This window comes from Nicotiana tabacum, chromosome 5, assembly GCF_000715075.1.
Source record: "Nicotiana tabacum cultivar K326 chromosome 5, ASM71507v2, whole genome shotgun sequence".
Classification (NCBI taxonomy): Eukaryota; Viridiplantae; Streptophyta; class Magnoliopsida; order Solanales; family Solanaceae; genus Nicotiana; species Nicotiana tabacum.
Window position 1 is genome coordinate 150,465,048 of NC_134084.1, and position 72,089 is coordinate 150,537,136.

Sequence of the window (72,089 nt, forward strand, 5' to 3'; positions counted from 1 at the left end):
CTATTTAGCTTAAAACCTCAACACATACTATCCTCCTCAGATCTCACGGTATGAGATAATACTTGGTATATTGTTGTTGTTGTCGCCGTCGTCGTCTCGAAACAACGTCATCTTCACAGCCACCATATTAACCCTTCACTCCGTTGATCCACTTCTACCTTTATTATACCGAACCAAATCTATCTTTCATCGGTTCAACCTTTAAAACTTATTATACAATTGAAGTTATGAGTTCATGAAAAAAGTATACTTTCATGGGAATGTTTTGTAGCACCTTATCACGTCAACATTCTTAGAAATTGATTAAGCTGCATTGGATTGTGTCAACACATTAAAAATAGCAAAAAGTATCAGTTATAGGGTCAAGTGATAGCATAGAAAAATTGATGGATATATTACCTGTACCCATCTTAATATTTCCGCAAAATTAGGTGAAGGAGACAAGTTGTGTCTTTAAAAAAAATTGATGGGTATATCCGTACCCATCTTAATTTATCCACAAAAACTGGTGAAGGAGACATTGCTATGTCATTACAAGAAACTTCACTTCTCTAAGTAATTAATGAGCACGTATTTGTGTAAAAATAGCACGGTATAGCCAGGTTTCGGACTGACCATTCAAAAATAGCCATCGTTTATGAAGTCAATGAAAAATAGCCACTATTTTGCTGCAACAGAGACCGGTCCAGCATAATATACTGGAGTTCGGTGCACCTGTGTATGAACTCCAGCATATTATGCTGGACCGGTATACTTTGCTGACTCCAGTATAATATACTGGAGACTGGAGCACCGGTGCTCCAAACTCCAGTATATTATACTGGACAATTATACTTGCTGGAACTCCAGTATATTATGCTGGAGTTCTAGTGTACTTATGCTGGAACTCCATCATATTATGCTGGAGTATTTTTCGAGTTTTGAACAGCGTTTTCGCTCAAATTTATCTTTACATGAAAAGTGGCTAAATTTCGATTACTTCTGAAACTGTGCTATTTTTGAACGATCAGTTGTAAATCTGGCTATTTTGAATTTCTCCCGTATTTGTTCATTAGGATGACCATAAAGTTTCACGTTAGTAGTAACTCATACTTTGTCTGTTTTAATTTATGTGAACTTATTTGATTGAAAATTAAATTTTAGAAAAAATTAAAACGTTTAAACTTGTGGTCCTAAACAACCCCTATCATTTTTGTGGTTATAATTATGTAACTATAAAAGCTTCTCGCTGAGGGTAGAATTGAAAATTTAAGTTAAATTATATTCAAAATTAGAAAGAGGTCATTCTTTTTTTAATGGACTAAAAAGAAAATATATTCAGATAAACTACCACCGAAACGGAGGGAATACTTCATAATATAAAAATAAATATACGATGCAAGTATTGTTGAAGTTTTAGCAGGTGTTATGATAAACATCACATTATGGTGGATGTCTACTCTTCTTCCATGATTTTCATCTCAAATGCTTAATGACATATTTTGTATGTTCAATGACATATTTCATGACATATTTTCTTCACTTTTTATGCCTATATAAAAGCCTTGTAATAGATAGGAAAATACACACAATTGAAGAAGAAAATCTCTTCCTTTTCTCTATCTTTATTTTTGTTCATGTTTTACTAAATTGCTTTTATTTCTTATTCATGTTTTACTAAATTACTTTTATTTTATAACACGTTATCAGCACGAAGTCTCTAACCTCAAAGTTGAACTCCACTTCTTACGAGGTATATCTCTATGATTTACTGTCAAAATTGTCAAGCCTAATAATTCTTTAGTTTTTTTTCCAGATATACATATGAGTATATTCCGCCAAATGAATACTGGTTCCTTTATTTATTTATTTATTTATTTATTTTGTGATGTTTCATCATAATATAAACTTGATCATTTTTTTTTATTCATGAATATAGTACTGACAAAGATCGGTGAACAAAAGTGTAAATCTTTTGGAAAATAGAAATAATCCTTCTAACACAATGGAAAACATAAATAATCATGAATCTCATGACGTTATAGTAAATATTCCTAGTAATAATCTCATAGCTAATAGGAGCTAATAAAATTTCATTATCCAGTACATTGGGAACAATAGACGTATAGACGAATATACCATTATCATTCATTTTGGATTGGTATTTTTCACCTAAATATCATACAGAATCAGAAGAGTTTAGTGTAATCGTTTCTTTACGCTATTATCCTAATAATTTCTAATTATTTATCTTCTTTGATAGTCTTCACTATGTCGAACTTGTCAAAGCTTGAGTTTGTGGCACTTGATATTTCTGGAAAAGAACTATCTATCATGGGTTCTCGATGCTGAGATTCACTTAGCTGCTAAAGGCCTTGGTATCACCATTACTCATGGTAATGAGGCATCAAGCCAGGACAAAGCGAAGGCCATGATTTTCCTTCGTCATCATTTGGATGAAGGTTTGAAGGTTGAATATTAACAGTGAAAGATCCACTTGAATTGTGGACTGGCCTGAAGGAAAGGTATGATCACCTTAAGGCTACAGTATTGCCAAGGGATCGATATGAGTGGATGCACTTACGGTTGCAAGATTTTAAGACCGTAAGTGAGTATAACTCTGTTGTATTTCGAATAACTTCCCAATTGAAATTATGTGGGGAAGTTATGAATGATGAGGATTTACTGGAAAAGACTCTTACGACTTTTCATGCCTCAAATATGGTATTACAGCAGCAATACCGTGAAAGGGTTTTTAAAAAGTATTCAGAATTGATCTCATGCCTTCTGGTGGTTGAGCAACATAATACCTTTTTGCTAAAAAATCATGAAGTCCGTCCCACAGGGTTAGTTCCGCTTCCTGAAGCGAATATGACAGCTAGACGTGATAAGTCTAGAAAAAGACAGAATAATAATCATGTCCATATGAATGTACGTGGGCATGGCAATGGTAAGAGACGATATAATAGTCGTCATCGTGGTGGTCATGGCAAACGAGAAAATAATATGAGTTCTCAAAACAATCCTTCACGAGGCAAAAGTGGTAACTGCCACCGCTGTGGCATGAAAGGTCATTGGAAAATTGAATGTCGTGCACCTGAGCATTTTGTCAGGCTTTATCAAAACTCCTTTAAAAGAAAGGCAAATAATGTTGGAGCATCTTCTGTTAATGCTCCAGTGGAGTCACATTTGACCTTTAAAAATGATTTTGAGGCAGGGCCTTCAAACAAAAATAATGACAATGCCGAGGCAAATCTTGCATTGAATGATGATTATTTTCAAGACCTCGATGATATTACTCATTTGGAAGTTGAAGACTTCTTTGGAGGTCAAAACTAATGTTTGATCATTTTACTGGGGAATGCAATTATGTTGTTATTTTTATTTTCGATGTTTTTGTCTCGTCTGTAGTTGTTTTTATTTTCAAGTAGTACTTAAGTTGTCTTATGTTGTCGTTGGTGATGTTAGTTGTTTCCATATTTCTCATGATGTATTTTTTTATGAAGAAATTAAAATTCCCCAGTCTTCAATTGGATCCAAGATGAGTAATGAAGATTTATGTCTTTTGGATAGTGCTACAACTCACACAATATTAAGAGAAAAGAAATTTTTTTCTTATTTGGTTATGAAAAAGGACTATGTTAATACAATATCCGGTAGTACAAAGTTGATTAAGGGCTCTGGAAGAGCGGCCTTATTGTTACCCGGAGGAACGATATTAACTATTGATAATGCATTGTATTGTAGTAAGTCTCATAGAAACTTATTGAGTTTCAAAGCTATTCGCCAAAATGGCTACCATGTTGAGACATCAAACGAAGGACATGTTGAATACCTTTATGTTACTACAATAAAAGCGGGTAAAATATATGTGCACGAAAAATTGCCCGCATTTTCTTCTGGATTGTACTACACAAATATTGGTGTGGTTGAATCACATGTCATAGTAAACAAAAGGTTTACTACTTCTAATAATTTTATTATATGGCATGACCGGTTGGGTCATCCCGGTTCTAACATGATGCGCAAAATAATAGAGAATTCAAATGGGCACACATTGAAGAACAAGAAGATTCTTCAATTTAAGGAATTCTCATGTGCTGCTTGTTCTCAAGGAAAATTGGTTATTAAACCAACATCAGCTAAAGTTGGGATTGAATCCCCTGCATTTCTGGAACGTATACAAGGTGATATATGTGGGCCTATACACCCTCCATGTGGACCATTCAAGTATTTTATGGTCTTGATAGACGCATCTACAAGATGGTCACATGTGTGCTTATTGTCAACTCGTAATATGACATTTACGAGATTGTTGGCCCAAATAATAAGGTTAAGAGCACAATTTCCAGATTATGCAATTAAGACAATTCGTCTTGATAATGCTGGTGAATTTACATCTCAGGCCTTTATTGATATTGTATGGCCACTGTAATAAAAGTTGAGCATCCGGTTGCTCATGTTCATACTCAAAATGGTCTAGCGGAATTATTGATTAAGCGCCTCCAACTAATAGCTAGACCATTGCTAATGAGGACAAAACTTCCCCTTTCAGTGTGGGGACATGCTGTTTTGCATGCAGCAACACTTGTGCGCATAAGGACAACCAATTATCATAAAGTCTCCCCATTACAATTGGCTTTTGGTCAGGAGCCAAATATTTCTCATCTAAGAATTTTTGGATGTGCAGTATATGTTCCAATTGCTCCACCAAAACACACAAATATGGATCCCCAAAGAAGGTTGGGAGTATATGTTGGTTATGAATCTCCTTCTATTATTAAATATTTGGAGCCTATGAAAGGAGATTTATTTACAGCCAGATTTGTTGATTGTCATTTTGATGAATCAGTTTTTCCAACATTAGGGGGAGAAAATAAACAGCTAGAAAAAGAGATAGATTGGAACGTATTATCTCTATCTCATTTAGATCCTCGCACAAATCAATGTGAACAAGAAGTTCAAAAGATCATTTATATGCAAAACGTTGCAAATCAATTGCCAGATGCATTTACTAACCTTCCACGGGTTACTAAATCGCATATTCCAGTTGTAAATGCTCCAATTCGAGTTGATGTCCCAATTGGACAGTATGATAATGCAAATGAGTCTTGGCCACGCCTTAAACGTGGTAGACCAATTGGTTCCAAGGATAAGAATCCCCGAAAAAGGAAAGGAGCAAATGATCAAGTTGATCATAACATAACAATTGATAAGACCTCACAGGAGGTTCTAGTACCTGGAAATGATGAAAATGAAGAGATATCAATAAGTTATGTCTCTACGGAAAAAAGGTGGAACCGAAATAACGTTGTTGTTAACAACAATTTTGCATATAATGTTGCAGTTGAAATAATGCAACAAGATGAGGATCTTGAGCCAAAATCTGTCGATGAATGTAGACAGAGAAATGATTGGACAAAATGGAAAAACACAATTCAAACGGAATTGGTTTCACTCGAAAAATGTGAAGTTTTTGGACCAATAGTCCGAACGCCTGAAGGTGTCAAGCTAGTGGGTTACAAATGGGTTTTTGTGCGAAAACGAAATGAGAAAGGTGAAGTCGTAAGATATAAAGCATGACTTGTGGCACAATGATTTTCGCAAAGGGCTGGCATTGATTATATGGAGACATATTCTCCTGTGGTAGATGCAATTACCTTCAGGTATCTAATAAATCTGGCAGTCCATGAAAAACTTGATATGCGGTTGATGGATATTTTCACAACCTACTTATATGGCTCACTGAACAATGAAATTTTTATGAAAATCCCTGAAGGATTAAAGTTCCTGAAGAACATAAAAGTTCAAGAGAAACTTGTTCAATAAAGCTTCAGAAATCCTTATACGGATTGAAGCAATCAGGGAGGATGTGGTACAATCGCCTTAGCGAGTATTTGCTAAATGAAGGGTACAAAAATGACCCTATTTGCCCTTGTGTCTTTATTAAGAGGTCTGGATCTGAATTTGTCATCATAGTTGTGTATGTTGATGACTTGAATATCATTGGCACTTTGAAAGAGCTTTCAAAGGCGGTAGAGTGTTTGAAGAAACAATTTGAAATGAAAGATCTTGGTAAGACAAAATTTTGTCTTGGCCTCCAAATTGAGCATGTACCAAATGAATTTTTTGTCCATCAATCAACATATGTAAGCACGTGATTTTTGCCCTATGAAAGAATTACTCCCAAAAATTCAAAATAAAATGATTTTCCTTGGTGTGCAATTTTGAGAATTTTTGTGACATTTTTGGATAATTATTTGTATTTGTCTGTGCATGTTTATTTGTTAAATTAATAAAAAAAATACAAAAATATGTCGCATTTTGTATGAAGGATTTAATTCTACAATTGTTAGTAATTAAGTTTGTTTTACAAAAATTGAAAATTACAAAAATAAGCATCTTTTGTATTTTTAGCATTTAATGTCTAATGGTACAATTTTATGCTTAATTATTACTTAATTGTGCGTTAATTGTTATTGGGAGTTAATTTGCGCTTTTATAATTTAATTTAGTTCTTAATAATAATTTAAGGATTTTTAGAATTTAGTTTTAGAAAAATAAAAGAAGAAGAGAGAGCAAAAATATAAAGAAAATCGGAATTGGGCCTCTTCTTCAATTTCAAACCACAAGCCCAAATAATTGCCCAACTTTCCCCATGACCCGGTCCATCTCCACACGGGTCGACCCGGTCCGCCCCATAACCCCAATACCTAACCCCTCTTCATTTTTTCATTTTTCTCCCAAACACAAAACAAAACAAAGAAAACCCTAAACACTAAGACATCCGCCCCCCCTCTCTTCTTCTCCAAAACCCTCACCATGAACACACATCCATGGCTGTCATGGCTAAGCTTCAGCAGCTTCATCTTCTCGACACAAACACACACATGCACAGCCCCTCTATCGACCACCCTATCTCCATCGTCGTCCTCAAGTAGCCATCGTCGTCCTCAAGCTGCTTCACTACTGCACAACCAAGCTGCACCCGCTGCGTTGCTGCTGCCTTAGCTCCGACCAACTTCCATCACTGCTGCGTCTTCATCTTCTCCATGGCGAGCTCAGGCTCGTCCATGGCTGCCCTCAACCTCGCGTCTGTTTCTACTCCATCTCCAAACGACCACCATCTTGCTAACCAAAACAGTCCCCGACGTTCGTCATCGCCATCGTCCCCAGCTACTTCCTGCTGCCTCTGTGTCGACCTTCTCCAAACGACCAGCTGCTTCTGCCTTCTGCTTCATCGACCTCCATCCCCAGCTACTACTGCTTCTTCTTTGCTGCATCCAAACAGACCCCATCGCCATCACTGTTTCTGCTACGCGGCTGTTTCATCGTCTTCGTCGTGGTTTGATCGAGTTTTGGTTGGGGTCGTCAAAACAGTCCATACGAGTTCGTCGTTGGTCAGTCATTGTTCGTCGTTTCGATCCGGTTAGTGGGTTTTGAGTTTTATTTTTGTCCGTATTTCGTTTTGATATTCTCGAATCTAAAATCGGTAAATGTTTGATTTTTGTTTTGTTCGTGTTCATGGTTTTGTTAATTTTTCAGTTTGTTCATGTGAAATTGTTAGTTTAATGTTTTTTAGATTCAAATTGAAGTTTGAGTAATTATTTCTTCAATTTGTTCCAATGTGTTTTATGTATTTTTCAGAAATTGTTAATGCTGTTAGATTCAAGTTTAAATTCATAATTGTTTCTTCTTCGTTTTTTTTTGTTTTTTTATTTGTCTAAAAGAATTTAGTTGTAATAGGGAAATATGTTAGTTTAATCATTTGAATCCGTCATGTTTGTTATTTAATATGGATTTAATGCATGTTTATTCTTTGTTTGAAGTTCATCCAGTGATTTAATGTGAGTTTTGGTTTTGGTTTTTGATTTGTTGATTTAGTGTGAATCATGTATTTTGTTGTTGATGTTGTTGTTTCCTTGCTCATCCATTTTTTGTCTAAGTTAACCAGGATTGGTTCCCAATATGGTTAATTTATTCACATTAATTTGATGTTGTTTAATTTGTGTTCATGTGATTTGTTGTTGAATTTGTTTAGAAATTGGTCATATTGGCTATATTTTGGTTGAGATTGATTAGGTGAATTGGTTATAGCTGATGGGGTAGTTTGGTAAATTGCAGTACGTTCAGGGGTAAAATGGTAATTGCAATAAGGTCGGAGGGGTAGTTTGGTAATTGAACATTTTGAATAATTTTTTATGTTAAGCATGGGGGACAAAATGTAATGGGGTGGGGCTTGATATAATTATTTAATATAATGGGGGACAAGACATAATGTAGTGGAGGGGAATATTGTAATTGTTTATGTTAGGCATGGGGGACAAAATGTAATGGGGTTGGGATTGATATAATTGTTTAATATAATGGGGGACAAGACACAAAATAGTGGGGAATAATTCATTTGTTTAAGAAAGTGGGAAACAAAGCATGTTTTGAGGGGAATATTTCGGGTTGGGGATTCAAGACAAGAGTCTTGTTATATATAGGGTCATTTGACACATTATTGAGGGAGAAGATTATTATTTAGAGAGACTTTTACACTTGATAGCTGAGGGGACTGAAAAAAACGGGCAGTTTAAAAAAGAAAGAGAGTTTTAGACTAAAACTTGGGACGAAAAAAAAGGGAAATACTTGAGAGCTTTTAGTTTGAGGAGAGTTTTTTTAGAAGAGGACTTTGGCACTTGAAACATTTTGAGAGTAAAAGAGAAAGGCAATTTGAACTTTCAGTTGAATAATTTCCGTTTGCCTTTCCTCGAGTGTGATTCAAAATCAGTAAACTACTGCATCTTGTATCCGTCTCTCTTCTGCTTTGACTGTGATTGCACTTTGGTATTGCTGATTTTTCAATCTGTTGCTGGGTTATTCCACTGGTCGTTATTGGTTTTGCGGTGTTGCTGAACCTGCTGTTGCTGTGTTATTACTGTTGCTGACTCCTACTTCTTTTCTTCTTGTACTGCCATTTCCAGGTACACATTTGTACACTCTCGGCTTGAAGCGAAATGAAATATTAATCAGGCTTTGTTCCTGTTGAATTCCTCCTGTTTAGATTTGTGTTTGAATATAATTTTTCTTTCTTTGTATAAAAATGTAGTTGATTGATTAATGAGTAATGAGGTTGCATATGTATAACGTCTTCATCTAATAATGTTAGTTTAAATTAATCGAAGAATAGTTAATCTGTTTTGATATTATTGTGCGTCAATCTCATGTTCCGGTGTTATTAAATAATAGAATATAGAACGGAAGCAATCTCTCTTTGTACAAACTCGATTGCTATTTTCCATTTGCATTAGCCGTAAACTAATAACTAATAAGTTCGACTTTTTCAGCATGTAATTAATTGAGGGATTTTCTTTTATTTTAGAGACAAACTTATAGAAAATGTAGTCACTGTAGGTTTGTTCTTTTAAATAAAAATGAGACGAGACTCGCCAAATAAATCACACATCGCTGGGGCCCTCAATAAATGTACATTTAATCACTTAGACTTCGGGAGGAGCCGTTTAGCAAACTTCACGGTTTTCCCCAAATAATAAATATGCTAATCGCTTTAGGCGCGATTTAATTAATCTTATCTTCTTAAACTCGGGTGCGCATTTCATGCGACCCAAATCCAAATCCCAAAACATTGAATAAAACTGTGTTCCGGATTGCGGGTGCATTTCATGTGACGCAATCCAAAGACATGTTTTTAAACGATGTTCACATTCTTTTAAAAATATAATAATAAAAGCGGTAAAGAGTTAAAACTTGCACATAAGTTCATATTTGTATAAAGTTCAGATAATCAAGCCGAATATGACAGTTGAGCGACCGTGCTAGAACCACGGAACTCGGGAATGCCTAACACCTTCTCCCGGGTTAACAGAATTCCTTATTCGGATTTCTGGTTCGCGGACTGTAATACAGAGTCATTCTTTTCCTCGATTCGGGATTAAAATTGGTGACTTGGGACACCCTAAATCTCCCAAGTGGCGACTCTGAAATAAATAAACAAATTCCGTTTCGATTGTCCTTTAATTGGAAAAAACTCATGTACCCTCGCGGGGGCGGAAAAAGGAGGTGTGACAACATACACTGAAAAGGTTTTAAAGCGATTTTACATGGATAATGCACATCTATTGAGTACTGCAATGGTTGTAAGATCGCTTGACATAAATAAAGATCCATTTCGGCCTCAAGAAAATGATGAAGAGCTCGTTGGTGATGAAACCCCATATCTTAGTGCTATTGGGGCCCTGATGTATCTTGCCAACAATACTCGACCAGATATTGCTTTTGCAGTAAGCTTATTAGCAAGATTCAGCTCCTCTCCAACAAGAAGACATTGGAATGGTGTTAAGCATATATTTAGATATCTACGGGGAACCATAAATATGAGATTGTTTTATTCTAATGAATTCAAGTTAGAAATGATTGGTTATGCCGATGCAGGTTATTTGTCTGATCCACATAAAGCACGATCTCAAACAGGCTATTTATTTACATATGGAGGTACTGCTATATCATGGCGTTCAATGAAACAAACAATAGTTGCCACATCTTCAAATCATGCTGAGATAATAGCCATTCATGAGGCTAGTCGGGAATGTGTTTGGTTGAGATCAATGACTCAGCATATTCAGGAAATGTGTGATTTTCTTATGAAAACAGATAATCCAACTACACTATATGAAGACAATGATGCATGCATTGCTCAACTGAAAGGAGGATACATCAAAGGAGACAGAACAAAGCACATTTCACCAAAGTTCTTTTTTATGCATGATCTTCAACAAAATGGTGAAATTAATGTTCAACAGATTCGTTAATGTGAAAATTTGGCTGATCTGTTCACTAAGGCATTACCAACCTCAACATTTGAGAAGTTGAGACAGAAGATTGGAATGCGCCGTCTTTGGGAAATAAAGTGATGTTTTCATGAGGGGGAGTAAGATATGCGCTGTACTCTTTTTCCCTTAGCCTAAGTTTTGTCCCACTGGGTTTTACTGGTAAGGTTTTTAACGAGGCAGCAAATAAAGCGTATTACAGATATGTGTACTCTTTTTCCTTCACTAAGATTTTTTCCCTACAGGGTTTTTTCTTAGTAAGGTTTTAACGAGGCACATTATCTATGGACATCCAAGGGGGAGTGTTATGATAAATATCACATTATGGTGGATGTCTACTCTTCTTCCATGATTTTCATCTCAAATGCTTAATGACATATTCAATGACATATTTTGTATGTTCAATGACATATTCCATGACATATTTTCTTCACTTTTTATGCCTATATAAAGGCCTTGTAATAGATAGGAAAATACACACAATAGAAGAAGAGAATCTCTTCCTTTTCTCTATCTTTATTTTTGTTCATGTTTTACTAAATTACTTTTATTTCTTGTTCATGTTTTACTAAATTGCTTTTATTTTATAACAGCACGAAGTTATTTATCTAATGATAATTTTCATATCAGGGCACTGAAACCAGCTGACCAGTGGGAACGCAAGAAGGCAATAGACTACGTACTTATGCAAGAAAATAGCTCAGTTAAAAGCTTTCCTGCATGTTCTTAAAAGCTTTCCTGCATGTTCTTAAATCCTGTGGCAAAGGTATACACCATATTTATTATAAACCAAAATTATTTTAAGATATTATTTTCCATAGCTCATTTTATATTTTATAGCAAAATAAGTATTTATGGTATATACTATCATTGAGGAATGAAATATGCTATTTATGTTACTGTATTCGTGAATACATGGCGCGAATACATATGAATATATGCACTTACAGCTAGACTGTTGTATTCATGAATACTTGGCGCGGATGCATGTGAATACATGCACGTACAGTTGAACTACCTTAATTTTTAGGCGCTTTTTATTACTGTATTCATAAATACAGCAGCGCGAATACAACGCATACACTGCCGTAACAACTGAATAGTAGCTATATAAAGTTAATAGCCACTAAACAATAGTGATTTCTAAAAATTCACTCTCAGAGAATTACAGGTAGAAGTTACATTTAGTTTTTTCTTTTTTTGAAGTTACATTTAGTTTGCGACATATCTTCACATATAATACTATTCCTTTAGTCCATCCAATTCGTAACTTAAAAGATAGAGTCACTTATTTGATTAAAGAGAGGAAAATATTTCGTAAAATGGTAAATTGTAATAACCCGAAGTCGTTGGAAAAAAAAAAAGCAATAACAATTTTCTTCTTTTTTTGAAAATTAAGAAGAATGAACCAAATACAAATATAGAGAAAAAACATTTCTGATTTATCATTAGTTTCTGCCCCCCCCCCCCCCCCCACCACAAATAAATCTGAACCTTTGATATTTAAATGTAGCGTCAAAAAAAAAACCCAACTTTGGAAATGGAGAGAACAAAAAATGGACTAGCCTGATCCAATATCGGACATCAGTCGTTAAAAAGCTGTGCTTTATTGACGTAGTCAATGAATAGCTAAACCTATTCAAACTCATTATTGAAGTCGATTGCAGTCGTTAAACTGCTGTTTATATGAAAGTGAGCAAAAATAGGTGATCCAAAAGTAAAAGATTGTCCAACTATCATCCCTTTTGAGGACTGTTTTTAACATTAAAATTATTATTCAGGTGAAGGCATTACAAATGGAGGTTAGTTGATAAGTACAAATTGACTTAAATGGGTGAGAATGGAGAAAAGAAGGTAAGCTAAGCAGAGAGAAGATTGAACTAAAGCAGGAAACTAGAGAAAATGGAATTTACAAACTAGAACAACAAAGAATGAAGATATCTACATCTTTTTACCTCTGTATCAAATTATTCTCCAACGCTTCCCTCCAGTATGTTGATTCTTCTCAACTTTCCACCACTCTGAAGCTGACTCTCAAATTCTCAATAAATAAGTAGCATGCAACCTCAGTGAGCCAATCCGTATTTGAGAGAGGTTGACAGCAACTGACCAGAAGATAACTGCAATCTCAGTGAGTCAATCAGTATTTCAGAGAGGTCGAGAAGGGACCAGAAGATGTCAACAATGCATCCACCACTGACCACCTTAAAGGAATACCATAAGTCTGAAAATCTTGTCTCTCAATCTGAAGGTTTGTAGACGAAGCTATGAAGTTGTTATCATGGTGGCGGGACCTCATCAGCATAGATAGAAACACAGGCATCAGCTGCACCAGCAGCAAGCAGCATTTGATAGGGGTGGAAGGTAAGACATCTTACAGATCCTATCTTCTGAGCCATAAAGGTGGACAAATACCTAATGGTGCCTAACTGCTCACCCTCCAGGTTGAACACTTTGATAAGTTGCTTAGATGAACCGCTCGCTACAAGGGGTGCATGACGATGGACCGCCAGAGATGTAAGTGATCCCCTGTGAGCATAAATGGTCAAGTATGCCTCCTTGAGATTTCTCATATCAAGGAACTGAATATCACCAGCCTGAGATGCACTGACAACCTGAGAAGAAACAAGAGAAAGTTCATGACTTCTCATTTGCTTTGATAATATAGAACTTTTGTGTGAAAAAAACTTGTCACAAGAAGTAATTGTTGTAACAAGTGATATTAAACACAGAGAGTGTGTATGTGTGTGTACATTTTTTTCAAAGATGGTCTACTGACAAATCAGTAGCAGACAAGTTGACAGGCCAGATATGAAGAGGTTAATGATAATCACCTTCGCTGGTTGAAGTCCAGGTTGAAAGCCAACCCCAACAACTCTTTCCACTTCGGGGTGAGGTCGTGTTGCACAAACAAGCCTAAACAAACACAAATTAAACAGTCAAAAACCACTGAATATTGATGTATTTTATGCATCAAAAAATTACATGCATGTGTGGATAGTGCCTAATGTATGCATTCTGAGAGAAACCATGCAGAGCGGATACCCATCTTTGAGGTCCGAATTTGTCCTCACCTCATAATGCCAAAGACAACATTATTATCCTGATATCTATAAATCACGAACTCCAGGAGACGTAATTCCTACACCCTAACCCCACTCGAAAAACAGAAGACTTGTGGTCTAAGTTAATGCAAGTCCACACTACCAATTCGACTAATGTACTTGAGTTCCATATACAAGAAAAAGTGTGCGTTCGGACATATATATGCTCATGAATTACTAGTACTACATCTTACATTTCTGGCATCCGAATATCGAATAGTTTGACAGATCCATCCACGAAGCCAGTAACAAATTGACCCGCATGAACTTGAGAAGCAGACTGCACAAGGCATGAAAAAGAATATGTCATCACAAAAGTAAGTGGCATGGTTAGAGCATCCGGCAAAAACATGTAACATATAGACGTGGTAAAGTTGTTTAAAATGCCAATAAAACACTACATGTTTTAGCACAGAACCTGAGGATAGCGGAAAAAGGGGATAAAGCAAAGACGAACAAGAGATCCAAGAATTAGTACTACCAAAAGAGACAGGCCAGCCTATTTAATTGAAAACAAATATATATGTTACCTCCTCCTCCACCCAATGCAAGCCTTACAGATATATCATGACAATGTAAGCAGGTGTGGAAAATAGGTTCAGGTAGGTGAATGTACACTCCGTAGATGAGTGGTTTATACCACCTTCAATAATTGATTTATTCTTCATTGATTCTATATGAACACAGAGCATGACATTATTTGTTTTGAATTTAAATACACACAAGAGCTTATGATGGGTTCCAAGGAGTACATGATCATATATACTGTTACGCGGCGCCTTCCTGAGATTCCTTGGAAGGGCGACGTAAGGCTAAGCAACTGATGTCAGTGCAGTTACTGTCCGCCAACTGAGGTCCCCTCCGTACGCTAGACTAGATTGTCAGTGCCGTACGGGAAAACCAATGTCAAGAGAAATTGAGAGAACAGGAATGAGAATTGAGAATGAAAGAAAGCTTGATTGCATTAATGAAAGCTATTACAGAAAGGAAATGCGGTGTCGAGGGGGAGAGACACCAGTACAGAGAATTGTTTGCTTGCTAGAAAGTTTTGATTGTTTGGTCCCCCTTAATAATGCTTAAAAAAAATAATCCAAAGCTACAAGACTAGACTTGATTAAGCTAGAGAAACATAATGAAATTACATGGAATAAAACTACTCTATATTTACAATGAAAAAGACTTAGTTTGCTATAAGGCAGAAAACATGGCCGTTGTCGGCAGCATAGTCTTTGGCATCAGGATCTGCGCGCGCGGCATTGTCTGCGTGCGCGGCGCTGTTGGCATCTGCCTGCGGTTGGGCGCTGGCGAGGGATATCGGTGGGGCGACAGAGGCACATGCGCGCTTGTCACTTGGCGCGACCAAGACCACGGGGCCGTCCGTGGCGCTAGGCATTGGAAGGCTTGCTAGGACGCCACGGGGCGCGCCCAAGGGGTCATGGGGCACGGCTGGAAAGCCGCCCATGACATTCTCCCCCACCTGAGTTGGCGACGTCCTCGGCGCCTTACTTGCAAGATAATCTTCAATTAGGCTCTTGTAGGCTTTGAGGTTTGTTCCCCTCTCCCAAGTGTTCTCCTCTGTATCACAGCCCTGCCATTTCACCAAGAACTCCTGGTGATCTTTCCTTGAGGCATGAATCACTCTATCATCAAGGATAGCTTCAACACGCCTCTTCCCGGTTGAATTGGGCCCTCGAATACTGGGTATTGTGAGCTGGCTCCTTGAAGGATCCTCTGTATCTTCCCGAAAAGGTTTCAGGAGGCTGACATGAAAAACAGGATGAATTTTCCACCAAGCTGGGGTATCCACCCGGTATGCAACTTTCCCAATACGCCTTTCAATGGACAAGGGTCCAATATATTTTTGTAATAAGCGAGGGTCATGGACCCCTGCAAATAAGTAACGTTTTGGAATTTTGACCATCACTTTGTCTCCTACTTGGTATTCAACAAAGCGACGATTCTGATCAGCATGCCTCTTCATCCGCTTTTGAGCCTTGACAAGATAGCTCCGCACTATCTCCAAATTTTGCTTCCACTCTTTAGAGAAGCTAGCAGCTCGAGGAGATTTAGACATATTTGGTGCATTGACGGTGTGTGGGAGTAGCGGTTGCTGTCCGGTAACAATTTCAAAAGCGCTTTTGTTTGTACTAGAGCTCTTTTGTGAATTGAAACACAGTTGAGCAGCATCCAGAAGCTTCACCCAATTCTTCTGCGATCCGGTTACAAAATGACGCAAATATTCCTCCAACATACCATTGAACCGCTCCGTCTGGCCATCAGATTGCGGATGAAAACTTGAGCTGTGATTCAGCTTCGACCCAAGACACTTAAAGAGTTGGGTCCAAAAGTTGCTAGTGAAGCGTGAGTCACGATCACTAACAATATCTTTGGGTAGGCCCCAATATTTGACGACATGAGAGAAGAAGAGTCGAGCTGTATCTTCTGCTGATATATATTGTGGGGCAGCAATAAAGGTAGCATATTTGGAAAACCGATCTACCACAACCAAGATAGTTGTTAGATCTCCGACCTTGGGCAATCCGGTGATGAAATCCAGGGAAACACTTTCCCAAGGTCTCTTTGGGACAGCTAGTGGTTCCAAAAGTCCCGCCTGTGTTAAGCGGTCTGACTTGTCCTTCTGGCATACTAGACAAGTCTTCACATACTGAGCAACGTCATCGGCCATTTGAGGCCAATAATATGCACGGCGAAGTAACGCCATGGTGCGTTCTTCACCGGGATGGCCGGCCCACAGAGTATCATGACATTCCGCTAGAAGAGTCCTTCGTAGATCTCCTCCTTTAGGAACATAAAGTCGGTTCCCTTTCACTTTCAGAAAACCATCTTCCATGTAGAACTGGCGAGTCTTGCCTTGTCCTACCAAATCAACCAAATACTGTGAAGCAGGATCTCTGATGAGTAGATCTTGTATCTGGTCCTTGATGGAGGTGGCTACCTCGCTCCCCCTTAGGGTGGCGAGTAAGCACACTGATGCTAGATCAGCTCTCCGACTGAGCGCATCAGCAACATGATTGGTCTTCCCACTTCGGTATTCCAGGTTGAAGTGGAATTCAGCTAGGAGTTCCTGCCACCTGGCCTGTCGACCATTCAACTTCGGCTGGGTCATGAAATGGCTAACAGTTGTGTTGTCTGTCTTGACCACGAACGGGGTTCCCAGCAGATAGTGCCTCCAGAGGCGCAAGCAGTGGACGACAGCCAATAATTCTTTCTCATGGGCGGCATAGCGTCGCTCTGCATCTTTTAGCTTCCGGCTCTCGTACGCCACAGGATGCCCTTCTTGTAGCAAGACGCCACCGAGGGCATAGTCAGATGCATCTGTTTGTACTTCGAATGGCTTGGCCAGATCAGGAAGGGCCAAGACGGGGCTACTAGACATAGCCGCTTTCAATGCGTTAAAGGCCTCCGCTCGCTTGGGTCCCCATTCCCAAGGCGTGATCTTCTTGAGGAGTTCTGTCAATGGTACTGCAATGAGGGAGTAGTTTTTCACGAATCGCCGATAGAAATTGCATAGACCAAGGAACGCCCTCAAGGCATGGATATCCTTAGGTGGCGGCCAATCTGTGATTGCCTGAATCTTCTGCTGGTCCATCTTGATTCGCCCTTCCCCAATGACATGTCCGAGGAAGTCAATTTGCTTTTGAGCAAAGGAGCACTTAGATAGCTTCGCGTATAGTTCATGCTCCCGCAATCGAGCTAGGACCTTCCGCAAGTGCATCAGGTGTTCCTCCAATGTTTTGCTATATACCACAATGTCATCCAAGTAGACCACCACGAATTCATCAATGTACTCCCGGAAGACTTGGTTCATCAAAGTGCAAAATGTAGCTGGGGCGTTAGTCAAGCCGAATGGCATAACTAGGAAATCGTACGAGCCATATCTTGTCACACAGGTCGTCTTGTGCTCATCACCCTCTGCAATCCGAACTTGCCAATAACCTGTCTTCAGATCTATTTTGGTGAACACTGTCGCGCCACCCAGTCTATCGAACAAGTCTGCCATTAACGGAATAGGGTACTTGTTCTTCACAGTAATTTTGTTTAGAGCCCGATAGTCCACACAGAGTCGTAGACTACCATCATGTTTCTTTTGGAATAGCACAGGGGACCCGTATGGGGATTTGGAGGGCACGATAATCCCTGTGTCTAGCATTTCCGTCAATTGTCTCCGAAGTTCGGTGAGTTCGGGTTGTGACATTCTGTAAGGCGCCCGGGCAGGTGGCTTCGCGCCCGGCACCAGCTCAATTTCATGATCCACAGTGCGCCTAGGCGGTAGTCGCTTTGGCATGTCTTGTGGCATGACATCTTCAAACTCTAGTAGTAGCTCCTTCACGGGTTCAGGAATGGGACCCGAGGAGCATTCTACATCTTCGATGCAGAGGGTTGCCAGGAACGTAGGTTCGTTTCTTTTGACCCCCTTCTTCAACTGCAAGGCCGAGATGTTTTCAACGGCCATCTTCATGGGCATGCACGGGATAACGCAGGGCTTGGCCCCGTTTGCTCCCATCATCAGTAACATGTCAGCATACGGTACAGGCATGGTGTTGGTTTGCCTCAGGAATTCCAATCCAACTATCAACTCGAAGTCATCTATGATCACCACACGCAAGTTGAATTTTCCTTCGTAAGGGCCAAGCTTCATCGGTACTTCTTTGGCTATTCCACCCACTGGCTGGGGAGGTGAGTTGATAGCCTTGACACGGCCTCTACCTTTCCCTACGACTAGACCAAGGCGCTCCACCTGAGTCGAGGCTAAGTAGTTGTGGGTAGCACCCGTGTCTACCATGGCCCGAATGGGCTTGCCATTCACCTTCATCTCAACGAACATTAAGGTCCTCTCGTGCTTAAGAGGAGTCTCATCATCCGCCTTCTTTTTCCCTTTCTTGGTGACGGGACATGGGTCCTTCTTCTTACGGATACCAGCACTAGTCTCTGCTAATGCCTCAGAAATGGAGCCAACAATTGCATTGAAGGCACCTACGGGTTCAGTCTGATCCGCATCGTCTGAATCGTCATCTGTCCCATCATCAAGAGTCTGATGGGCATTCATCTGTGCATGTGGGCACTCATTGTTCCAATGTGGTCCGCCACAATGACGGCACCCTGAAGGAGGCTTCCTCCCCCGATCATTGTTGTTAGATGCAGCACTGTTGCTGCCTGTGGAGGGAGCCTTAGGTTTGGTTGAGCTCCGATCTCCCCCACTTCTGCTAGGGCCACCATTGCTAGACTGGCCCCCTTTGAATCCCGCTCGGGTAGGCGGTTGAGGCCTATCCTTCCGGGCTTCCATTTGATAGTCCCCAAGGCATTCAGCTGCTTGGATCGCCTTGGGCAGGGTATCTACCCGTTGCCTTTGTAGCTCCATACGGGCATAAGGTTTCAGCCCTTCTAGGAAGGTAAAGAGCTTGTCTTTGTCCCCCATGTCGCGTATGCTTAGCATGAGCGCGGAGAATTCCCGCACGTAGTCCCGCACAGATTTGGTCTGACGGAGCTCCCGTAGCTTTCTCCTTGAATTGTATTCAACATTCTCGGGGAAGAATTGTAGGCGGATGGCTGCCTTCAGTTCTGCCCATGTTTCGAGAGCATCTTCACCGGCCTTGATAGCTTCGTATTTCACCCGCCACCAGAGTTTAGCATCACCCTGAAGATACATGGCAGCAGTTGCTACCTTCTTGGCTTCTTCTAGGCCCCCAACAGCATCAAAATATTGTTCGACATCAAAAATGAAGTTCTCCACTTCCTTGGCATTCCTAGCTCCACTGTATGGCTTTGGCTCAGGAATTTTCAATTTTTGTGTCGCGGAGGTGGGGTTTGCAGTGCCCCCGACCTGGTTTCCACCGCCTCGCAGTAGGCCCTGTAAAGCAGCATTGACAACATTGAGCTTGTCTGTCAAGTCGTCAATAGTTTGTTGTATGGCAGTCACCCTATCTGCCTCTTGTGCCCTGTAAGCTAAATCCTCGGCACGCTCCTGTTGGAGTCCCTCGAATTTGCCAAAAATTTCGGCTGCCTCTGTGGCTGCTGTTTGTCGATCTCCCTCGGAGTCACGACTGATGTTTTCTATGTCAACTTCGGCCTGGAGCACCCTGCGGTCCAGGTCATCCAACCTTTGCCCTAGGCTGGTTCTTAGTTCAGGCATCGTATCCATGATGGGCAGTAATCCGTCAACCGTCTGTTCAAGGGCCGCAATGCGGTCCCCATGATTCACCATGGTCAGAAATGGTGGTAATGGCAATGCGTTCCCTCGTCCGATGTCGAGCCTAGGCTCTGATACCAACTGTTACGCGGCGCCTTCCTGAGATTCCTTGGAAGGGCGACGTAAGGCTAAGCAACTGATGTCAGTGCAGTTACTGTCCGCCAACTGAGGTCCCCTCCGTACGCTAGACTAGATTGTCAGTGCCGTACGGGAAAACCAATGTCAAGAGAAATTGAGAGAACAGGAATGAGAATTGAGAATGAAAGAAAGCTTGATTGCATTAATGAAAGCTATTACAGAAAGGAAATGCGGTGTCGAGGGGGAGAGACACCAGTACAGAGAATTGTTTGCTTGCTAGAAAGTTTTGATTGTTTGGTCCCCCTTAATAATGCTTAAAAAAAATAATCCAAAGCTACAAGACTAGACTTGATTAAGCTAGAGAAACATAATGAAATTACATGGAATAAAACTACTCTATATTTACAATGAAAAAGACTTAGTTTGCTATAAGGCAGAAAACATGGCCGTTGTCGGCAGCATAGTCTTTGGCATCAGGATCTGCGCGCGCGGCATTGTCTGCGCGCGCGGCGCTGTTGGCATCTGCCTGCGGTTGGGCGCTGGCGAGGGATATCGGTGGGGCGACAGAGGCACATGCGCGCTTGTCACTTGGCGCGACCAAGACCACGGGGCCGTCCGTGGCGCTAGGCATTGGAAGGCTTGCTAGGACGCCACGGGGCGCGCCCAAGGGGTCATGGGGCACGGCTGGAAAGCCGCCCATGACAATACATATGTACATGCCTTAAAAGAAAAAAAATACATATGTAGATGTTTACGCGCGCGCGTGTATATGTGTTGAGGAATGAGGGGTGTTTTTTTTTTTTTTAAATGATAACATTTGAATATATTATAAAATCAGTACATAGGTTGTACTGGAAACCATATTTACAGGTAAATGCTAACTAGATTTGCTAGTGTGCAATCCTAGCAAGATCCTTATATGTCTATGATTAACAATGTATCTTCTGTGTAAATATGTTTACACCAAAAACAAAAAAGAAGAATACAATTGAGTTTGATCTTCTGTATTGAGTTACTTGTGTCTTCAAAACATCTAGCAGTCCTTTCCTTCCAAACTGTCCACCAGATGCATGCTGGGACAGTCCTCCATCTATCTCTGTTGGTTGCTTCAGCTCCAGCTTCTTCCCAACTAAAAAGAACTTCATTGATCCTATGGGGCATTGTCCATGAAATACCCCTAAGATTAATAAAAATTTTCCATAGTTGGTCTGTTATCTTGCAGTGTAGAAATAGATGGCTAACTGTCTCAACACTTTCCCCACATAGAAGACATCTTGAGCACAAAGAGATTCCTCTCTTTATGAGATTATCCTAAGTTAAGACAGCCTTATTTGCTACTAGCCAAGTGAAACAAGCTACCTTATAGGGAACTTTAGTTTTCCATATATGCTTCCATGGCCAATCTCTTATCTGTGGGTTATTTTGATTCAAAATCTTATATGCTACCTTAACCTGATAGACCCCTCTGTCATGCCTCTGCCACCAAAATGAGTCCACCCCTTCCTGTATTCCTTTAAATGTCTCCAGCTTGTTATAAAGGTCAGTTAATCTTACTATCTCCCAGTCATTCAACTGCCTTCTAAGAATTAGTTCCCATCCTTGAGAACTCCACGTCTCAGCTACTGTCTTCTGTTGGTCTTGTGCCAAACCAAACATATCAGGGTAGAGTTCCTTTAGGCATCCATACCCCAACCAGTTATTATTCTAGAATGAACCTTTCCTTCCATTGTTCACTCTTATGAAAGTGTGGTTCTTCATTGTAGGCCCCAGTTCCCTGATGGATTTCCACACACTAACTCCATATGATGCACTAACTTCCTTTTGACACCCAGTTATTTTCCTCCCCATACTTTGCTTTGATCACTTTGCTCCATAAGGTTTGGAGTTCTTGAGAATACCTCCATAGCCATTTCATTTTGAGAGTCTTTCTTTGATTCTTCAAGTTTTTGATTCCCAGACCACCTTGCCTTTTCATCACTATGATGGATTTCCATTTGACCAAATGGAAGACCTTTTTCTCCTTATTCCCTTGCCAAAGGAAGGATCTTCTGAGTTTGTCCAATCTCTGTATAATTCCACCTGGAATTGGGAACAAGGACATCATGTAAGTGGGAATTGAATCTAAAACTGAGTTGATTAAGACTAGCCTTCCCCCCATTGATAAATATTGAGTTTTCCATCTTGACAACTTCTTCACACATTTTTCAATAACTGAATTCCAGATCTCTTTGGATTTTGATCTTGCACCCAGAGGCATCCCCAGATAGATGGAAGGTAGAGACCCTACTTCTCCTCCCACTACTAGTGACAGTTGCTCCATATTGTGGACTTCATCGATGGGGTAAATATGGCTCTTTCTCCGGTAGATGTGAAGTCCTGAAATTCCTTCAAACAATACTAAGATGATCCTCAAATATCTAAGCTGCTCCTCTTCAGCATCACAGAAGATTAGAGTATCATCAGCATATTGGAGATGTGTGATCTTTAGACTATCAGCACTATTCCTGTCAACCTCAAAGCCTTTGACCCATCTATTGACATTTGATGTCTTAACCATGTTGTTTCGACCTTCCATGGCTATGATGAATAGGAAGGGAGATAAGGGGTCACCTTGTCTTAGACCTCTATTGGCAGGGAAGAAACCTTAAGAAGATCCATTTATGAGGATGGAAAATCTGACAATAGAGATACAAAATTTCATCCAATTGATCCATTTCTGCCCAAAACCCATCTGTTCTAGCATTTTCAACAAAAAACTCCAATTGACATGATCATAGGCCTTTTCTATATCTAGTTTGCATAGATTTCCTGGTTTTTTCTTTTTGATTCTTGAGTCCACTGCTTCATTGGCTATCAACACTGCATCCATTATTTGTCTTCCTTTGATAAAAGCCATCTGTTGAGCATCTACTAGTTTGTCTACCACCCTCTTCAGTCTTTCAGTCAAAACTTTTGACAGCAGCTTGTAGAAACTCCCTATCAAGCTGATTGGCCTGAAATCTCTTAGTTCAAATTTGCTTTATAGAAATTCCTTCTCCAAATCTGAGATAGTGGGGTTGTCAAAATTGACTGCAGGTCTCCACTCTTCAGGTTCTGTGTATAACTTCTTATATAATTCAATGATCTCATTCTTTATTCTGCTTGGCTCCTCCACTGTTTCATCTTGGATCACCAGTTGATCAATATTATTGTACCTCTTGTGTGCATTGGCAGTGCGAAAAAAAAACTTTGTATTTCTATCCCCTTCTTTGAGCCACAGGGTCCTAGATTTCTGTCTCCATGTACTTTCTTCATTCTTGAGATGCTCCTCAAAATCCATGAGGGCAGCTGCCTTCCTCACTGACTCCTCCTCTGTCAAAGCTCTTGTTTGCTGTATTGTATCAAATTCTGCCAATTGGCTTATCAATTTAGATTTTTGCATTCCCAGATTTCCTTTACAGCTTCTGCTCCATTCTTTTAGCTTGCCTTTGAGGGCTTTTAGTTTGCAAGCTAAAATGTAGTCTGGTCTTCCTGAGAATTCAAAAGTTGTCCACCAGTTCCTGATTCTATCATCAAAACCTTCAGAATTCAACCACCAATTTTCAAACTTAAAGTATGATTTGGCTTGCTCCCAAACACCACAGCAGAGGGCCACCGGGGTATGATCAGAGATCAATCTTTGTTGGATAGTTTGCATGATGTTTTTGAAGCTATCATCCCATTCTTCTGAAATTAGAAACCTGTCAATTCTAGAAGCAGTTGTATGATTATCCCCTTTGAACCAAGTGTAGGAGCCTTCTTCAAGTTGAAGGTCTATCAACTCCATGTCTTCAATGCAATCCGGGAATTCCACCATCTCTTTTGACCTCCTAAGGCAATCCCTTTTTTCAAGGGGAAACCTTGTGACATTGAAGTCACCACAAACTGCCCAAGGGCCATTCAACAAACCCCTCACCGCACCAAGTTTCCTCAATACTGTTCTTCTTTCAATTCTGCAATTTGGAGCATATATTCCTGTTATATGACATTGAAAGTTCTGTAAGAGAGCCTCCAACTTACCAACTTACATGTCAGAGTGTACGCCCCAATCTGTAACACCTCCCCTTTCCATACTCTACAGTCCCATAGTAATAAAATTCCCCCTCTCGTGCCACTAGCTTCTAGACATGCATACCTCACCCATCTCCCCCACCCCCCAAACTTGACTGACAATTCCCTTGATATCCCCCTCCAGTTTTGTTTCCTCCATACAAATAATATCTGCCTTCCAGTTGCTTATTTGACTCTTTATGATCTCCCTTTTCTTCTTGTCATTTAATCCCCTAACATTCCATGATATTAGATTGATCTTCATATTGCAATAATTGATAGGTCTTTCCCCCTAGTTCTTTTCTTTTGACATCAAAGGAAGCTAGACCTTTTAATTCTAGTGAGCCTTTGAATCTTTGTTTCTTCACCTCCACCTCTGTCTCCACTCTTCCAACTTGTCTGCAACTGTCAATTTGCATCAGCAGCTCCAGTGCTTCTTCTTAGTGACCAAGAAAATCTATTCTGAACATTTTCCCCAATTTAATCATGTTCTGGTGAACTCATAGTGTTGTGTCCATCTCCTTATCCATTACTGAATTTTGGTGTTGAATTGAGAGAGGAGTAACCTCCTCCACCTCCTAGTTTTGTTCAGAATTGAGATGAATTAGTTGTTTTTGGACCGCCAGCCTGCTATCTGCTTGATCTTCCCCTAATTTCGTGTGAATAGTGAGCTCCCCTGCATTCTGTCCCAATTTTCCTGCCTCTTCATCACATACAGGCTGTTCGCATTCCCTTTCTGTTGTTGCATGTGCCATAATTTAGAGGGTTGCAGAGGAAATTGGATTCTCTGCGTTATTTTCTTGAATTTCGAACTAGAGACGCTACCAAGTTCCTCAAAATAAGGCGTCGCTCTTTTTTCTGCATTGGGCTCCCGTGAAATGTCATTAAAAATGACTTGGGCCGTTGGATCAGGCCCATTTAGTTTCAGACCAGTATTTGTGCTATTTAGGCCCAGATCTGCTGAAATAAAACTTGGATCTTGCATGTGCTGCACACGTGTCTCTCCTTTACTCTTCACATGCAGTGAAGTACACCCCACGTGCTTCCCCATCATATTTACAGCAGTTTGACTGCTTTTAACCGTTGGTTTCTCATAGGTCTCCTTTGTCCACTGGTCGCTTGTGAGATTTGTACTTTTCTCAGTTTCTTCTCCGGCACAGGCTAGGGTTTGCGATGGTTTTAGCTCGAATCTTGCTTGTTTTTCAGCCCAGATTGGGATGAAGAATCTGATCCCTTCTCTTTCAATCACCATTTCAGTGGGTATTTTCCTGCCATCACCAGCAACTTGGATTCTGACCCACTTGAGATGATTTTTGAGGTCGGTTTCTTCTTCAATAGCTATCCATGCCCATAGAGATCTCCTATTTCTTTGAAGATCTTTTGTGACCAAAGATTAAGGGGAATCCCCATGGCTCTAATCCAGCAGGTTTCCATTATTTGAGAATTTGATATGCAACCAGCAGTGTAGTTCCACCATTCCAGATGGAACTTGAACTTTTTCCATCTCCATTCCACCTTACAAAACCTGCTCAGCCATATATCTATTCGGAAATTCGAATAGAAATATGTTACCCGTCATCTCGTACATGTTGACCCCAAAAGCTTTGTTCCAAGAAGCAACAGCCCATCTCCTTATGTCTGTTAGTGTGGGTCGCTCAGTAATATCCTTTCCAAAGTACCCAATAATGTATCTTTTGAGCAGGCCAGTGTCCTCAATTCCGTGTGGTTCCATAATAGAAATGTCTCCTTTATTTGAACTGACTACTGCCTCTTTAAGGGTATTGGATTGCCATATACTCTCCTTAACTGCTTTGGCATAAGGGTAGTTGTCCACGGTGTATCTGGGAGGTATTTTTTCACTCAACTTGTGGCCATAATAAATGAATCTCTTTATCTTAAATGAAATGTCTTTCCAACCTGCATTCAAGGCCAGCTCTGGGATAATAATGATTGACCTTTCCTCTCCCTTTAATGACAAGATACTCATATACCTTCCGTAAGCATTGAATTTCCTAGTGCAGAAATATTCTGTCAGATGTTCCTTATTCTTCCATCTCCTCACTAGATTCCTCTGATCTTTCGAAGCTTCTTTAAGTATGAAGCACAACCATTTCATTGTCTTTTTGCCCATGGATGAGCGTCTCATCATATTGCGACTTCTCTTCAACCATTCAAACCATGTGTCTTTGTTGGAATTCCAGCTGGTGATGTCGAAAGATTTGAAGCCAGCATTGAAGTATATCCAGTTTCCTACCATATTAGATCTAAACAACTACTTATGTGAAAAGGAGAAGAAGGTTTGGCAGTAATCACAGTGGGTGATTACTGATTTAGAAGAAAGAAAGGTTTGGTAGTAATCACAGTGGGTGATTATTGATTTAGAAGAAAGAAGAGTTAGATTCCGGTGAAAGATTATGCCGAAAAAGGTATTCTGCAGTCCTAGGAAGTAGGAAAGAGAAGATTCTTGGGAAGAGTGCCTGGGAGCATTTTTGAAAGTAATGTTTTAGGAAACTAAATTTTGGAATGAGGGGTGTTCTTCGGAGGCCATTTCATTCATCAATACTTCATTGTTCTTTAGCAGTTTGCTCAAATTTTAAAATCGTCTTTATTCATTTCTCAAAATCCGAGCACAAGATAGAAAGCAAATACTTAAACAATGCTAAACGGTTTTTTAGTAAATGAACACATAAATTAATACTATAAACTCTCAGAGCAATGTGAAAAAACTAACCAATGCTGAGATGCTGTAATCCGAGGATGTTGGAGCAGTATTTACAAGCTGCTCTTTGTCAAGATCCCAAGCCATGATAGAAGAAATCTCACCAGATGCAAGCTGATGAGAAATTCAAATTGACATGTAAGCAAAATGTGTAAAACATCTACTTAAAGTTAACTTGTACGACGACATGTAATTAGGTGTGGGTGGTCGGTTCGGTGTATAGTTTGTTCGGTATGGGCTTGGTATGCTGGGCTATTTTCTGCTTCAAAAATAGGCTATACTTGGTTTGGGCCTTACGATCGGAAAGTAATTAACACAATAAATAAATTGAGTCAGAATTGATTCCAATACTTATGTATTGATTCAGATTCTCCACGAAATTGATCAAACAGTTTTTGATTACTGAAGTGTCAACATGTACCAATTTGCTGAAATTAAAGCTCAAGCATTAGCACAAGCTTTTTGTGCAAAAACACCATACAATCACGCTAAATATCCAACAGAAATACACCATGGCAGACTACTAAACCAAACAACATTAATAAAATGTAAATACCCAAACTTGATGATGAAAAATAAAGAGTCACAATTCACAACCAAAGCACATAAAATATAATAAGTCTAAAATCTATCACCGAATACTAAACAATAGCAGTCACAATCTAGGTCTAGAATTCACCAAATCCAAAATAACACTAATTGTCAACACATTAACTTAAACACAAAGTTGTCTTCCTAGATGCAGATGATGCTCAAGACATCTCTTAATATGCTTCATGCCTTCATCATAACCTTTTGTATCATTATATTTCTGACAACAATTAAACACGTCAATACACTGGTTTGCACTTTGTTTTGCGTCTTCATTGTCTTCAACCACCTCAAAATATTCTCAAACCGGTTAGCGAGCATTAGCAGCATGGCTGAACTTGAACCTAACTAACCATAAGATAAAATCATAAGATAGAATATATTTTTTATGCTTACCACTTATAACAAAATACATCAACAATGCAAGAATCTCTTCCATTATTTGCCATATTAAAGATAATTTAATCAAATGTTCATATTTAGAGATATTTATATATTTTATTTTTTTGAATTATTTTTAGCCTGCGTACATATTACCCAGACCTCTAGATCCGCTTGTGGGATTATACTGGGTCGTTGTTGTTGTTGAATTATTTTTAGCCGGATCCTTGCACCCATATTCATACTAGGATCCGCAACCCTAAATCTTAGAATTTACATCTCAAAGGATCCGACCTCTAGATCCGCACCCATGTCGGATATCCGCACCCCTGTGCGAGCAACTTAGCTCTCACACGTTGAAAATAGCTTTTGACACCAATTAGGTGGGATGTTAATGAAATGAAACTTGATTTATCAAAGAAAAAAAATGATCTTGTAGTGGATGAACTTAGGAAATAGGTAAGTAATAATAGAATAAATTAGAAATATCAGACAGCTTTGCATTCACTTACTAACTTCTTAGAATCAAATACGTTATACATACCAGGTATCCAGACTGCTGCTGCCAATCCACAACAGCATTCACACTGCGCGCAACAGGTCTGTCACCTTGAATTGCAGAGAATGCAGAAACTAGTTTCTGTTGACCTCTTTCAGTATAGTCTTTCCAAATCCGTATGTTGCCATCACCTTTTAAAGATAACTTTGTTAAAAATTAAGGCATCAACCATAAATCTTGATTAAATGTGTGCAACATCAAATACCAAAAGAAAAACATATGTCACAGCAGATGTTTACCTGAAGCAACAAGGAGCAAGCTCTCATCAAGCTCATTCACGAGGTAGAGCTTTGAAATTCCTTTATCAGGGTAACCATGGTTGTCGAAGCTGTTAAGAAGGGTAGCCTCCTTGTAATTCCACACCCTGTAATACACAAAGGCACAAGAACCATGATATTCCTGCAACTGCACAAAGAAATAAAACTAGTAGAATGTTGTCCAGTCATCTAACACGTACAAGAAGCTCAACATATCAAACCTAATCGCCAAAAACTTTACCATGTAAAAGAAACTCAACATCTCAAACCTAACTGCCAGAAAGTTGAGAAGTTGTTCTGACGTGTCGCGCGTAAGGGGTGAGAAGACTGAGAAAGAACTGAGAAAGAACAACAAAAATAAGCAACTGATGCAGCAAATCTGTTGGGAAACATAGCATGAATCACAGGGAAAGGTTTGAGATTTCTCGAGAATTGAGCACTCGCCAAATAGATGAGATTTGATTCCAATTAAGTGAAGTAAATAAGAGGTCACGATTCCCCTATCCACAAATTAGTCCATCACTCATATCCTCTAGACGTACCTTTTATGTTAAAGCATCATTAAATTTTATAACCAACAAGAACACCTGATCCTAGCACCATACAAGAGTAGGTCAAAGAAGGATTTCAATATAAATGGCTTCTCTTTCTTGAAGCTCCAAGAAGATGTGAATTATTTAAGACGAAGCATATTTCCTGGACTTGTGTCCTAACTTTGACCAGCATTTAGTCTTTCCACCAGAGAATGGTTGCTTACCAATAAAGCAGCATTGTTGGTCGAACTACAGATTACACATAGCTCCCATTGGACTAACCTAGTACTTGAACTAACCCACCCTTCCCGCAGTTCTGCAATAGAAGATCGTGAGGAAGGAACCATAGCAAACAATGCCTTCATTCAGGCCAATGAGATTCCTCTACCTGATCAATTCACGCTCATCTGAAGCAACCACAATTGATGAGAAGGGCTGCAGCAAAGCAGTTTTCGTACCACTCTCAAACTTTGTATCCCAACTGGCAATTTGATTATGCAGTCTGCTCACCGCTGAAGAATTGAAGTGAGCATTGACCATATTAGATGTGTTCCAGATAAATGATGACAAATACACATGACTGATGGGGGTAGAAGAGGGAAAGAAACATGAGCCTAGTCAACTCACAACAGTGCTGGCATTTTGCAATGAGGTCAAGAGCTAACTTTTCCTTCACTTCTCTCTTAGCAATGATCTCTTCACTATCATCAGCTGCAGTAAGAAGTGGCTTCGAGAAGTGGCCACAACTCCAATTATAGATGGTTGACTGTGGAAGAAAACTGCGTTCTGAAGCTCCAGAAGATCCACCAGAACCCAAGAGCGGATCAGCTAATCCTGAGTCTGGAGAGTTCATTAGGTGAGGCCTGAAGTCTAAAGAATAAACTCTTCGCATTCCTGTTAAGTAACTGGACCAAGGGGGACTAACAGGAGGAGTCCTAAAAGTCAGAGGTAAATGTCCACCTGCAACAGTTAAAATGATTACTTCAAAAGGCATAATGAGCATCTGTAGGAAAGTTGAACATCAAGGTTGATACTTATGTAGTGGGTTGTGGGTGTACAGAAACTAAAATAGTATTGACTCTTAGTCTCCTTCGAGTCACCAAATATACCTCCACTCATGTCAAACCAAGAAGACGATCGATTCAATCCAGCAAAATTACAGCCAGAAGCTGTTGTGGATTCAACAGTTGACTTGACAGACTTGGCAAGAACTTGGTCAATCCCAATAATCGAAAGCACTTTCCGGCCAAGACCTGCAACACGAGGTGATGGATCCTTTGCTAAGGCACACATGGCCAGCACACACTGAGAATAGAGTGAATTGTCTAGTGGCCTGGGTCTTCTATGATTAACAACACCATTGCTAACAGCACCACTCAATCTTTCAGAGTCAAAATGTTGAGAAGAATCATCGGACAAAGGAGATCCATGCATGAAGCCAGGTGTTGCAACAGGGCTGCTAGTTGAGACTCTCCCATCACGAGATATAGACTGACTGTCTCCTCCCACTCTCAATAAAGGAGCAATAGGAGATGGAACTACATTTCCATGTGGAACATAATGAGTTGGGGATGTATAGCCACTACCTGAACTCTTGAACACAAAAGAAGGCAAGGAAGTGATCATGGAATTAGACTGCGACTTCAAATATGCAGCTGCAACCGACTTCAGGTGCTTGTTATGTCCAAAGGCAAAACGTGCCAAAACTATAAAGTTGGAGCAATGTGAACTAGCTCAGTCATACATCGTATGCATAATGGTAGTACAGGCACAAGATAAAGAGGAGAGGAATGGGAGGAAATCAGAGAATTAGACGTGCTATGAAGGGAGTAGATATTCATTGGCAAAAATTATAACTCATGCAAACATGTATGAAACGATTGCCAGCTGAACTATTTGTTCTTTTGAATAATTATAGGGCAAGCACGGAAAATTATTTCACCACTCTATACTTATTTTTGCTTTTCGCTTCTCCTTTTTCCTGCGCTAGAGCAACTCAGAAAATTTTCAACAAGTAGTATGCTATTAAATAATGGGTACTATTCAGCATTAGGCTTTGTCTTCAAAGTGAAAAATAAACAAAACGCATAGTCTAGTCAGACTTAGTTCAGAAGGTGTCCTCATCATACAAGAAATGTATCGCAGGCTGTTTTAAGACTTATCGTCAAATTTATCAAATTGGTACAATACTGAAACCTGCAATATACTACTCTTAAAAGAAGAGATCAAATATGGGAGAAATCAGAAAGCAGGTTAGAAAACAACAGTAAGTGCATCACAGTGAAAAGTCTCCCGGGATGGGGGTGTTAATTCAGTGAAAACATACCAACAGCAACCTCCGCTCGTACAAAAGGGCTTCCATCAGAAACAACACTTAGAAGACTCCTAATTATGACGACTTCTGCCCTAGCTTTCTCCTCATAATTGCAGTGTTCATCCTCTATAATGTCGTCCCAAGATGTATCAAATCCAACATCAAGTAAAGTACCTAGTGCAAAAACAGATGCAGCTCGTACCTGAAATAAGTTGCTCCTCAGTTGAAGTCTAACAAATAATGGAGAACCACAGAATACACCAACTTGACATACAATTGAACTACAAACCTCAGGCTGGGATTGAGAAAGTAGAGGCACAAATATTGCTGGTGCATCTGCCTGCAAACCTAGCACTTGTGCCTCGGTGAAATCCTCCCAGAGCTTTCCCAGACAGAGGCACAGCCATTGAAGAAACAGTGGTTCAGTTTGTGCATCATTAGGAATTGATCCCTGAAGATGCTTCAGGCAGACATTAATAAGCCCTGCTTCAATACAGGCCTCCTGACCCTGTCTGTAACCATCAATAATGACTGCCAAGACAAATGCAGCCATTGCCCTTTGTTCTGGATAAGCGTCAACACTGTCGAGAAATCTAATGAAATACACATGTCCACCATCTTTAACAAGGTCAACCTGGCAAGACTGTTTTCTCACAGGAAAAGGTTAATCAAATGAATATTAAACTAGAGGATCAGATCACGCAGAGTGAATCAAGAAACACAAACTAGTAGAGATAGTTATCTAAGACAAATGACAGCACGAAGATTCTGAAAGAAAAGAAAGAAATTTGAACACTTTAATATACGTAGTTTCTACATAGTATATTCGATCAAAGAAAGAAAAAACACAGCGACAAGCATTAAACGAAGGAGAAAAGAAAATACCCTATCAACATATTAGATTCCACAAATATATCAGTAGAAGCGATAATTTTCTCACCGAAGCTCTATACCATGTGAGAATGCACGGGAGAAAAATATTATATTGATTAAAGTGTTGTACAACCCTATTTATATACAGTAATTACATAATAATAGGTATCTACTCCCCGATGTGGGACGCTAAACATGACTAACTATTTAACAAAAGCATTCAAGATCTTCAAAATACATATGTACCGAGCTTGTCACAGATGTAACTAATAAGAGAACCAGTAAGAGACTTAGTGAAAATATCAGCTAGCTGATCATTCGACTTTACAAACTTTGTAACAATATCTCCTGAGAGTATCTTTTCTCTGACAAAATGACGGTCGATCTCAATGTGTTTAGTCCTCTCATGGAACACCGGATTTGACGCAATATGAAGAGCAGCTTGATTATCACACACCAGTTCCATCTTGCTGATTTCTCCGAACTTCAACTCCTTGAGCAACTGCTTGATCCAAACTAGCTCACACGTTGCCATAGGCATGGCCCGATATTCGGCTTCGGCGCTAGATCGAGCAACTACATTATGTTTCTTGCTCTTCCAAGAGACCAAATTACCTCCTACTAGAACACAATATCCAGACGTAGAACGTCTATCAGAAGGTGATCCTACCCAATCAGCATCTGTGTACCCAACAATCTGCTCGTGGCCTCGATCCTCGAATCGTAACCCTTTGCTCTGGAGCTGACTTTATATACTAAAGAAAGCGAACAACTGCATCCCAGTGACTATCACAGGTCGAATCCATAAACTGACTTACAACACTCACCAGAAAAGAAATGCCAGGTCTAATCACTGTGAAGTAATTCAATTTGCCAACCAACCTCCTATATCTCGTAGGATCTCTAAGAGGCTCCCCTGTCCAGGCAAAAGCTTAGCATTCGGATCCATAAGAGTGTCAACAGGTCTACAACCCATCATTCCAGTCTCCTCAAGAATGTCTAAGGCATACTTCCGCTGTGAAATAACAATACCTGAGCTAGACTGAGCGACCTCAATACCTAGAAAATACTTCAATCTGCCCAGATCCTTAGTCTGGAAGTGTTGAAAGAGATGCTGCTTCAGATTAGTAATATCATCCTGATCATTGCCAGTAATAACAATATCATCAGCATAAACCACTAGATAAATACACAGATTAGGAGCAGAGTGCCGATAAAACACAGAGTGATCAGCTTCACTACGAGTCATGCTGAACTCCTGAATAACTGTGTTGAACTTACTAAACCAAGCTCGAGGGTACTGTTTCAAACCATATAGTGACCTGCACATTCGGCATACAAGACCACTAGACTCCCCCTGAGCAACAAAACCAGGTGGTTGCTCCATATAAACTTCTTCCTCAAGATACCGTGGAGAAAAGCATTCTTAATGTCTAACTGACAAAGAGGCCAATGACGTACCGCAGCCATGGACAAAAAGAGACGAACAGATGCTACTTTAGCCATGAGAGAGAAAGTGTCACTATAATCAAGCCCAAAAATCTGAGTGTATTCTTTTGCACCAAGACGAGCCTTAAGACGATCAACCTGGCCATCCGGGCCGACTTTAACTGCATAAACCCAACGACAACCAACAGTAGACTTATATGAAGGAAGAGGAACAAGCTCCTAAGTGCCACTCGCATGTAAAGCAGATATTTCCTCAATCATAGCCTGTCGCCATCCTGGATGAGATAGTGCCTCACCTGTAGACTTTAGGATAGAAACAATGGACAAAGATGATATAAAAGCATAATGAGGTGATGGCAAACGATGATAACTTAAACAAACATAATGGAGATTAGGATTAAGAGTGGAACGTACACCTTTGCGGAGTGCAATTGGTTGACTAAGAGGAGACAAGTCCGCAATAGGTGCAGAATATGATGCAGGACGTGAATCACCTTAGCTTGATGTTGGACGTGGACGACGATGATAAGTCAAGAGTGGTGGAGCTATAGGTGGTGGAACTGAAGCTATAGGTGGTGGAGCTGCAACTGGAGCAGTAGGCGGTGGAGCTGCAACTGGAGCTGTAGGTGGTGGAGCTGGAGTTGTAGAGGAAGATTAATAGGAGATAGTGACTGAATCTCCAAAAGATGAAACTGATAGCATCTCAGAAATAAATAAGTGATTACCTGGACCTGTGAAGTATGATTGGGTTTCAAAGAAGGTAACATCAGCAGACATAAGGTACCGTTGGAGGTCAGGAGAATAGCATCGATACCCCTTTTGCTTTCTCGAGTAACCCAGAAATACACACTTAAGAGCGCGAGGAGCTAACTTATCTTTTCCTGGAGTAAAGTTATGAACAAAACATGTGCTTCCAAAGACATGGGGTGGAAGAGAGAAGAAAGATAAGTGGGGAAACAGGACAGAGAATGGAATTTGATTCTGGATAGCTGAAGATGGCATACGATTAATAAGATAGCAAGATGTAAAAAATGCATCCCCCCAAAAACGCAACGGAGCATGAGATTGTATGAGTAGGGTACGAGCAGTTTCAATAAGATGTCTATTCTTTCTTTCAGCTACCCCATTTTATTGAGATGTGTACGGACAAGATGTTTGATGAATAATCCCATGAGAATTCATAAACTGCTGAAATGGGGAACACAAATACTCTAGGGAATTATCACTACAAAATGTACGGATAGAAACCCCAAATTGATTTTGAATTTCAGCGTGGAAGGTCTGGAAAATAGAAAACAACTCGGACCGATTTTTCATCAAAAATATCCAAGTGCACCTGGAATAATCATCAATGAAACTGACAAAGTAGCGGAATCCCAAGATAGAACTGACCCGACTAGGATCCCAAACATCTGAATGGACTAAAGTAAAAGGTGACTCTACTCTATTACCAAGACGCCGAGGGAAATGGGAGCGGGTATGCTTACCGAGCTGACATGACTCACACTCTAGAGTGGACAAGTGAGATAAACCAGGTATCATTTTCTGAAGTTTTGATAAACTGGGATATCCCAACCGTTTATGTAATAAATCTGGTGAATCGGTAACAAGGCAAGTTATTGAAGGAAGACAAGATGCGAGTCCATGTGATTTTGCAAGGATAAGGTAATAAAGTCCATCTAATTCACGTCTGGTACGAATGATCCGCCCTGTACTGCGTTCTTATATAAAAACAAGGTCATCAAGAAATAAAACAACTCATTTAAGTGATTTGGCTAAGCAACTAACGGCTATGAGATTAAAAGACTATTGGGAACATAAAGGACTGAATCTAAAAGTAAGGAAGGAAGTGGGCTTGCTTGACCTATTGCAGTTACCATGGTTTGAGTCCCATTGGCCATTGTGACTGTTGGAAGAGATTGAGAATATGAAATACTAGTGAAAAGAGATTTGTTACCAGAAATATGATCAGATGCACCTGAATCAATGACCCAAGACTCAGAGGTTGAAGATTGGGAACACAAGTCACGCTACTATCTGTTTGAACAACGGAAGCTATCCCTGAAGATGTCTGTTTACATGCTTTGTACTGAAGGAACTTAATATAATCCGGTAAAGAAACCATCTGGATTGGATCCAATGCATTGGATCCAACGGATTGTGAGTTAAAAGATTCTGATACGAATGCCATTATAATATTGTGCCGAAAAAAGCAAAAAAATTCTGGGAATCACTGTTCACGCCGGAAAAATCATTGTTCACACCGAAAAAATAAAAAGGTTGTCGGAATTTGATGAAACTAAATGACAAGAATCCGAATAATCTCCTGAATAATCTGTCCAAAAGAAGCTTGTCGGGAAAATCACTGTAGCTGCTGGAAAGTCTATGTAGTTGCCGGAAAAATCTCAAAGTGATCGGAATAAAAAGAAAATGACATGGGTAGGCTCGGAATGGCCACGCGAACAGGTTGTCTGAAAGAAAAAATTAGGCCACACGCGCCGGCGCGTGGGGAAGAACTCGTCGGAAAATCATACTTCTGATCCGCACTTGAGGGCGCGTCAGAGGTCGGTTGACGGGAGATCTTTGGTGGGGTTTGGTCGCCTAAGTCTTGGGGACCCTGTGGTGGTGTTGGTTTTTGCACAACACCAATAGAAAGTGATTTTGTTACAGACAGCCTCTTTAGTCGCCGGAAAATTGCACGGCGACGAGGTCTTTCTTCCCGGAAGTCGCTGGATGATGCACAGCGATAATTTTCTCACCGAAGCTCTATACCATGTGAGAATGCACGGGAGAAAAATATTATATTGATTAAAGTGTTGTACAACCCTATTTATATACAGTAATTACATAATAATAGGTATCTACTCCCCGATGTGGGACGCTAAACATGACTAACTATTTAACAAAAGCATTCAAGATCTTCAAAATACTAAGAAAATATAAAAAACACAGAACTACTTCTGTAAATCCAGCGGTAATCTCTTCCTTTCCAAAGTACTTGGTCAATGGACCTGGCCGGAGGTTTTTTTTTCTGTAAGTTCATTACTTAGATAAAGCAGATTATGTATTATATTTAGATGTTCTGTACCAGAAAAAAAAAAGAATTTTAAAAATCCCAAAAGTTGGGAACTAACTTCCTACTGGTGATATTACCATAGTGAAGCAAGCATCCAAATGGATTGTGTCCAAGATCACAAAAAAAAAAAAAAAAAAAAAAAAATAAGAGTAGCAACTAAAATTCCTTGTATGTGCTTAAGCACTTGCTTTTTAAGCAAGTTGTGTTGTTGATAGAAACAACACTAAGAGCCTGTTTGGATTGGCTTGTTTTAAGTACTTTTAAGCCATTTTGTAGTGTTTGGATAAAGTAAAAAAGTACTTTTAAGCACCTGTTTTTAAGCTAAAATGACAAAAACAAGCCAAAAGCCAAAAGTTAGAATTCCTAACTTATGGCTTAAAAGTTATTTTGGCTTACAAGTTACTTAAAACAAGCTCATCCAAACGGGCTCTAAGAAAATTCTGTCAACTGGACGCTCTAAAGACTATAGCTCCTTTTACTGTAAGATGTAATACATAGAACCCAAATAGGATCATTGAAATGGAAGAGCTCTACCAGATTGCTTTGCTATATGAAGATACATACCAAAGCAAAAGGTAAATTTTATCCAACATTTGCAGAACAAGCAATGTAACATGAGAGTGACTGTTGAGCATCTATGGCCCAGCATATCGACAAGATGAGCATTTTAGAAATGCGAATATTAAGATGATTGGTCATACAAGATTAGAGAAGATCATAATAATCACTTTAGATAGAAGGTACAAATAACACACACAAAAGATAAAATTGACAGGTCGTCTAAGATGAACAATGTCCTACAAAGATCTTCAAATGCACCCATAAGTGTACTATGATGATTCAAGGTGTTAACAAGGGGCTGGTAGACCTAAATTTGCATTAAAGAAAGTTCTCTCAAAATCCTTACACATTTAGCTAAGAATAGAACGCAATGGAAAGAAAAGATCCAAATAAACGACACCAAAGAGTTGTGATTAAGGTTTAGCTATGTTGGCACACTCTCGTGGTCTGGCATTTCGCATCGGAATAAATTATCACGTACTAGAACGAAATGGATCTAATGGAGTAGAATGGATACTGAGGTTCCATATGACCAACACAAACTAATTTGTGATTAAGACGTTGTTATTATTGTTGTGGAAGGGTCCCCTGCTTTCCCATCACAGCATCTAATATTTATTTTGTTCCAGATTGCAAATTAAACACAGATTTATAGCATTTCATAGAGCCTTATGCTGCTTCTTATCCTCTGTCTTTCAGCTGCAGATCACATCGAGAGATTTTCACCATTTAATACGAAATGGGTTAGTGAAGAATCCCCAGATTTGCCAGACATGGGACAGTGTAGGAACTGTTGTTCCGATGTCAAACAAAGAAAAGGCATCAACTCCACATGCTGAGTCCCCAAAGTTTACTAGAGTTGAACATGTTTTGTGTAATGCAATCTAGGTGGAAGCACGCTACTTTTCTCGCATTTTCTCTATTCTCTCTACCGTGTCTATTATTTTTAACTTATGGTAAATAGGTCCAGAAAGGGATGCTGAGACATTTATATGAGGAACAATATAGATAAAAATGAAACATAGGAAATTTAATATGAGAATGACACAGGTGATGAGTCGAAGCAATTCATGTACCTTATCAACGGCAAGGATCTTCGTCCAAATGAAGACAAGAATTTGCCTAAGCTCCGGAGCCGTGGTTTGCAAAAGCTTTAGAACGTAAGGAAATATTCCAACAGACAAGACCTGGAAGTAAAATTGCTCACTTAAGTATTACTTGAAAATTAGACGCAGAAAGTTAGATGCAACCAGCTTAATTAACAAGAAACTTGAAATGCAGCACCACTAATAAGTACCAGATCTACAGCCCAAAGTCCCATATTGAGAAATCTCTCAAGAAGAACCAGTGCACGGAACCGGTGGCATTGAGTATGTAACACCTAATAACAAAGAATAACCTGGTTATCATCCCATACAAAGAGAAAAGTGCACCAAAATAACAAAGCCCTCGAGGGTGTGAAGAGAACCTAATAAATAGGAAAAAATCGCAAGATAATTCGCAATAAGTTTGTATCTTAGGGAGAACTATGGTTTTTCAATTTATGCATCCTTCTGTCGGGTCAAGAGGATATACACCAAGTAAATCTAGACAAACTTCACAATTCAAATAAACATATTTGCTTGCGAAATGAACGGTACCGACTATTCTTCAGGAAAACCCAACAAAAAAAGACTAAGAAATTGTTTTAACTGAGACTAACATTACTAAAACCAATGCTTCTGCTGTTTTACCATCAGAAACTTTAATTACTTGCCTAGCGGTAATTTGCTTCTGCAACAGTAGGGAAATGGGATACACCAGAATTGACAAAAATAGTGCAATAATCTGCCATGGATTGTTAGATTACTCGAGCAAAAAATACACAGTAAGCAAAACATGAAACAAATGAAGACCCAATTGTGCTGAGAGGAGTATCCAATACTTGATGACCTTTTAAGTAATATAAGAGGAGAGTTAACTGTTCCTCATATAATGAGATGACATTCTGGTTACTTTTTTCTCCTTGCATGAGAACATTCCATTATTCTAAATTTTAGCATGATATCCAGAAAATTGTTCTCCTATTTAAACAAACTGAAGCAAATACAGAGAGGTCAACTGAGGCTTCATCAAGTAATATAAGAGGAGAGTTAACCATTCCTCACGTAATGAAATGACATTCTAGTTATTTTTCTCTTTACATGAGAACATTCTATTATTCTAAATTTTAGCATGATATCCAAAAAAAAAACTCTCCTATTTAACCAAACTTAAGCAAATGCACAGAGGTCAACTGAGGCTTCATCAAGGAACAAGAATGCTAACAACCAAATGTTTTCACTCCACCTTTTATCATATTAAGTCATAAGTATTGAAAGGAGTGCGGGAATGAGAAAAGATGCACTGCTTAAAGCCACCATTTCATGGAAAGAACCAAGAATGCCATTCCTTTTATTTGAACCATAAGAATTCTTACCTGTAGAACAATGGGCAACTGCTCTGGTGGATTTTTATTCTCTGATCCATTGTCAAGCCAAACCTCAAAAGCTGTCAACTGTTCCGTGAAGAATGGGCTAGGCTGAAGAAATCAAAAGATGGGAAACATTTAATCTTGAAAAGATACATGGACCAAACTTTTGAGAATATAGTATACAATCAAATCATTACCCCACCTGAAATTCCACATTCGGATCATCAATCAAAGTAGGAAGCTGCAAAAGGCAGATTTCTGTTGCCATGTCCCAAGCATCCCTGTGGGACAAGTGCAGACCCCAATGAGGGGAAGGTAATACATGAATCTGTGTAGATTGTTGAGTGTTTTGTGTAGTTACCACATGTGGTGCTGATGAGTAGGTGGTAGCATTGGGTATGAAATTGGTGAACAATTTGCAGAACGCATGATTCTTTCAGCAAGTAAAAAATTTCTGAATAAACTAGCAACTAATAGGTCTTGCCTGAACAATTTTTGAAATAGATCTGTGGTTTTGAAGCTCACAGATTAGAAAGAGTTTAAACTGCAAAAAGGATTAAGAAAACTGCATCAAACTAACTAGTCTATCACATTACCTCGTGGTAGAACATTCCAGGCAATTGTGTCGGTTACTGCAGTGAGAATCCAATTCAATTCACCAAGAGGTGTCTTTCGATCAGTTTGGCGTCCAGGAATTCGATCTATTAGACCATAATCAAGTGACTCACGAATCAATGACCGTGTGCAAAACCTAACAGCCAAAAACAGAATTAAGTAGATTACGAGGAATGAATAACTAGTTATAACATATTTGACCAAAAGGTTAAAAAGAAAAAGAAAACAAAAAGGCAGCTCGGTGTACACAAAGCATTTCTTTTGAAATAAAAGATTAGTCATAACAGTTGAAAGAAAATAGCAGCTTATCAAGGAATTCTGACAACAAACATCAAACTTGAAGCAGGCACAGATAACTAAGAGTATATTCAAACATACTAAGTGGAAATTCCCTAAGACAGCATATTAATCTATAGCAACGGTTAGCATAATAGACAACCATGTGGTTCCTGAAATATGAGGTGCCATGTAACTTTGGGGCATCAAAGAGACTTGTCCTGTTGTTCAAGTATTCTTTTGGTGAGAAAGGCTGTTCTAACTTTCCAAATATATGGTTAAATAAGACATGATGTTTAAGATAAACTATGGAATACCATAAAGAGAGAAAAACATAATATTCCATCAGTCGGGAACCAAACCCACTGAAGGTATGCAACGTTTCCAACAATCAAGCATTGCAGCTAGTTCGGCCCATTGTAGATTTGACCAGGTTTAGCAGAAAGCAGGAAAAAGGGGGGAAGGATAAAGGATAAACAACTCTTGCTGAGAGCATGTCACCATCTCAATGCCATTTTGATTGGAGTTGTGAGGCAGGAAGTGAAAACATCAGCAGGAAATTCAGCACTTTGAGGAAGTGTCTCATGTGCTTCACAAGCAGCAAGCAGAATACAATCTCTCGTAGAAGGGCCAGAGGAATCAGAGACAGTCAAGTCTTGGAGCTGCATTAAACAAATCACCAGGTAACTGATTAGCCTCAAATTTTGTCTCCTTCCTTCAGCCTTTTTTAGCAGATGGGTAGATCACCTCATCATTAAGCATGTAATGCATTATTACAATATGTACCTCTATAAAGGTATTAACAATCATCCCAGCAGCTGAGCAGTCAAAGACATAGATCGATGGTGTCTTCAACCAAGAGTCCAGGTCAGTAATCGGCAATGGGATATACTGCGTATAACTCTAAACCAGATGTCCCAATAAGAAAAAGACAGATATCACAACAGCTCTGAGAAATCAATTTGAGTAAGAAAGAAAACCTTATTAAATAGCCAAATTTCACCATTGGATGTTGGTTTTGGCACACCATGTCCATTATAATGGAACAGAACTCGTTCTGACTTGGCATACTTCCTACATGTTGTGCAAAGTTTCTTAACTTCATCAACAGTAGGATCCAAGGAGATCTTGTAGCGTGCCTACATATAGTTAGATATTTGGGTCATTTATAATTGAATTATTGATTACCTCACCACAATAATATAGCCTAGACCTTGTCCACGCATGATATCTATTAACACAAAAACATTTTTCTTACCCTAGGTTGCCACCTCTCATATTGTTCATTCAATGTTCTCCCAATTGTTTCAAGGGCCTTTTGAGGTGCCACAGAAAATGGATCTGTCATATGGGAATAAGAGCAAGTGCTTAAATAACTGCTGGTTGACAAAATTTTCAAGCACCAGGATTTGAAAATTGCTGAATGCAACTAAGAGGTAAAATCTTAACTAAATTCATCCCCACTCCCCAAGAGAATATAAACTGTTTATTATGGAAGCCAGTATAGCTGATACCAAAATAGATTCAAGTAAAACAACAGATCAGACAAGAAGTACTATCAACTATTGTGTTGCCATAGCGATAACATAAGCAACAACATGAACACAGACCAGGAATACTTCAAAGGTTCCCAAAAAGCTACTCCACAAGTATGCCACAGAACCTTCAGCAAATGCTATGAGACGGACTGAGAGTCCTGAAGAACCTGCAAAGATTATTATTCACAAAAGGGCAAAAGCTAGAGGAGAGAGATTCCTAGGGGGCAGGAGACTTTACATTAAATGGTTAAAATCATGAAAGAACAATGCAGGGTGTAAGAATTGGCAGAGGGAAATAGAGTGTAGGAATTTGTCACTGGAAGATGTATTGAGTCAAATCCAAAGGTAAGTAAAAAATGTAACCGATGTCCAAAATGAGAACATAATCTAGAGAAACAAGACGAAAGAAACGGGAGGATTGCCCATATTGCTCTTGATTGGACATGATGGACGAAAAATCAAGAGAAAGGCATTAAAAACAGAGCACTGGAAAGCTATTCATCCCCCCACAAACCCCCAAAAAAATCATAACGGCAAGCTCTTCGCCTAAGTTGAACAATGTCTTACTAGGAGAGGCCTATGTTGAAATCAGAAGTGGGAATCAGTAAAACACATCGACCAAAGGTGTCGAGTAGAAAGGATCACAGTTTTCCCACTATTCCCACACTTATGGGCATGCATTCTCAAAACTCCAAATAAGATCTGCTTTTTCACTTGGTTAGCAGTAAGGGAGACCATTCTCACAATGAAAAACTAGAGGAAGAAAGGACTACATAGGTCAGTTGGTGCTACATGTGCAGACGCTCGAGAAATTGATCACCTACTGTTACACTATAAGGTTGAAAATCAGTTATCGTTAATTGTGTTAAACTCCTTCTGCATCCAGTGGTTGACAGAAATCACAATCAATGATTTGTTATTCAATTGGGCCTTCAAACGAAGGTAAAGGAGGTGTAGAGCTTAGGATGTAACACCTTTGGCCTTAATGTAAGTTGTATTAAGAGAAAGAAACATGAGATTTTTTTTTATAATCTTGGTGTTCGGGCCAGCTTGCGTGCACCTCGATTAATTCCGCAGGGTACTACCTGCTACCTCCCACCAGCAGCATGAGAACTTTTTAAGGGTGGATATTACTTAAGTAGCATGTCTTTTGGTTCTACTCAATTTTTAGAGCACCGATGAGGTCCGGTTAGCATAGATGATATGGTGTTCTTCGTAGAGAATCATATCTTTGTGCATAACTATTTACAGCTTGTGTGACCCTATACCCAAGTATTCACGTCCGTAAAATATTCACCGTGTCTAAAAGATAAGGAATAGTAGCAAAAAAAAAAGGAAGAAATACTTGTTCTTTTAAAAGCAAAAGAAGAAGAAGATTTTAGCATACCAATCCAACACTGCATTCGAGCACAAGGAGATATCTTTATTACATCAGGTGGATCAACGCTGATGTTCAAACACAACACAAGGGCAACACATCCCGTCTTCATCTGCAAAACGTTTTGTACGCTTAGATGTAATAGAGGTAAAGATATCAAACATTTGTTTACTCTATGAGAACAAAGCCCATTGCTGTGTAAGATATTAGCTAGCTCAATAAATAAGATAGAAACAAAAGGTCATCAAGTACTGCATGTGTAAGATTTTCTCTTTTTACATAATACAACGAGCAACAGGTATAAATAAATCTAATCAAGCATTTGAAAATCCAAATCTTATCTTCAAAAATTTGCAAAACTGTTGTGCTGCAATAACATCTTAAAATCAACCTTTTCTTTTGGGTCCAAATAAAGCATCTCTAAACAACCCTTTATGCAAAGACGAAAATAATTACATAATACATCTTTAAATCATTTTTATTTCAATGGTTACTTAAGTTGAAGAAGATTGTAGCAACTAAAGCACTACAAGGTTAAAGCACGCACACCAGATTATTTAGTAACATCAATTTAGCAAAAGTCAGAAAGGGCACACAAGATGCATTACCATTAGACAAACTGTCATTAAAAATCTAAGAGAAGATAAAAGAAACTAAGACATCAGTACATAACAGCCTCGTCTCACCAAGCTCTACTAGATTAGAGGTCTAGGTAAAAGCTTAACTTTTTCACACAGCTTTTTTCAAGGTGTAAATCACAACTGGAAAATAAAATATCCCGAGATTAAACATGACTTTATCAAAGCCATAAGCCATTTTCACTCCCATGGAAGTTTTGAAAGAAGCCTAAATGACTCATATATTGCTCTTATTCCCGAGAAAGCAGGTGCCAAGCTAAAGGTTTATAGACCAATAGGTTTGATTGGTAATTTTTATAAGGTGCTGTCAAACTTCTTGCTAACAAACTTAAAACAGTTATGAGCAAGCTGGTTTCCCCTTCCCCAAACGGCTCCTGCGCGTGGCAGACAGATAACAGATGCTTCTCTTATCGTAAATGAGTGTCTTGACTGCAAACTGATGCAAGGAAAGGCTAGAATTTTGTGTAAACTAGACATTCCGAAAGCTTTTGATATTGTGCATTGGGATTCCTTATCAACATGCTAAAGTCTATGGTCTTTGGTGAAAAATGGGTCAAATGGATTCACTTTTGCATCTCCACTGTAAAGTTGCCCATTATCATAAATGAATCTCCCAAAAGATTTCTTTGCATCACACAAAGGCTTAAGACAAGGAGATCCCATCTCTCCTTTTCTTTTCACTTTTGTCATGGAAAGCTTAGTTAAAATGTTGGCAGCAGCTGAGGTACGGAAATGGATTAAGGGCTTTAATCCAAGCATGAGGAACCAGGGAGAAATGCACCTCACTCACCTTCTTTACACAAATGACTCTCTTATTCTCTGTGATGCAGACCGTGTGCAGAATTTCTATTTATGCGTGGTCCTCCTCTTTTAGAAGCGGTATGGGGCCTCCACATTAGTTACTCCAAAAGTGTTCTTTTCCCTGTAAATGATGTTCCCCTATAGGAGATTGTAAGCATTATCGATTGTACAGTAGATTCCCTCCCTACCAAATATTTGAGCCTCTCTTTGGGAAACAAGGTAAATACTACTGCAATTTCGGATGATATCTTGGAGAAGTGTCAAAAGCAACTCTCCTGTTGTAAGAAGAAATATCTCTCACTTGGGAGAAGGCTAGTGCTAATCAATAGTGTAATAGATTCCCTACTCACATGCACTATGTTCTTGTTCCCTCTACTGGCTTCTGTGGCGCAAAGAATGGATTAACTAAATAGAGATTTCATGTGGCAGGGTAATAAAGAACATACAACATTTTAACCTGGTAAACTCGGTTGGGGGGGGGGGTATCCACCGATAAAAAAGCAGGACGTTTGGGTCAAGACTTGAGGGCTCACAGCATTAGTCTACCATACAAGTGGCCTGGAGGTTTAACAAAGAAGGAGCACTATGTAGGCCTGGATTTTGGAGGTTCTTACACTCGCTGGACTCCCTAATGACCTTGATTCAGTACGTGACCAGATTTTGGCTACTCCGACTGTCCCCACAGTTGATGAATTATTCTCTCGATTACTTCGCCTTGCTGCAGCACCAAGTCACCCAGTGAGCTCATCACAGACACTTGACTCATCTATCCTCGTATCCCGGTCAGTGGACAAGCGGGCATCTCAAACTATGGAGAATAGACGAGGAGGAGGTCGTTTTGGAAGATCTAGACCCAAGTGCTCTTATTGTCATAAACTTGGACACACTCGTGACGTGTGCTATTTTTTACATGGTCGTCCACCAAAAAATGTTTATGTTGCTCAGACCGAGACTACAGGTAACCAGGGATTTTCTTTATCTGAAGGGGAGTATAATGAGTTCCTTCAGTATCGAGCAAGTAAGTAGACATCTCCACAAGTAGCCTCTATTGCTCAGACTGATACTTCTGTTGTTGGTAATTCTTTTGCTTGTGTTTCCCAGTCTAGTGGACTCAGCCGCTTCTGATCATATCTCTGGTAATAATTCACAGTCTCTTCCCACTGTTACTTTAGCCAATGGGTCTCAAACTAAAGCAAAAGGAGTTGGACAAGCGAATCCCCTACCCTCTGTCACTCTAGATTCTGTTCTTTATGTCATTGGCTGTCCTTTTAATCTTACATCTGTTAGTCGTTTGACTCGTGCCCTCCATTGTGGTATATATTTTATTGATGATTCTTTTATTATGCAGGACCGCAGTACGAGACAGACGATTGGAACAAGACTTGAATCAGATGGCCTTTACTAACTCACTCAATTCCTCCAAGGCATGTCTAGTTACAGATCCTCCGGACCTAATTCACAGACGTTTAGGACATCCAAGCTTATCCAAGCTTCAGATGATGGTGCCTAGTTTGTCTAGTTTATCTACATTAGAGTGTGAGTCATGTCAGCTCAGGAAACATACCCGAACCTCTTTTCCTCGTAGTATTGAGAGTCATGCAGAGTCTGTTTTTTCTTTAGTTCATTCTAATATATGGTGTCCTAGTAGAGTCAGTTCAACCTTGGGATTTCGTTATTTTGTTAGTTTCATTGATGATCATTCAAGATGTACTTGGATTTTCTTAATGAAAGATCGTTCTGAGTTGTTTTCTGTATTCCAGAATTTTTGTGCTGAAATTAAAAATCAATTTGGTGTTTCTATTCGCACTTTTCGCAGTGATAATGCCTTAGAATATTTATCCTCTCAATTTCAGCAGTTTATGACTTCTCAAGGAATTATTCATCAGACCTCTTGTCCTTATACCCCTCAGCAAAATGGGGTTGCTGAGAGAAAGAATAGGCACATCATTGAGACTACTAGCACACTTCTCATTGAATCTCATGTTCCGTTGCGTTTTTGGGGCGATGCAGTTCTCACAGCTTGTTATTTGGTTAATCGGATGCCATCCTCTCCCATCCAGAATCAGATTCCATATGCAGTATTGTTTCCCCAGTCACCCTTATACTTTGTTCCCCCTCGTGTTTTTGGGAGCACTTGTTTCGTTCATAACTTAGCCCCTAGAAAAGATAAGTTAGCTCCTCACGCTCTCAAGTGTGTCTTCCTTGGTTATTCTCGTGTTCGGAAGGGATATCGTTGTTACTCACCTGATCTTCATAGGTACTTTATGTCATCTGGCATCACATTTTTTGAGTCTAAACCTTTCTTTACCTCTTCTGACCACCTTGATATATCTGAGGTATTATCTATACCGACCTTTAAGGAGTTTACTATAGCTCCTCCTTCACCTTCCGCCACAGAAGTCTTACCCATTCCAACCGTTGGGGAGTCTAGTGTGGCTCCTCCTAGACTCCCCGACACAGGAACAACACTCTTGACGTATCATCGTCGTCCGCACCCAGCATCAGGCCCAGCTGATTCACGTCCCGCACCTGACCCTGCTCCTACTGCGGACTTGTCTCTTTCTAGTACACCGATTGCACTTCGGAAAGGTATACGGACCACCCTTAATCCTAATCCCCATTATGTCGGTTTAAGTTATCATCGTTTGTCATCACCCTATTATGCTTTTATATCTTCTTTGTCCTCTGTTTCCATCCTTAAGTCTACAGGTGAAGCATTGTTTCATCCAGGATGGCGACAGGCTAGGACTGACGAGATGTCGGCTTTATATACGAGTGGTACTTGGGAGCTCGTTCCTCTTCCTTCAGGTAAATCTATTGTTGGTTGTCACTGGGTATATGCAGTCAATATTGGTCCGGATGGCAAGATTGATCACCTTAAGGCCCATCTTATTGCCAAGGGATATACTCAGATATTTGGGCTCGATTACAGTGATACCTTCTCTCCCGTGGCTAAGGTAGCATCAATCCGCCTTTTCTTTCCATGGTGGTTGTTCGCCATTGGCCTCTCTATCAGCTGGACATTAAGAATGCCTTTTTACACGGTGGCCTTGAGGATAAAGTTTATATGGAGCAACCACCTGGGTTTGTTGCTCAGGGGGAGTCTCGTGGCCTTGTATGTCGCTTGCGCCGGTCACTTTATGGTCTAAAGCAGTCTCCTCGAGCCTGGTTTGATAAGTTCAACACAGTTATCCAGGAGTTTGGCATGACTCGGAGTGAAGCTCATCATTCTATGTTTTATCGGCACTCTGCTTCGAGTCTCTGTATTTATCTGGTGATCTATGTTGATGATATTGTTATTACCGGCAATGATCAGAATAGTATTACTAAATTGAAGCAACATCTCTCTCAACACTTTCAGACTAAGGACCTGGGCAAACTAAAGTATTTTCTGGGTATCGAGGTCGCTCAGTCTAGCTCAGGTATTGTGATCTCACAACGGAAGTATGCCTTAGATATTCTTGAGGAGACAAGAATGACAAGTTGTAGAACTGTTGACACTCCGATGGATCCGAATTCTAAACTTCTGCCAGGACAGGGGAGCCTCTTAGTGATCCTGCAAGATATAGGCGGTTGGTTGGTAAATTAAATTACCTTACAGTGACAAGACCTGATATTCTGTGAGTGTTGTGAGTCTGTTTATAGATTCTCCGTGATAGTCATTAGGATGCAGTTGTTCGCATTCTTCGGTATATAAAATCAGCTCCAGGCAAAGGTTTATTGTTTGAGGATCGAGGCCATGAGCAGATCGTTGGATACTCAGATGTTGGTTGAGCAGGATCACCTTCTGATAGACGTTCTACGTCTGGATGTTGTGTCTTAGTAGGAGGAAATTTGGTGTCTTGGAAGAGCAAAAAACAGAATGTGGTTGCTCGGTCTAGTGCCGAAGTAGAATATCGAGCAATGGCTATGGCAACATGTGAGCTAATTTGGATCAAACAGTTGCTTAAGGAGTTGAAATTTGGTGAGATTAGTCAAATGGGACTTGTGTGTGATAATCAAGTTGCTCTTCATATTGCGTCAAATCCAGTGTTCCATGAGAGAACTAAACACATTGAGATTGACTGCCACTTTGTCAGAGAAAAGATACTCTCGGGAGATATTGCTACAAAGTTTGTGAAGTCGAATGATCAGCTTGCAGATATTTTCACCAAATCCCTCACTGGCCCTCGTATTAACTACATATGTAACAAGCTCGGTACATATGATTTACATGCACCAGCTTGAGGGGGAGTGTTAGAATAGTTATGTAAATAGGAGTAAATAACCCTAATCCCATATGTATTAGGAGTATGACATGTATTTATATACATATATAGGGCTCACTGTATCATGCTTAACATATGAGAATAATATCAATAATATTTTCTCTCGTGCTTTCTCACAGAATCTAACAAGATCATGCAGTTGAAGATGGAGCTGTAACAGTTAGCAAAAGCTGAAGAGATTTCATGGAGACAAAAGTCTAGATGCTTATGGTTGAAGGAGGGAGACGGGAATACTAAATACTTTCAACGAATGGCCAACTCTAACAGGAGATACAATTGTATTGACAGGTTACAAGTAGGAGATGATTTAATTAAAGACAAGGAACAAATCAAAAATAGGATTCTAGATTTCTACAAGGAGCTTTACTCTGAGAATGAAAGCTGGAGGCCTAGTGCTACTTTTGAAGGACTGGGATGCCTGAACACTGAACAGAACGAAGCTCTCGAAGCTGCTTTTGAAGAGGAGGAAGTAGTAAATGCAATCAATTGTTGTGCACCTGACAAAAGCCCTGGACCTGATGGACTGACTATGGCTTTTTATCAAAAATGCTGGGATGCTATAAGGCAGGATGTCATGGGACTCTTAATCACTTCCACAATCACTGCCACATAGTCAAGTCCTTTAATGCCTCATTCATAGCACTTATTCCTAAAAGGAAAGGAGCAATTCAACTCAAAGACTTCCGACCTATCAGCCTCATAGGAAGTGTCTGCAAGATTGTGGCTAAAGTTCTGTCAGAAAGACTTAGAAGGGTGATGCGGAACCTGATTTCAGGATATCAAAATGCCTTTTTAAAGGGGAGACAGATTTCAGATGCTTCACTTATTGCAAATGAAGCCTTAGAATGGAGACAAAGAACAGTACCCGAACTGCTATTCAAGCCTGATATTGAGAAGGCATTCGACAAAATCAACTGGCAATGTCTTATTTCAGTCCTAAGACAGATGGGATTTGGGGATAAATGGATCAAATTCTCCTTCTCTACTGTCAAGTACACTATCCTAGTGAATAGAAGCCTTGTTGGTTTTTTCTCTCCTATGAGAGGAATAAAGCAAGGGGATCCTTTATCCCCTTTTCTCTTTATCCTAGCAATGGAGAGTCTGAGCAAAATGTTGGAGAATGCCAAACAACTACAATGGTTGGAGGGATTTGGTATTGGCAGTAGATCAGAGTGTTCAGTCTATGTGCCCCATCTTCTATATGTTGATGATACTCTCATTTTCTGTGGTGCAAAGGAGTCCCAAGTTCAATATCTCAACATCACCTTGATGATTTTTTGAAGTCTTGTCTGGGCTATACATTAACTTGTCAAAAAGAGTAACATACCCTGTTAACTGTGTACCTAACTTGGAGGTGCTGGCTGAGATCATGAGTTGCAATACAGGTTCATTCCCAACCACTTACCCAGGCTTTCCATTGGGGGCTAGACATAGATCAACTGAGGTATGGAATGGGGTTATTGAAAATTTTGAAAAAAGGTTGGCTTCGTGGCAGCAACAGTATCTCTCCTTTGGTGGCAGACTAACTCTTATCAGCAGTGTACTGGATAGCTTACCAACCTACATTATGTCTCTATTTCCCCTACCAGTAAAAGTTCGAAAGCATCTTGATAAACTTAGGTGCTCATTCCTATGGGAAGGTAATTCCAAAGATCACAAATTCCACAGTGAAATGGGATAAGGTGATACTTCCTAAATCACTTGGGGCCTAGGAGTTAAATGATTTGTCACTGCACAGTAAGAGCATGTTGATGAAATGGCTTTGGAGGTATGATCAAGAAGGAACGACTTTATGGAAGGATGTAGTACAAGCTAAGTATGGTAGTGATAGTCACTGGTGCTCCAATATGGTTAATACACCTTATGGCTGTGGTCTATGGAAGGGTATCAAGAAGCTGTGTAACACCCTCTCTCTTAATACAACTCTACAGGTGGGCAGTGGGGAACACATCCTATTTTGGAAGGATCTTTGGAATGGTCAAAGCACTTTGAAGGATGCTTACCCGACACTACTCGTAACCGGAGAGTTGGGCCAATGTCGTCTTCTAACTGGAGAGTGCTTTCGGTGTGGCCAGTTGGGACATCACATGAGGGATTTCCCTGAGCCTCCCAAAAATTTCAACCAGGCTTCTATTCAGTCAGCTGCACCGACTCAGACTACTCGTAATACTTTAGGAGCTACAGGTACAGGAAATAGAGGTCAAGGTGCTAGAGACCATGCTATTGTGAATCAAGGACCATGAAAAATTGATAATTTGTGGGAGAAATTTTGAAAACCTCAGTGCATAAACCAATTCAAGAGGCCAACCATTATCCATACTTTCATAAATGCATTGATCAGGGACCTCTTTGCACCCATAGTACCGGGAAGACGAATAGAACAATCACTTTTCATATGGAGAAGAAACATTTATTCAAGGAAGTACCTAAACATTTAATCTAACGTCATCAATCATTAAAAATGTGCTTCCAAATTCACACAATATCTTCTACTCCTATAAAATTGACAAACACTAAGATGTGTAAATGAAAAGAATCACATCTTACTCGATTCTTAATCCGCCACTTCGAGATTAAACCGCTACGAGACGGTCCAGAAGGAACATATTCCTCAAACCGGTCATGCCGAAGCTCACAAAACACTATATTCTGCGGCAAATAAGCCATACTTGTCGTCATCGTCGTCGTTGCATTGTCAGCAACATAGCTACTGTGAGCAGTATCTGAATCCCCATCATTAATCCTCACTTTATCTTCGTGATTCGCAAAGTCCTCCACAATAACTGTCGTCAATGATTGCGAAGACCGAGAAGTCATTAAATCTCCCAATGCCCTTCAAAGCTCAAAATTTGACCTGATCGAACAAATTTTGGACAGAAAAATCATAACATGAAGGATAATCCAGCATTGTAAAGCTTCAAATAGTGTTCTGCTAAACCCTAGAAGGAGGTACTGAGGGGAGTAGGCGCATGTACATGGGAAGAAGAGGGAAGAGAGAGGAAGAACAAGGGAACAACATACACTGCGACGACGAGAAGCAACAAAAAGGGAATTGAAGTTGAAGGAAAAGGAAAATCGAATAAGTATTACATATTGAGGATATTTCGCGCGATCATGAAAGAATGACAGTAAATTTATAAAAAGATTAGTATGCTTATAGATATTATCTCTTTTTAATTTTAACGAGAAAGAAAACACCCTTTTCCTCTATAAATAATGGAGTATAATATTTGGGTTAATTCATAAATTTAATTTAGTAGTTAGAACATACGAACTTCATGATAAGCAACAAAAAATAATTAGGTAGATCATGTCATCTTGCCATTGCATCACACTGTATGGAAGTATTTTTTTTTTGGAGATATGTATTTTGTATGTGAAATAAATAAAACAAAGACCATCTCGTATGCCTTATTTTTATGTAAGTCAATAAGTTTTGACATAACGAAAAGAAGTATAATAATATCGCAATCAATAAAAGGACAATGAAACATGAAAGATGTATTAAAACAATGTAGTACCATTTCTTTACTTTAATAATTAAAATGAATTATCGAATCAGCCAATTGAATCAAAATAATATCAAAATCAAAATCATAGAAGGAAATGTGAAGTGTGAACCATATCAGATTTAATTTTAGTACAATTGTTAAGAAGTTGAATATCAAAAATACCAAATTAAAGTTTTTTCAAAATTATAACGCCGTCTTAGTTCCAAAATTCACAAAGAATAAAATATTAAAAAGAAAACATAATATGATTGTTAGAAAATCATTGTCATTTATAAATATTTTATAGGTGTAAAAATAAAATTTTAAAATATTAAGCGACGAATCAAAAAATCATTATATATTTGTCAAACCTCAACATCTACTGTATGCGATGTGACTGCCATGTCATCCAAAATTGTCGCTTTTAGGTGATGATGATATTAGGCAACTAATTGCTAACTCGTCACTATGTAAAGATAAAGCAGACAACAACACTTTGAGTTCAATAAACCTATGTTCATTGAACTAAACCTATGTTCAATCATAAACCATGAGAATTAAATATTAATTAATGTTGGTTTTAAGTCAATATCTTAGTCGCATTGTCTTGCTAATATTATCTTTCGTGTCTCTCCTTTTCTTTTGGTATATAATTGAGGGTCATAGGAGATATGATTGTAGGTGACAAGATGGTGTGCTTGCGTAGAAAGATAAAGAAGATAGGATATCGAGAGACAACGAGTTGTTGACTCATTATATGATCACTAGATACTGTACGTACTAAATCAGTCCATACAGATACATTTGGTTGTTAATTTGCTACTGACATAAGAACATAAAAGCTGTATATGAGTTCAATTTAACTTTGACATTAACATATCTTAACCATCATATATAGGAGAAAATGTAATAGCCAAGCTGTAGTGAAGAGTTCTTATATCTTTGACAGTGCGTAGTCCATGACATCCACTAGAAAATCTGCAATCAAATTTTATTGTTGAAACTTATTGAGTTGAAAATAAATAAGATAGGAAATTGAGAGCTTGAATTCGATAAAAATGTGACTTAATTCCTTTACCTGCATCTTCTTTAGTGAAACATAGTGGAGGTGTAATTCTGAAGACATTTCCATAGAATCCACCCTTGCCAATTAATACTCCCATATCTTCAAGCCAAAAATTAGATGAACTTTGTTAATATGTAAGATTCTGAAGATATCTTCAAGTCAATATCTTAGTCGCATTGTCTTGCTAATATTATCTTTCGTGTCTCTCCTTTTCTTTTGGTATATAATTGAGGGTCATAGGAGATATGATTGTAGGTGACAAGATGGTGTGCTTGCGTAGAAAGATAAAGAAGATAGGATATCGAGAGACAACGAGTTGTTGACTCATTATATGATCACTAGATACTGTACGTACTAAATCAGTCCATACAGATACATTTGGTTGTTAATTTGCTACTGACATAAGAACATAAAAGCTGTATATGAGTTCAATTTAACTTTGACATTAACATATCTTAACCATCATATATAGGAGAAAATGTAATAGCCAAGCTGTAGTGAAGAGTTCTTATATCTTTGACAGTGCGTAGTCCATGACATCCACTAGAAAATCTGCAATCAAATTTTATTGTTGAAACTTATTGAGTTGAAAATAAATAAGATAGGAAATTGAGAGCTTGAATTCGATAAAAATGTGACTTAATTCCTTTACCTGCATCTTCTTTAGTGAAACATAGTGGAGGTGTAATTCTGAAGACATTTCCATAGAATCCACCCTTGCCAATTAATACTCCCATATCTTCAAGCCAAAAATTAGATGAACTTTGTTAATATGTAAGATTTGATTAAAGCCATGTCAAAAGGATGAATATTCAAAATTAATTTACCTTTTATCTTGTCCATGATATGCAGAGTTTCAGCTCTCGCAGGAGTTTTCAGTTCGCGGTCAGTGACTAGTTCAACACCAAGCATCAGTCCTTTTCCCCTCACATCACCAACAACTGCATAAATGTCAATGTTGAGACTTTCGTTAATATAAGAACAAAGGAGAATTTAGGATCTTGAGTTAGTGGATTCAGAATGAGTGTGATCTTATTATATGTATACATTTTAATTAGATTCAGGCAACTGTGCATTTCTATCTATTCTTATTCTGAATCCACTAACTCAATAAGATCACAGAGATGCACAGTTGCCTTAAAAAGAGAGATTTGATCATCTTCCGGTTGAGGTAATAATAATCACAAGGGTGAAAGGAGAAATGAAAAATCTTACTTTCATACTTATCCTTGATAGCCAAAAGCCGCTCTTTCAAGTAGGAACCAACAACATGGGCATTTTCTTGAAGCTTTTCTTTTTCGATCACTTTAAGAACAGCAAGTCCTGCAGCAGTGCACACAGGGTTTCCACCAAATGTATTGAAGTAATTATGCTGAGTCAAGACTTGTGCAATCTCAGGAGTTGTTACCACAGCCCCAAGTGGTATTCCATTTCCAATGCCCTGGATATAACAATTAACAGGAACATAATTAAGAAGTTCATAAATCATAATCAAGAGATGGATGTCTCTTTTAGCACCAAGTATAGGAGATTTAGAGAATAATTCATCGAAACATATCATTAGTAATGCATGCATACAACAAAGAAAGAGAGGTCGCGGAAGAGACTGACTTTTGCCATTGTCACTATGTCAGGAACCACTCCTTGGTTCTCAAATCCCCAGAAGTGGCTTCCTATGCGAGCAAATCCAGCTTGAACCTCATCTGCGATACAAAGGCCTCCTGCTTTTCGTATAATGTTGTATACAGCAGGCAAGTAACCAGGAGCCAATTCAACAATTCCACCAACTCCCTACACTTAAAAGGAACATCTTAGAAGATAATGCACGCGATGTTGTATTAATTTAGATGGACAAGTTGATATCAGTGAGGGAGATTACCTGTATGGATTCAGACATAAAAGCAGCAACTTTTCCAGATGTTCCAAATTGGATAAGATCTTCAACGTCCTTCGCATACTTCTCACCATCAGAACCAAAAACACCTCTGTATGGGTCAGGGTTTATGGTATGATGCACTCCACTCTGATCACCAAAGTAAATAGCAAGTGAATAAGAGACGAGTAACAAATATACCAATGCTTTGTACATTATAGCACCATTCTATACTATCACTAGCTAGTACTGTTGCATGTTATCTGACAGTATTATAGATAGATAATCATATATACCTTTAGAATGGATAGGAACAACCTTTACAATTCTACTAAATATCACATCTAACAAAAGGAGAAATCAGCATAATAAGGCTAACATTTATATCTCACACCAAGTAAAATAACAGTCTGTCCTGAACTTTATAATAGTCATTTGTTAACAACATAGATGGTTGCACAAATAGCAGGGATGTGATCTTTTCGCATTAAAATGGTCAAGAAAATTTGTTCTGCATAGGACATTTTGATGGTAATTCATAAAGCCGACACAGAGGATTAGCAATATGCAGAATAAGAAGTTGTACCTGTACTACATTGAACTTCCATATGCTTTGTCCAGTGGTGCCCATAGTGGCAGCTGCATTTCCATGGTAAGCATTCCTTAGAGAGATGATATCATGACGACCCGTGTATAGTCTTGCCATCATCATTGCTAACTCATTTGCTTCAGTCCCAGAATTAGTAAAGAACACAACCTGGAAAAGCAATGATCTGTCACAATTAAGTTGTAGACATGGATTTAACATATATACACTGACAATCCAATCTAAAGACCTGTTATAGCAGATAACCGCCTAAGTAGTTATCTATAGTTATCTGACCTGGTTGTGTCAAAGCTTTTTTACGTTGTCCGTCTATAGAAGTTAAACGCTGTAGGCATAAGTTGGTGTTAGATAATAAGTGAAAGGTTAAGGAAGTCTATACCTTGAGATCACCAGGCAACTTAGAAGCAAGTGCCTCAGCAAAATCAGTGATTGTGTGATTGAGGTATAAGATGGTGGAATGCTGTAAGCGTTTGGTTTGGTTTATGATTGCTTCTACCACATCAGGGTGGCAGTGTCCACAAGATACAGTTGCAATTCCTCCGAATGCATCAAGATATCGACGTCCATTATCGTCATATAAGTATTGCATCTTGCCATGTACCAGATTCAGCTGCACATATATAATAACCACAATCATCTCAAAGCACCTCCTTAATCTCAATATACAGTGAATAATGTCAAAACTAAAAGAATACTCAATCTGGTAATTCTCAGACTAGTGATAACCATAGTTAACTGGTGTGTTAAATATAACACCGAATCTGAAGATGAAACTTTATATGAACGAATACGGATAGAACAGAACTCAAAATAGTTCGCCGGATTACGTAATCAGATTTACTAAGACTTTCTTGCATAGAGACTACAAGGTTGAAATTTCAGGGATATTTTTATCGTACAACATTTACCACCGTAAATTATTTGTGCTTTTATAATAATATAGATAATTAGGCCGAAATGAGCTTATATAAAGTGAATTGCCAAGCCAACTTGTTTGGGATTAATGCATAATTATTGTTATGGATTTCAGCGTCAGAATAATAATTTATACCAGCACAACCAAAACCATTAAAAATGTAATCTTTGTGTTCAAACAACATATAATCAACTATGTCTGTCCCAAATTATATTATTAGTTAGGCCCACTTATTATATAAATTATTTATATTTTTTTCATATTTTTATTTGAAAACTGATCATCAATTTACCATAACGATAAATTACTCACCGGTTTTTCATAGAAGTAAAACATGGAAGGGCTAAGAAACTCTCTCCGTTTATTCAAAATTTCATCGCCGGCGGGCCCGTCGTACGGCGGAGGAGAGTAGTCGAAATGAGGCATCCGAGGTGTGATCATATCATCGTCCTTTTTGGATGCAAGGCCTAATTGAGAATAACAACGTTGTGATCCACCTCGTACCTCTCCAAACCATCTTGCTCTTCTTATTACAAACCTCTGCATGTTGGTGACGATGCCAGACGCCGGGAAGTATTGGTTGCCGGCGATGGCCTAGAAAAATGCCGGAGAGAGATGGAATGTTAAAACAGAATGAGACACAGAGGAAATTTGTACGTGTACGCATATATATAGGCGTAGCGTTTCTAACTTGTACATTTATTACTCGATGCTTGCATTATTGGAAAGAATTTAAGTAATATGCATTGTAAGGAAAGCTTTATATTATTAGTGCAATTCAAGTGACAATAATATGTTAGTTTACCTTATTAGGCTTGCACCTATATTATGCACAGAACTTCTACTCGGAGAAGAAACAAAATTGTACGTATTAAATTCGACACCTAATTTCGTACTTAAATTACCTTAAAAGAAAATCAAACATCCGATTATTGATGTACGTACAATTATAGTAAAATCACTTACTAACAATGTGTTAAATTTTGGTTAGGTTGATTACAAGCGTTATTGGAACGAGTTGCCCATAAGGTTGAGTTAATTATAATAAATCATGTTAACTTATTATAGTTAAGCGATTTAATGTGGCAAAAATGGATATTAATTAGTTATGGTTAAGTTCTGGAAGACCATGTACAAATACAAAGGCGGAGCCAAGATTTGAAGTTTGTTGGGTTCGGGATTTTAGTCCTTTTAAATTACTGAATTCTAAATTAATAATTTATAGTACATATTCAATGATTTTTTAAGACAAATACATGTATTGGTTCAATGTAAATGCTGGATGTGACAAGTTCTTACCCGTAGCCCGTAGGTACGGACGGTATTAAAATATTTATACAAATTAGATCACTTGTAAATCTATTACTAATAAGTATTACTTGGTAATCGGATAATATAATACTCCTTCCGTTTCAATTTATGTGAACCTATTTCCTTTTTAGTTCGTGCCAAAAAGAATGACATCTTTTCATATTTGGAAACAATTTACCTTTATGCAATGATTTATAGCCACACAAAATATATGTGCTTCATTTTACACCACAAATTCAAAAGTCTTCTCTCTTTTCTTAAACTCCGTGCTCAGTCAAATGAGTTCACATAAACTGAAACGGAGGGAATAACTAACTTGCTTTCACAGGTTAGCTCGTTAATACTGCAAAAAAATCTTTAGCATAGAACTTAAATTCTACTAAGAATAATGTGCGAAGTACATGCTGAAAATGCTAAATTAAACATAGATATTTGGTTTCCATTTTCAAGAACTAACCAAACTGCCGATTATTAATGCGGGTATTTAACTTACAATCTCTTACCGACACGGCGACACTTATATATTACGTTTAGGTAATTCGAATTAATGATTTCGTGTATTGTTGGAAATTATGTGACATTTGTTTCTAGTTAGGCATTTGATTACCATTTAAAAAAGGTATTCAATTACCATATTCAAAATAGTGCGAAATGTAGGAAACAAATTGACTATGTTTAGCAGAATATATGTTCCTATATGCAGGTGCCTTCGAATACTGTGATTTTTTTTAGGCAGAACTTCAACTAGTATATAATTTGGAAACATTGTTAGTAACACATTTAAAGTTACGTTATTAAGTTCCATTATTACTTCCCACTTTAATTAATTAAGTCATAGACTGTACTTCTTCAGGTGAAAGAATTAACTTTTTTTTATACTTTATATTTGTACGAGGAAATTTATTAAATATATATAAATATTTAATTGAAAAAAGTCAGTAGCTTTGACGAGCTATAAGTTCAATGGCAAATCAAAAATAGAACATATAAACTTCAAATTTGATTGTAACATTTGCTTCATATATATAAGAGGTAAAAATTGATTTTAGTCGTAGTATATGCAACAAAACGAAGATAGATAGTTTACAACGAGCATTATCGCTCGAAAACTTCCAAACGTCACGTAATCTTTGCCTATTCATTCCACCAAAATCTCATTCAACTTTAACAAACTCAATATTGTCAAATTTTCAGTGCTTATAATTAACAAATTAATTAAAAGTTCCTAAATCATAATTAATCAAATATATTTTTTAATTTTTTGATGATGGCACCAGTTTACTCTTAGTGATCTAGTAAAAAAACAAAAACCGATTTCGACTCGAGCACTTTTGATTATTAACAATGTAACAAACCATGTAACAAAAACAAGCAGACAGGTGAAAAGAAAAAGAAATGAAAAAAGATAAAAGAAATACGTACGTGAACTTTTATTAATTTTTATTACTGTTTCAATGTCTGAGAATTCATGAGCCTAGTGCAGCTCCATTTTAGGTAAATGAGTCGGATCGCAAATTCTCAATTGGGAAGAGTAAATTTTAGTTGATTAGTTAATGTAAAAGACCAAATGGAAGGTAGCCAAAATAAGTGTATAATTAGGCAAAAACGATAGAAAAGCACATGCATAATGCATTATTGCATTTATTTCGTTTAATACTTGTCTTATTCACTCTTCCTCAATATAATACCAATTCAATCACCCATATGCCAATTGTCATTACTGTTTCCGGGCTATTACTCCCTCCGGTCCAAAATAAGTGATTTTTGGTCTTTTTCTTGTGGTCCAAAATAAGTGATTTTTCCAGATTTCAAGAAATTAATTATTTTTTTTCCTATATTGTCCTTGGAGTAAATAGTGTTGGAATATGTGTTATGAGTATTATGTGAGATAGTAAAAGTTAATATAGTCAATTCCATTGCTAATTAATGTTAAAAGGTGAATTTCTTAATCAGTGTGAAAACATCTAAAAATCACTTATTTTAGACCGGAGGGAGTATTATTTATTTGGGTCGTCAAATTTGCATTTTAAACTATATTTAATTTATAAATTTATTATAAATATCTACTATAGTACTATTTTCTTTGTTTTAGCTAGGATCGATATTGTATTGTAATTGAGACTAAATAGAGATGGGAAGATATGAGATCGGCCTAAGATATGATACTCTTTACTCGCTAAGTATTTCGCTCTAGCTCTCGAGTTCTCTTAGCTATTGTTATATGTTTTATTTACAGAAAATGAGAAGGTTAAAGCTTCGGCTATAGTAGTCGCAAATTACTTGACGTCATTATAGTGATATAGGATAGACTAATTAAAAATTAGTAGTAGTATATTATGACAATAATTTGCTACAAATTTTTGAATTTTAAATTGTGATTTATTGACTTTTATGTTGTTTTTATATCTAGAAGTTCTATATAGGAAAAGGGAAAGAAAGAAAAGCAAAGTATATGCTAAAACTAAAGTGTATACAATAATTATTACTATAATAATTGTCACTCACTTTCAATGTATCTGCCCAGCTTTCTGAACCACTTTCAAAGATGAAACATGGGGTTCTCAATTTTTATACTAAGCAAGCAGGTAATTAACTCTCCGTTTATTTTTAGTTATTCATTTTTGACTTTATACTCCCTATAAAAAATAAATAATGTATGTATTGTACAATTTTACCCATAATAATGATAGCATTTTCAAAAGTCTTGAAAAATAATTATGAAAATGAGTAGTTAATAATAAAGGTAAAGCAGAAAAAAAAAGTTATTTTTCTCTTCATTTAGTATAGTAGAAAAGTAAAAATGAAAATATATTTTTAGTATAATGGATAAGTAAAAGTGAACTAAGGGAAGAGAGTATGTGGTTATATTGTTCAGTTACGCTGGCAATAATGCTAGAGATTGACACATTAGTCATTTTTGTGAATATTTAATATTTGGTTCTACGATATAATTGATAACTAAGAGACCAATCAATCACGACACGAAGTTGAATCATAGGAAACAAAAAACAAAAAAAACCACCAACACAACTATTTAATCAGTGTGATGACGTTTCTTTATCTATTCCGTGTCCGGTATTTGTTTGTAGTTTAATTCAGGTTCACCTCATGAAATCTCACAGATGAGATAAATCGCTTCTTATCAAAAATGACTTTACACCTACATTTCGAACCCAAAATTTTTAATAAGATAAAAGAATACTTACTATTTCAGTGCGGATAATAATGAAATGACGTTATGTGTTCATATCAGCCTCGTAATGTTTCCACCCAAACCAGTAATTGGCTGTTTGCTTTTAACACATAGACATAATAGAGTCATCAGTTATCTAACGACATGGATTTCCAATAACTTAATAAGTTATTCTTAGACTTTGGTTAACTGATATAGGAAGTGCCAATTTTATTGGTTCTGTTTAATTAAAAGCTTCCAAAAGCTGAATTGATCTCCACCAACTTTAAGTCACCATTCACTATAATCTTGTTTAGGCTGAAATGGCTGAGTTAATCATTAGTTTTTTAATCGTAGTCCAACTAGATTGCTTAGCAGTGAAAGTGTGTAATGCCATGTGTCCCAAATAAAGAAAAATCACGAGATTTTAAAGTACGAGGATCAAATCATCTAATTTTCAATGAGAAGATGGACACCAATTCCTCTAGCTTTTTGACATATTTATGATCTACACAAATAGCTAGTACTCTACATAACAAATTTTTACTTCATAATTAAGATGTTTTAAAATGTTGGAAAAAATTCATAGTAAAAACAAGGAACTATTTGTCTCTTCAAATAGTAACACTTTTATATAATATGGGTTAAACAAAGTATATTTTATGTCATTTTGAAAGTATAGTCTTAATAATATAAGAAGAATTAACCTAAATAGTCGCCCACAAAACTGCTTAAACTAAAAATAACAGATGGAGATAAAATATAAGTGTAATTCATGTACAATATATACATTAACTATGTATAATTAGTATATAATTTATGTATACCGAATAAGAAAAGCAGATAATGAATCTACCCGGCTATTTATGTAAACATGCCCTTATATAAAGGCTTTTCTTGGTAAAGGAAGAAGCCTAGAAGGCAACTAAGCCCAAAGGCTAAAACCCATTCCACTTCGAACTTTATGTTTCAACTTTCAAGTATGTCGATATTTGATTTTAGTTTTAACCGTAAAGAGGAAACTATTTATTCACAAGAAGTTCAAAAAACTCTTGAAATAGCGAAAGTTAATGTGAAAAAAGTTGAAGGAAGGAGACAAAAAAATTGAGACAACTCTCCGACGAGTTAGAACAAGTTCATCTTTTGATATAAAACTGATGTGTATATCATAAATGGCTTTTCAAAGAAATAAAAAACAAAGTTAATCTAGGAAATAATAATGATACATAATACATTCTACGTTAGGTGTATTTGTCTCCATCTTTATATAAATAATTGGAGTTGGTTTATTTGCAACCCAAAAGAGGAAAAGCAATTTTTTTTAAGTCTAATAAAAGGAAGCAAAAGATCTCCTTTGTCTAATGCTAATTATAAATAGCAACAATCAATCTTTCTTTAACACTTTGCACGCTTTCGACGAAAGGATGCAGAGACAAGACCTTTGATCCAACTCTTTTTAACTCTGGGACATGCACTAGCGCCCTTAACAGGCACTCCAAAACCTGCAAATGCTCGTGAAAACAGGAGTCGGTTGGTCCTCTGTTCGTTGGAATGTGATTTTTAAATCCTTGACTGCGATTTCACATTGAAGAATACGACTTAAAAAACTTATAAATCGCGTTGATCAAATGAGACTTATAAATCGCATTAGTCTAATACGACTTATAAATCGCATTTATCAATTGCATTTTATACCTCGCTTATCCGACTTACGTCCAGGGGCGGATCTACCTTATAGGGTAGGGGTAGTACGCCACCCGAACGCTTGGACAAAAATTCTTAATAAGTATGTTATATCTATGAAAAAATGATTATATACATAAATTGGCACCCGGATTACACAAGTGACAGATGGGTGCCATGGTTCAGGCTTGCTTTTTAAGTCTCTCATTTGCTTCGAGGGCCTAGATTCAATTCCCGGCGGCTGCATCTTCCTCTTTCTTTTATTGTTTTCCTACTTATTAGCCATTTCCTTTTTTTCTCTATGGGCCGTGGGCCCTCACCTCTTCTTCCTTTTCTCTCCCCCTCTTTCTTTTTTCTCTTTTTACTTCGTGTTATTTGTTACTAGATCTCTGTATCTTCTTTCTTTTTTTAAATTTTCTTATATTAGCCTTTATTTTACTATCTACAATTACACCTTATTTCATGAGCAACTTCTTTCAATATGTAATTTAAAATGATACTAGGTAATATGTAGCTTCTCTCTTTTTAATGGTACAATATTAATTTATATATTGGAGTATAATTTGAGCAATATCATTTGTTGGCTTTTAAAAAAAGAAGTCCTAATTAATATAGGTTTTGAGTTGATTCTCACAGATTGAAAAATTGACACGTTTGCTTTGAAATAATTATCATATAACTCGACAATTAAATTGAAAAAATTAATTCAAGAATAATAACCAATTAATCAAATCAAACAAATAATGTATAATAATTAAGCTACACTTTAAGAAAATTTTTTAATTGGAGGTGTACTTTCATGCTATGTTGCTCGGACTCTTTAAAAAGGCTTCTGCACGTGTGTCAGATGCTTCAAAAGTTTACTACTTTTGAACGATCTGGCACACATCCTCTAATATTTTCGGATAGTCCGAGCAACATAGCTTTCATCAATATTTTTTTTTTGTAATTTTATTCTAGAATATATTTATATCAAGTGTAAAAAATTGAACTAAAATCGAACTTATTTGCCTATTTATGAATAAAAACCTAACTGGATGAACCGAAAACTAACTGAATCGATCTATTCTTCTTATTCGGTCTTTGTGGCTAGCGGTAAGTATACTATATACGTATATAGTGGCACTCGTAACCTTCAAATCCTGGATCCGCCTCTAGACTTACCCTACTCAACAAATTATTCAATGACATGATTTAGATTTTCAACAGTTGATTATAAACCCCAACCCTGTTTTTCCACCTCTATGGGTTTAAGCAGAGAAAAAAGAAAAATGGAAAAACCAGCAAAAGAGCAATTGAATAGAGCTCTCAATGAACTTCTCAATACCATTCATGAAACTCTTTAGGTATAATTATAACTCCCGTAGTTGTTTTGCAATTTTTGTTATATTTGTAAGTTGTGATTGATATGAGCAAACCTGCTATTGTATGTGAAAGAAAGAAAAGTAGACAAAATTAAAAAAAAAAAAATTAAAGAGAGAAGAAAAATGATAAGCGGAAGAATTTATGTCACGACCGGAATCCCCACCACCGAGACCGTGATGGCACCTAACATCACACTTGCTAGGTGATAACTAGGGATTATGATGCATTTTACACTCCTTCTTACTTGAGTTTTGATTAGAAATGTGTACAAAATAGTCCCAAAGGCTTACATGTTGTACTTGATTGCAGGGTTTGGTCAACAAGGTGACAATTCGTCAAAACCAGCTCAAAAAGGAGTGAAACATGCATAAGTACCAAAAACAAGTCCAAGCACAGTGTAACAGGACCAATGCGGCCACACTCAATTCTGTGTGGTCCGCAAAGAGGAGGTTCAGAGAGGTGCTCATTTCAGGCATTCAAGCAATGCGGCCGCAAAGCATTTCATGCGGACCACATTGGCTTCATTGTGTCTGCGCTCGATTTTGTGCGGTCAGCAAAGCTAGAGTTCAGAGAGTGCTGCTTTTGGGAAATATTTCCAATGCGGTCCGCGTTCATTTTGTGCGGACCGCAACAGAAGCCACCGCGATTGCGGTGCATTTTGTGCGGCCTGCGGTGGCCAAGTTCAGAGAGCAGAAGTTTCAGCGAAAAGCCTCAATGCGGCCGCACTCGATTTTGTGCGGTCCGCACTACCCCCGTAGGGGTATTTTTGTCCAGAAAATTCGGCCTAGTATAAATAATTTTTCCCCATTTTTAGGTCATCAGTTGTATTCTAGACAGCAGCTGCGTTCGTGAATAGTAACCTTTTACCATTTTGAGTAATTTTACAATAGTTTTATCATTGAATCTTCAAGTTTTAGTTAGTAATTAAATATTATGGGGTTTTCTTCAATTATCATGAGTAGCTAGACCCATTAGCTAGGGTTGTGGCTCAACCCTAGTGTGGGTAATTGATGGGTCTTGTGTTTTAAGGCTTGAATGTGTATGGGTGTTTGATATCTGGACTAATTTATGATTTTAATGTTGAATTAGTGGTTGCAAACACTAGTTTATACCTATTTGACTTGGGCTCTTCTTGAGAAAGAGAGCCTAAGTCTAGGAAAATTGGTCCAACAAGGAATTGGGGCGTATTCAAGATATTGATAGCCCCAATTAAAAGGTTAAACCTAGAGATAGTAATACCCGACTTGAACCCCAATTGCTTGCACAAATTATCATACTCAATTGGTCTTGAGAAAGTCAATTAGGGAAAAATTACTTAAACTACCGAGAGGTATAGAGTGAGAAGTTTCGTGCAATGGTTATATCATAATTCCCAAATAAGACAACCTAGCCTTAGACTCGAGAACTCGTCAAGTATCCACCTAGGAGAAAGTCACTTCCCTAGTGCCTTTTAACTATTTAGACAACCCTCAATAGTTGCTCTTAGCTTAACTTAGCTTAATTTAGCATCTTAATAGTATAAATTTAGAAGTAATATCAAAACCAATTATGAATAGAAGTGTAATTAGGAGCAATTACGCAACTCCAATTTAGATAGAAACTCAATTCCCATTTCTAGCTCCCTGTGGAAATCTATCCGGACCTTCTCGGGTAAAAGCTGATTCGGCCACTCTTGCTACTTTGTAGTAGTGCAGGGTTGGCCTCGATCACTTTTTGGCGCCGTTGCCGGGGAGCTAACGGTTTTGGCTATCTATCTAAATGGTTTTGTGTATTGTTCTTCTTTCCTTCTGTGTAATTAATTTGTGCGTGTCACAACTTCAGGTACAAAATGGCAGCAAACTTAAATAGCGCACCTCTTGGAGATCTTCCGTCGGGGGAGGAGGTAGATGATAATGTTGATGATGAGGTCCCTATTGTGCCTCAATGACAAAGGAGAGGCCGCTAGGACAATGATAATATTCCAGAACCTCCCCCGCCATCTCCAAGAGCGGCTCCTCGAGTGCTTCCCAACCAAAGCAATGCAAGTGCAATTGTCCCATCCTGGATCCGGGCGGGAAATTTTCAAATTACCAATGTGATGCTGACATTGCTGGAGAAATGTGGATATTTAACAGGCACTGCCAATCAGAATGCTTACAAATATCTCAAGGATTTCGTAGATACCTGTTGGGGGAGCAAGCAAACTAATGTGTCCGAGGATGCACTTCGCTTGAGACTCTTCCCATTTTTACTTAGAGGGAAGGCATTGGATTGGCTTGAGCGACTTCACAACCATTCCATCACTACTTGGGATGAGTTGGCGGATAAGTTCATTGCAAAGTTCTTCTCACCGGGGCATATGACAGCATTGAGAGATGAGATCTTAGCCTTCAAGCAGGAGCCCACCGAACCATTACATGAGATTTGGGAGCGCTATAGAACAATGGTGAAGGAATGCCCCAACAATGATATGACTGAGGCGATGATCCAACAAACTTTCTACCGGGGCATTAACACTACAAACCAATGCATAGTGAACCAACTTGCTAGAGGCAACTTCATGAGACTGTCTTATGATGAGGCTTGTGACATTCTTGACGAGGTGGCTGACACTTTCTCCGCTTGGTAAAGTAGAGCCAATGTGCCTCAGGGTGACCCCACGGTTACTCATTTGCACAAAGAGCTACATAACCATGGACAGACTATAGCAGAACTGATAACAACAATGAACCAGCTCGCAAAGGCACATTTGCAATAAGTTCAAAATCCGCGCCAAGTGAATGCCATGGAAGGTGTCAATATGCAAGTGAACAAAAGAAGACAAAGAGGTCAATAGAACCAAGGGAGTTTGGATCAATTTGACAATGATTGTGGTGGATTCCAAGATAAGGGTTATGATGGGTAGAATGAAGAGGTGCAATATATGAACAACTATCAAGGGCAAAGGGGCAATTCTTCCAACCAAAAACAATGGAGACCCCAAGGCAATTGGGGCAATCAACAACAACAAGGCAATGATAATTGGGGGAACAACAACCAAAATTCCAATTGGGGCAATCAGAACAATAATCAGAACAATCAGGGTAATTGGAATGGCAACAACAACAACTGGGGTGGTAACAATAATAAGGGAGGTTAGAACAATGTCAATCAAGGAAATAGGGGGCAAGGATTTCAAAGGCCCCCAATGTATCAAACAACCAAAAAATCCACCCCATTTCCATCCCAAGGTCCTAGTTCTTCCAACAATGATATGGGGAGAATTGAAATAATGTTTGAACAGATGATGAAAAAGAATGCGAACTCTGATGCTCAGTTGTCTTCCCACAATACTTCAATTAGAAATTTGAAGGTTCAATTAAGGCAAATCTTACAGTCCTTGAATACTCGCCCTAAGGGGACTCTACCAAGTGATACGGTAGTAAACCCGAAGGTTGGCAACATTCATGTTATGGCAGTAACTACAAGGAGTGGACAAGGTGGTGATGTGACTACCTCCAAACAAAAGCAAATCTTGAGGGATGAAATTGAGTTACAAGAAAGTGAAGTTCCTTTGGTGGTTGAAAATGTGATTGATGAGAATGTGAATGAAAAAGTGAGGATTGATATTCAAGATGCTGAGGTGGAAACTCAAAATGACGTGAACCCGTCTAGGGAACACGTAATAGACATGTCAGAGCCGTTTGTTCCTAAAGCCAAGGCTCCTTTGCCAATGCCACCTCCACCTTATCCTCCTCAAAGGCTCGCAAAGTAGAAAAATGAGAATCGGTTTAAAAAGTTTATTGACATGATGAAGAGCTTATCCATTAACGTGCCTCTGGTGGAGGCTCTCGAACAAATGTCGGGCTATGCTAAATTCATGAAAGACTTGGTGACAAAGAAAAGATCCATGGATTGCGAAACTATCAAGATGACCCACCAAGTTAGTGCAATAGTGCATTCAATGGCCCCGAAGCTTGAAGATCCCGGTGCTTTCACCATTCCTTGTACCATTGGGAGTGCGGACTTTGCTAAGGCTCTATGTGATTTGGGGGCAAGTATCAACTTGATGCCCTACTTAGTTTTCAAGACTTTGGGTATTGGGCAACCGAGGCCGACTTCCATGAGATTGCAAATGGCGGATAGAACGATGAAGAGACCATTGGGTATTATTGATGATGTGCTTGTCCGGGTGGACAAATTTATCTTGCCAGTTGATTTTGTAATCTTAGATTGTGAGGTAGATTATAAAGTTCCGAACAAATTGGGGAGACCTTTTCTTGCTACTGGGAAGGCCTTAGTTGATGTGAAAGAATGGGAACTCACCTTCCGGGTGGGTGATGAGAAAGTAGTCTTTCATGTGTGCAAGTCAATGAAGCAGTCCAACAGTTCTGAGGTGTGCTCTTTTGTGGACCTTGTCACGGCAGTGATAGTTGATGATACAAGTGCAATGATCAATGTGGAGGACCCTCTAGAGGCCGTATCGTAGAATCTTGATGTCAATGATGATGAAAGACGAGTGGAGTGTGTAAATGCTTTACATGGGATGAGCTCCTACTCTTATAAGTCTAATAAACTATCTTTGGACCTTGAGAATAGGAAGACTCCACCAACAAAACCTTCAATTGAGGAACCTCCGGTGTTGAAGTTGAAGCCGTTGCCTCCACATCTCAGGTATGAGTTCTTAGGCCCTAGTTCTACTTTGCCAGTTATTCTTTCCTCTTGTCTTACTAACATGCAGGTTGATGCCACATTGGCAGTGCTTCAAAAGAGGAAAAAGGCAATTGGATGGACTTTAGCTGATATTCGGGGGATAAGCCCCACATTCTATATGCACAAGATTAATTTGGAAGATGATGCAAATCCCTCCTTGGAACATCAAAGGAGGTTGAATGAAGCAATGCAAGAAGTTGTGAAAAAAGAGGTAATCAAGTGGTTGGATGCCGAGGTTGTGTACCCCATCTCTGATAGCTCTTGGACTTTACTGGTGCAATGTGTACAGAAGAAGGGTGGCATGATCGTGGTTGAAAATTCACAAAATGAGTTTATTCCTACCAGAACAGTCACCGGTTGGAGGGTATGCATGGACTACCGCAAGTTGAATAAAGTGACCCGCAAGGATCACTTTCCATTGCCTTTTCTTGATCAGATGTTAGATCGACTTACTGGGCGTGCCTTCTACTATTTCTTGGATGGGTATTCTGGATACAACCAAATCTTGATTGCTCCGGAAGATCAGGAGAAGATCACATTCACTTGTCCATATGGCACCTTTGACTTTTCTAGGATGCCTTTTGGGTTGTGTAATGCACCAGCTATATTTCACCAATGTATGATGGCCATTTTCACCAATATGGTGGAAAATATTTTGGAGGTGTTCATGGACGACTTTAGTATTGTGGGTGATTCATTTGAGGAATGCTTGAAAAATCTTGATAGAGTGTTGGTGTAATATCCCATAAATTTCAAACAAGGACAAATTGGTCATTTAACAAAAAAAACAAAACAAAATAAAATGATTAAAGATTCAAATAGAAAAGGCCGAAGCCCATTCTGTGGCAAAATCAAAAAAAGGACGAAAGGCAAAAAGGGGGAAAGGAAAAAAAAGGGAAATTTTCTATTTTAAAAACCTAACAGAAGCTACAAGGAATTGGCAAAAATAACAAAAGCGAGCAGAAGAAGAAAGAAAGAAAAGATAAAAGAAGGAGGAAGAAGTGGGTGCACTGCGTTGGAGCCATAACTATAACTGTTGAGGAATCTTAAACACTAATTGTCTCTTACGAGTATTACTTGAACTTTTTCTTCTGGTAGATTTAAATTTCGGTTCTCTTGATTAGAAGATTCTACAGAGTAATAGAAATTACACTAGTTCATTCACACAATTGGGAATTTTCTTTCTAAAGAATCAATAGAATTTTATAAAATTTGGAGTAATAAATTTTACGAATAGGTTGGAGTTGATAAATTAGTAATTACTCATATGTGGGTAAATATAAATCCACAAATTAAGACCCAAACATGAACCTCGATGATTGGGTATTCTAAAATAGCTATGAATTAGCCTAAATAAGGAAATTAACATGAGATCGATATTATGTAATTATAGATTGATTGGAGGAATTTGTACGAGTTGCATGAGGTGAAGCAGTTGGTATTTCGGCACGAGTACTGTGAGTAGTAATCTTACCGCAATTTGTGTTTTCATAACTTGCATGATTTACACATGATTTTTAATATGAATATGTTACCGATTATTTTGAGGTGCATGTGGGACAAGTCTTTTACTCGATATGATACGGAAATAGTTATTTGAGATGATTACCGTGGTTTTACATATTTTAATTGTAACTAGATATTTTTTACGGTTACTTGAATTTACTGTTATCGAAATGAAATTATATGATTTGATAAGAACCGAAATGCCCTATATTATTTTAAAATATTTTCTACGAGTATATATGGATTATAGAGACAAGTATAAATGTGAGTAGTCATTGAAGGAAACCGTAGCTAACGGCGGGTTCGTTAGACCTGGTGCACCTTGTAATTACAGATTACTGTTATAGCTCTCGCTAGTGGGAAGGTAGAACTAGCATACCGTTACCAATTTTCCTTGAGTAGGGACTACCGTTATATTTAACTTCTTGCGAAGAAGTCCACAGTTATACTGATTACATGATCCGTTCATTGAAACCTCCTAAAAATATGAATATTGATATTATACTGTGGTTACCAAGCTTATTACGGAATTGTCAATCGTATTATACTACAAGAAAGATATGATGAGACTGAAAATTGTTTATTGTTTCTGAAAGGGGCATTTTTTTGTTATTTTCTGTTTGATATACTAGCATGTTTTCTGACTTGTCCCCAATAAAAACGGTTGTGGTTAAGTGTTATTACTCACTGAGCTAGCAACTCATTCCCGCTAATTTTTTTTCCAGAGATAACAGTTAACGAGGGCGAGGATTTCGTTAATTAGAGCGCACAAGTTGATATTTCTCGGTGAGCCTCACACTTGTTCGCGGGGGCAGAGATTTTATTTATTGTTATGGTCTTTTCATTGAATTCTTAGAGTTGCTCCATAGTCATTATTTTA

General features: G+C 38.4%; 2 protein-coding genes and 1 long non-coding RNA gene across 9 annotated transcripts; 1 reads left to right on the plus strand and 2 right to left on the minus strand.

The window, feature by feature from the left end:
* Window positions 1–11,286: 11,286 nt before the first annotated feature.
* Window positions 11,287–13,641, plus strand: LOC107824306 (uncharacterized). The gene is made up of 2 exons (XR_001656827.2): window positions 11,287–11,577; window positions 12,593–13,641. It is a non-coding gene; the product is annotated as an uncharacterized LOC107824306 (long non-coding RNA).
* On the minus strand, window positions 12,537–53,116 carry LOC107770804 (regulatory-associated protein of TOR 1). 7 transcript variants are annotated; one of them, XM_075254195.1, is made up of 24 exons: window positions 52,570–53,108; window positions 52,096–52,402; window positions 43,851–43,953; window positions 42,184–42,266; window positions 41,906–42,064; window positions 41,712–41,828; window positions 41,427–41,587; window positions 40,631–40,785; window positions 40,396–40,540; window positions 40,237–40,315; window positions 40,041–40,142; window positions 38,880–38,963; window positions 38,659–38,769; window positions 31,913–32,266; window positions 31,636–31,825; window positions 30,419–31,015; window positions 29,937–30,269; window positions 29,698–29,821; window positions 28,759–28,883; window positions 28,505–28,650; window positions 27,001–27,102; window positions 14,110–14,195; window positions 13,646–13,727; window positions 12,537–13,426 (listed from the first exon to the last, which is right to left on the minus strand). In XM_075254195.1, the coding sequence occupies exons 2-24, from the start codon at window positions 52,363–52,365 to the stop codon at window positions 13,091–13,093; spliced, it is 4,044 nt and encodes a 1,347-aa protein (XP_075110296.1). In that variant the 5' UTR covers window positions 52,366–52,402; window positions 52,570–53,108; the 3' UTR covers window positions 12,537–13,090. The 7 variants fall into 7 exon arrangements, 6 of the variants coding, with proteins under 6 accessions (XP_075110296.1, XP_075110297.1, XP_075110295.1 ...); XM_075254196.1 differs by having other exon boundaries at window positions 41,712–41,774; window positions 52,096–53,109; XM_075254194.1 differs by having other exon boundaries at window positions 52,096–53,108.
* A 650-nt stretch (window positions 53,117–53,766) lies between these two features.
* On the minus strand, window positions 53,767–58,218 carry LOC107769579 (alanine--glyoxylate aminotransferase 2 homolog 3, mitochondrial-like). The gene is made up of 10 exons (XM_075254200.1): window positions 57,814–58,218; window positions 56,965–57,195; window positions 56,565–56,735; window positions 55,985–56,128; window positions 55,717–55,896; window positions 55,321–55,546; window positions 54,933–55,046; window positions 54,758–54,844; window positions 54,118–54,657; window positions 53,767–54,017 (listed from the first exon to the last, which is right to left on the minus strand). The coding sequence occupies exons 1-9, from the start codon at window positions 58,045–58,047 to the stop codon at window positions 54,614–54,616; spliced, it is 1,431 nt and encodes a 476-aa protein (XP_075110301.1). The 5' UTR covers window positions 58,048–58,218; the 3' UTR covers window positions 53,767–54,017; window positions 54,118–54,613.
* Between the last annotated feature and the right edge of the window lie 13,871 nt (window positions 58,219–72,089).

What these genes read in the sequence shown, in the direction of transcription:
- LOC107770804 (XM_075254195.1), bottom strand. Translation starts at nt 52,365, where the DNA reads ATGACTTCTCGGTCTTCGCAATCATTGACGACAGTTATTGTGGAGGAC. An exon ending in ATGAGAGGTGGCAACCTAGG is followed by an intron (nt 42,065 to 42,183) that starts GTAAGAAAAATG and finishes AACTATATGTAG; the next exon opens with GCACGCTACAAGATCTCCTT. An exon ending in GATATTCGGATGCCAGAAAT is followed by an intron (nt 13,728 to 14,109) that starts GTAAGATGTAGT and finishes GTGTTTGTTTAG; the next exon opens with GCTTGTTTGTGCAACACGAC.
- LOC107769579 (XM_075254200.1), bottom strand. Translation starts at nt 58,047, where the DNA reads ATGCAGAGGTTTGTAATAAGAAGAGCAAGATGGTTTGGAGAGGTACGA. An exon ending in TTTACTTCTATGAAAAACCG is followed by an intron (nt 57,196 to 57,813) that starts GTGAGTAATTTA and finishes ATATATGTGCAG; the next exon opens with CTGAATCTGGTACATGGCAA. An exon ending in TTTCACTAAAGAAGATGCAG is followed by an intron (nt 54,658 to 54,757) that starts GTAAAGGAATTA and finishes ATTTGATTGCAG; the next exon opens with ATTTTCTAGTGGATGTCATG.